Here is a 71237-nt window from a genome sequence, read left to right on the forward strand (position 1 = left end):
TAACAGTCTAACAGAGAAGAAAATGCAAGGAACTGAAGAAAGAGAACGGAGAGGAATAGCCTGAGATGGATAAAGTATTGCACACATGTTTTCCTTTTTCTTTTTTTGTTATTTTAAACCCAACGTATGAGTTATATTTTAAAACTTTTGTGCATCGATGTGTATAATTTGTTTACACCGCCAGACTAAAATGACGTACAAAATTAGGTAATTGTTTATAGCTATTATAATTTGGTAACCTGAAGTAACAGTAAGTAATATTTATAATTTTTTTAATTGATACTATTCACTCCATTTTATTTTATGTGTTTGGATATAAAATTTGAGAATGCAAAGAAAATTTTATAGTTTTGTGATTTTAAACTAAACGTGTGTATAACATATCAAAAATATTCTTTGGATCTTGTGATATTAAATATGACATGTCATTCTTACAAGGAAGTGTCATCGATGGCGGATTTACATGGTCAATCGTGGGTACCCATTATCTTTGACAAGATTTAGTAAATTTGCATAGGAAATTATAAAAATATTTAAATAAATATTAAGTGAGCACCCATCGTATTAAATACCTTGTGTCATGACCCGCCATATCATCATATCATGTAGGTGCCATTTGACATATATTAATACCATGTGAAAGCTTACATATGAGGAATGCTAGCATTTATGAGAAAATTCTAGAGAAGTATGGACATTTCCTTAGGAAAACCCTAGATCCCTATGGATCTGCTAGGAAAGTCCTTGGAATCTTCTAGGTTTGTAGAGAGTTCTAGAGAAAACCTTTATCTTGTAAATATTAAGGACTTGTATAACAATTAATATTTACATACTAGCCCCTAGGAGACTAGTATATAAAGGAGGTCATTCATTTGTAATTCACCAAGCAAAAATAATTAAGTTTTCTCTAATACAAAAGTTTCCTTTGGCAATTTTCCTGTGTTCTAACATTCCCTTAGCGATCTTTAGTATAGTAAGATTACTTGGCATAGCAAGAACATGGGCAAGTTGTCAAGTGTTGCACGTGCGCTTAGTTGAAGACTAAGGACGTGACACTTGGGTCTATTATTCAGGAAAGGGAAGATTGATGAAGATGTCACCCATCATATTGGGGCGGGATGGATGAAATTGAGACTCGCTTCCGGTATTTTGTGTGACAAGAAGGTGCCACAGAAACTTAAGGGTAAGTTCTACAGAGTAGTGGTCAGACCAACGATGTTGTATGGGGCTGAGTGTTGGCCAGTCAAGATCGCTCATGTCCAGAAGATGAAGGTAGCAGAGATGAGGATGTTGAGATGGATGTGCGGGCACACCAGATTAGATAGGATTAGAAATGAGGATATTCGCGATAAGGTGGGTGTGGCCCCTATTGAGGACAAGATGCGGGAAGCATGGCTTAGATGGTTTGGTCATGTGAGGAGGAGGAGGAGCACCGATACCCCCAATGAGGAGGTGTGAGAGGTTAACATTGGAGGGCCTACGGAGAGGTAGAGGTAGGCCAAAGAAGAGGTTAGGAGAGGTGATTAGGCAAGACATGACGCAACTTCAGCTGACCGAGGACATGACCCTTGATAGGAAGGTATGGAGGTCGAGGATTAGGATAGTAGAGTAGGTAATCCAGAGTGTTCATAACAGTAATATTGATACGCAATCTCGCTTTCTGATGGTAGTAGATTTTTATGACTAACCGTTGTTTTCTTTCATTGTGATCACCTTACTGTCTTGTTGTTTTTATTCTGCTTTTATATGGCTTTTTGGTACTTTTCCTTCTTATCTATATTTTCATTAATGTAGTGCTTATACTTTTCTGAGCCGACGGTCTATTGGAAACAACCTCTCTATCCTCACAAGGTAGGGGTAAGATCTGCGTACACACTACTCTCCCAAGACCCCATAATGTAGGATAATACTGGGTATGTTATTGTTGTTGTTGTTGTTGTTGTTATTGTTGTTGTTGTTGTAAGTGAGCACCCATGACTAAACTTCTTTTTCCTTCTTTTAAATTTTTTATCGGTGAGCACCTACGACTTTAAAATCCTAACTGCGCCACTGAATGTGATTAAAAATAAAATAAAAATGTGTAAATTATATACTATCATTGTACATAAATTAAACACATTACTTGAGTTTGAGCAAAATAAACGTAGTGTTTGGGATGTTATTGAAAAACGAACGCTGGCCAATTAGGTAGTTCTGTCACTCTATAGGATGAAAATTTTCCATTAGCAAACCGTAATTTGCTTTCTTTTCTCTTCAATCATACTTTTTCCCCTTAACTAATTAACTTATTCTCATTCATTATTGCTCGTATACAAAATGTCGCCTCCCTTTTGTGTCTCATCCTTTAGGCAATTAACCTGTTTAGTGATTTTATCAAAAAATGTATTTAATACATTCCAAATGGGAAGGCAAAAACCTAATAGAGGCACATGGAATTTCCTTGGACGGTCACGTAATTTATGATAATATTTTATTAAAATCACAGTACTTATTACTTTTTGACTCGGAAAATAAAAAATACATATTTGGTAAACTATATCATATGAATAAAGTATAATTTTTAATAATAAAACTCATTTAACCCTTCTCTATTTCTAATACCCTGTTAACCCATGATAAATCACGACAAACAGAGGACGCAGCCAGTAAAAACTACTCGCTGTTCTCAAGACTTCAGAAGCACAGTTTAACACCAGAGAAGGGTTTCTGACGAAGGTGGAAATCAGGAAATGGCGTCAGGGGGAGGAAGAACACTGGAAATAGAGAAGATGAGCGTCGAGCAACTAAAGGCACTGAAGGAACAAGCCGATCTAGAAGTGAACTTACTTCAAGACAGCCTCAACAACATCCGCACTGCAACTACTCGCCTCGAAATCGCCTCTAATGCCCTTCAAGATCTATCTCTCCGCCCTCAAGGTATAAATACCCTTTTGAGAATTAGGTGTAAAAATGTGATCTTTTTTTACTTTATTGTGAAATTTGTGATTTGTTTTTTTTTTTTCCTTTTCTTTTTCTGGGTTTTTTTCTTGTGTAGGGAAGAAGATGTTGGTGCCTTTAACAGCGTCTCTATATGTGCCGGGGACCCTAGATGATGCTGATAAGGTTTTGGTAGATGTTGGCACTGGATATTTTATTGAGGTTTGTATTTATTTTTTGGCGCATCTGTAATTGGGACATTCATCTTGCTGTCTATTTATGCTAATTGAGTCAATAAAGTTGCTATCTTTAATCTAGAATTATGTTTATTTGTGGTTTTTTGTGGTGGGTGGTAGGTGTTAATCGGTTTCTGGGGTGCAGTAAGATGGGTGAGCATAGGCAGATGCTACTGTAGTATGCAACTAAAACTAAAGATGACTTCTTTTTATGTCGTGTGTGTGGTTATTTCTTATATCGCAGTTTCATGTTATGTGACTGTGTTTGATTTTCCAAAGAATCTAAGGAGTTAATTTGATATGAATTATATTAATGTAGGGGTAAGGTCTGCGCGCACACTAACCTCCTAGACCCCACTTGGTGGGATTACACTGGGTTTTTTGTTGTTGTTGTTGTTAGTGGAAGAAAATAACACAGTAGTTGAAAGTTAGTTTGATTGAAAAAACATATCAGGAGGTTATGAATTGAAACGTGTAATGAATTTGAATTCTGGAAAGCTGAGAAAACTGTATAGAAATGTTGGGCATTTTGAATTGTAGAAAGATGAAAAGAGTGTCATACATCAGAGTATATTCTAAATTCGTCGTTGGTGTACCTTGCTTGTGACTGATTTTTGATTTGGATTCTTATGAGGAATGTGACATGGTGCTTAATTCTGTGTTGTTCTTGGCGTACTTTTTTTTTCCTGTTTTCTTTTACCTTGTAAAAAAGCTCATTACTGATAATTGTCCATTTGGAGAGTGTTATTGTGGAGATTGGTTGGGTTTTCTTCTGTGCTGATGACTTGTTTTGTTTTTCCAGGAATGTGTAATGGATTTCGTTACAATATCCTTATAAAAATGGATTCTCTTGCAATATATGCTCGAAGCAACATAGTTATGATTTTCAGAAAATTCTTTCTATGTACTAAATATCTTTTATTGGTTTTGATCCTCTGTCTAAAATGAAAAACAAGCCTTTTGGATTCCTTTTCTAGTTACTCCTTTCTTAGGTTTGGATAATTTGATGTTTACTCTAGATTTTCTGAACTTTATAGGGTCTAAGTTAATTTTCTCTTTAGAAATGTATCTTTCATGCATCGAGAAGTTTGTTATATGTAGTTCCTGGATAATCAATTTGCTTCTTGCTTTTTCAAGAAATAAATTGGTGATGTCTTAATAATCTAAGGGACTGTTGTTGGAGCATTATCGAAAAGAACACATTTTTCATTCTATGCCTCAGTTATTTCATATATGGAAAGCCATATATTGTCTTTCCACATGGTCCTATCGCCAGAAGGTTCAAGCCCTGTTGTTTTCTTTCTTTATTTTAACAGAAAACTATGACAGAAGGAAAAGATTACTGTGAGCGGAAAATCAACCTGCTAAAGTCCAACTACGAGCAGCTTCTTGATGTAAGTATCCATTTCATTTTGGTTGGTGAAGTGAATTTTCTTGCAAGTTTTGAGCTGTTTATATTAGTTGACTTGTGTTTTGATTTGATGTAAATTCTACATACTAAAAACCTTCTCAAGGGTTTCATTATTGGTGTACCGAGTACATCTATCTCAATCCTACGTGATACTTCTGCCGTTAATCTACCTAATGTAAGCTAAACTTCTATACTCGGTGCAATTGATGCGAGGAAAAGTAAGGGGAACATATTGTTTTAAAGGGTTTCAAGGAGTTCTCGGCCATGTACGCTTCTCGCAATATACAAGAAGTTGGTTTTAGAGGACATCAAGTGGCCTCTGCCAATATAAACGCACTATACATTCACACCATACATAGCTAAACTCACTAAGAAAAATCATCCGAACAGCATGGTTAGTGGTTACTGGCATATGCTTATTTCACGTCATATGAAGAGTTCAAAAAAAAGTTGGACATTTAGTATCTACAAGAAGGTTTATGAGTATTCAGTAGCCTTCTCTCAGTCAATAGAAAGTGGTTTAGAATTTTTTTTTTTTTTGGCACCCAAGGGTGTGGGTCTATAAAGTTGGTGCTAACCCTGCACACCCAGGTTCAAATTCCGGAGACAAAAAAACATTAGGTAATTTCTTTCCATTTGCCTAAGCCTTGTGCTTAACGGAGGTAGCAGGTACCCGATGTAATAGTCGAGGTGCGGGTAAGTTAGCCTAGACAACAACATTATAAAAAAGAATTTATTGTCTTTCTCCTCCTTATACCTGGGAAAGATAGCTTGGAAAGCTGTTTACCCCATGTTGTAAAAGCTTGCATTGCAACTACTCACCTTTCATGTGGACTTCATAGGGTTTTTTTCACTCTCTGGGACAGATATCATCATTTAGGAGGATATAATGGTTAATTTTCCATTCTGTTGTATCTTCTCACAATTTTATCATTTCCACCTGCATTATGGTTTTGAGAGTAGAGTGGTGGTGATTGTCTGAAGTTTTCCCCTTAATGTTTTTGCAAATTTCTTCAAAAATAGGTCATTGAGAAACCTGTTTCATTCTCTATCAGAATTATGACTTTATATGAAGCTTTTGTTATTCACAAAATAAAATTGAAAATAGTTCCAAATGTGTTTAATGGCACATAAGTCATCCTGGAAGATAAACCAGTTATCTTCAAGTATAAATCCCACCTTATTCCTGATTTCCTGGGATACACACAAGCTCTTATTCCACTAACCACGTATAGTCTTACTCTAATCTCCAGGCTGCACCCCACACCTGCTTATATAACTTATCCAAGTTAAACCACGACACTGATCTATTTGACAAGGCTGTGCTAAAATTTTAATAGTCCAGGTTGCAAGACTAACCTCAGAGTGGTGCGAACAGCCTCCTATCTATTTTTTCAACTTCCCATTATTGTAGTTTCCTTCCTTTGAAAGGTCTATTTGAAATTTTGTAAACCTAGACATGAGGAACCATCATTGAATTCAAAATTTCTTCCTTGCTTCATCTGGCCTACCATTAGCGTGAATTGCATTTCTAATCTACTACTTCCCTGTTCTTATCCTTTCCATACCCTTCCCTTTGTCATTCTTCCTGCAACTGACCACTCCTCTACTTCTATTCTTTCCTTGCATTTCCTATGCTCTTGCTTAGCTTCACATCAGGAAGTAGGAATTAATTGAGACATGGTATCACCTGAACACTCTTAACCTGATTAAAAGTTAAGATTAAACAAATTGAATACTACTTTCAGAATTCGTAAATGCAACCTCAATATCATTAAAGTGAAAGTTCATACTTCTCATGTTGGAACTGAATTTGAATGACCTAGGGATAGTAGAGTAAGTTTGAAGATACTTCAAACATTTTTCTTATGCCTCATCTTTAACACATGACAAAGTTAGTTATGCCAAATCACAAGAAAGAGGAGAGCTAAATCTAACATAATCAGTCACCATGAAATTACTTGGAACTTCTTCATTCGGTAGTTTCCTCTACGAGTCTATCTCAGTGTTTTTGTGTGCGTGAAGTGCCAAAAAACGGCAAGGGCATGCTTCGCTTAAAGCTAGAAGCGAAGCGACATTTTTGAAAAAATTACCAAACAAATACGTAAAATAACTAAATAAAAAGAATTCAGCAAAAACAATACTCCCTATGTTCCAATTTATGTGAACCTATTTGACCTGGCATGGTGTTTAAGAAAGAAATAAAGACTTTTAAAATTGTGGTCCTAAACAAGCCATAACATTTGTGTGGCTATAATTCTTCTGAAACTTGTGGTGTTAAATATGCCAGAGTATTGTGTGGCTATAAAAGCTTCTCATTGAGGGTAGAATTTGAAGTTTAAGTTACATTGTTTCCAAATTTAGAAAGATGCTATTCTTTTTCGAACGAACTAAAAAGGAAATAGATTCACATAAACTGGAACGGAGGGACTAGTATATATTAGCAAATCTTTCGATTTAAAAACTAAAAAGTAGAGAGAGAGAGAGAGAGAGAGAGAGAGAGAGAGAGAGAGAGAGAGAGAGAGAGAGAGAGAGAGAGAGTATATATTCTTTCAAGTTATAAGTCGATTTCTTATAATAAAACAAAAGATTAAAAACAGAGAAAGAACAAAAAGAAAATAGCTTTAAAACAAAGAAAGAAGGGAACAAGAAACCTGGCAGCTGGAGCGAATGAAATTGAATAGAAGAAGGAGAAGAAAATGCAGCTACAGAAGAAGAAAAAAGATAGAAGAAGGAGGAGGAGGAGAAAAGATTTGGAGCCTATTTCTAACCCTAGCGGCGATGGGATGAAGCAGATGAGTCTCCTTTCTCAGCTAAATAGTCTTCAGGTTTTTTTTAAAATAGGTCCCCTATTTCCTTTTTTCTTCTGAAAAGAATTGACTCTTTTAAAAAAATGAAGTCGACTCTTTTAAACAAAAGTACAAAGCAATTGCTTCCTCTGCTTCTCACTTCTCGCGACCGCTTCATTAGAGTCCCTTCGCTTCACACCCGAGAAGCGCTACCTGCTCGCCAAGCAATGAAGCGACCACTTTTCACAACACTGGTCCATCTGAATTTCACAACGCTGATAAAAATTAGAGAATGACAATCTCAATTTGCTTATTAGTCCCAAAGAGGTTTTGGCTGATCAGTTGATTTCAGCCTTGTAAAATTTTGTGCGAGGAGTACCGTTGACTTGTAACTAAAATGAGAGCATTCAAGTTCTAGGCAATGTAGGTAAAGTCTTTAGCTTTGCTAATGTGGTGTAAGCTAACAGTCCCCATATTGATGTATGTACTCTACTCTCGAGTACTCTTTTTGTTGAAGGTGACCCCACTCGTTCGGGAGGCAACCGATGTTTGGAATTTTGACCATGGATAACTACAATCTCCTGAAACAACTGGATAGAGCCGATGAAATGGTCAGCAATGAGTCTTTATTAGAGATCTTAACCTTAAGGATTTCGACTAGCTACTTACCTGTAGAAAGGTCTTTTGCTGCTTTTGCTTGATGGAAACTTAACCAAGAGGCGGAGCTAGAATAATACTGTGATTTTGCTTTAAACTATGTAGCTTTGATCATTCTTTACCATCACGTGTTATTGCCAGCTATACTTTATTGGAGTAGAAGGTTAGTCCTCACAAATAATGAATCAAGTAGTTGGGTTTCCTTTAGCAAAGAAAAGGCTCATTCGAGCTGCAGGTATACCTCTTCTCTATTTTGGTCTGGAGACCAAAGACCAACATATAACTCTCTTCTTTGCTCTTGCAAGATTAAAGGCTCTATACTAGTAGTATCTTTCTATCATTTGAAAAAGTTATGTGGCTGATGTTGGGAGGAGTTCTTTGAGGTTTATAGTCTGATAACAAAGAGCCTTATTATGTTTTTCTTTTCTTATGGACATTACCTTCTTCTTTTAGTAATCATTCGAACAAATTGCAGGTTGCAACGAAGAAGAAAAGTATTGCCGATGAAACTGGTGTTATCTTGCAAGCTAAATTGAGACAACTTGCTCCTCCAGCACAGTAGATCCCATTGTTCTTTTTCCTTTTGGGGGTGGAGTGGGGTGCCTACTTAAAATGTACTTAAAAATGAATCCTGTGGAGTTGCCTTTGTTGATAACTCAACGAGTTCATGCGCCTCAGGCTTAATGAGCACCAAATTCTATCTAAATTAGCATTGCTGAAGCAGAAGTTTAACGGGTGTTCGTTCCTCCATTTCACTCCACTTTTCCCTAGTTCTTTTTGCCTTTTTGCGAGAAGCAGATGATTGATCATCTGTGTCATTGTAGCAACATTGGTTGATGACTCAAAGTTATGATTTAACTTGGAATGTCCTTTAGTGGGTGAAGCCATGATGCAGTTCTACTTTTACTGCAACCCAAGTTTCTAATTCAACTATGTATGTGTGTTTTGATGAGGAAAGTTGTTGTTACATTCTCTTATATCATCCTGGAGGGAATTCTTGTAGCATCCTCCCCGCCCACGATATCTGGTCCTTTCATTATTGTTGTAATTGTTATTCTTTTCCCTTTGTTCCTCCTGTTAAATTGGAGTTCATGTTAATATCATTATCAAATCTGCAGTGAGTGGATCCAGTGAGTGTGGTTACCAAAACCTTAGAACTTTTGAGTGCAAGCCCATTATGAGGGAGAAGAGAAGCTGACCCAAAAAATGTGCGAAGGTCATGAGATGTCGTTGGACAAAATAATACTCTCTCCGTCCTCCTATTTTTATTTACGGAATATTTAGTCTGATTAAGTGATAAATATATGTACTGAAGAAGCAATAATGGTAAACTAAAGTGCATCAAATATTCCTGCTTTATTCTTACGCCAAGGCTATTTGTGAGCAATATTGTTAATTATGATAGTGTTACACTTTTTTATGTAGTTCGAATTTTTAAAGATTATTTAATTAGTTTATCTATCTTTTCTTTGGATGGAAAAAGGTTTAACTTTATTTTTGTACTATTCAAAATTGTGCAACTTTGCATTTTACTATAATTTTTGCTTTAATATTAACCTCTCGTTTTTGGCCTTTGACTTCTAACATAATTCAACTTGGGGGTAATTTTAAATTATATTTGTTGTATGTCTATTGAAAATAATCTTTTTATCTCCGCAAGGTAGGTGGTAAGGGTAAGGTTGCCTACACACTATTCTCTTCAAACTCCACTATGTGTAATTATATCGGATTTGTTCTTGTCTTTGTTATTAAAGATGATTTCAAGAATATTGAAAGTAGAATTAATTACAAAAATTGCAAAAAATGAGAGGTAAGCTTGGTTATTTTTTCTCGAAGAATTTAACTAGTAAGTTATTCATTTTATACTGGAGCTCGGTCAATGATAAAGGAAAATACAAAATATTTGCGGCAAGGATATGAATGCAAAATTGAGCAATTTGAAATAGATCTTGTTCAAAAGGGAAAAGGGCCAAATATACCCCAATACTTTCAGATATTGTCTACATTTACCCTTCGTTATACTATCCGGCCAAATTTACCTATACAATCAGCAAACTTTTAAAAATTACCCCCCAGTCCGCCAGGTGACTCAGAATCTCCCAAATCATTTTAATTAAGTTACTGATTCTTCTTCTTGATCCACTATTTTCGAAATAATTGGCATTTACCTGCTTTCTGAATTGGAGAAAAAGATATTAAATAATACAACGGTTAATAACAAAGTATAGTTATTTGAAAAATCTAAATTAGGTAGTTTGTCTAAATTCTAAAAGTATTTACAACATCCCAATTTTAATGAATTCGTTGCACCAAATGTATGAGGACTTTGCAAGTATTGGTGATTGAAGTTGAAGTTACTCGGAAACTTTACATTGTCGAATTCAACTATGTTTTAATCAAATGCCTACACGTTGTGCACTCTTAAATTAGTCGATCAAACTCTAAACTAACCAGATAATGACAAAATATATTTGAATATACATGTACATACATAATGATCAACTGCATATAATTCACAATAAATAGACCCATTGAATTATCTACATTGTGTATGGTCATGTGCAACTCCAGTGCACAACGTGTAGGCACTCCAGTGCATCGGGACGCTCTAGTCCGATTGGTGAGTCTTATGGAGGGTGTGCCCCAGAATGGTACATTTCCAGTGGCACCAGCCGTCTCACAGGCTGGGGGAGGAGCACAAACTCCCACTACTCCCGCTCCGGAGTAGATGGCTCCCCAGAATCAGGCTCTAACAGCCCCGCCAGTTGGGGTAGTTCAGCCAGTTGTTGCGGCACAGACCGGTGGTAGGCCCGCCATGTCTTTTGAGGCCTTATTGAGACTGGATAAGTTCACTAAGCTCTTTCCAGTTCACTTCAGTGGTACACCTTCTGAGGACCCACAAGATTATCTTGAACGCTGCCATGAGGTGCTGCGGAACATGGGTATAGTTGAGACCAATGGAGTTTATTTTGCTGTATTCCAGATGACGGGCTCCGCCAAGAGGTGGTGGAGATATTACATATTGACCCGACCAGTCGGATCACCTGCACTTACCTGGGAGCAGTTCTCTTAGCTATTTCTGGAGAAGTTCCTCCCTATCACACTGAGAGAGGAATTTCGCAAGCAATTCGAGCGTTTACAGCAGGGCAGTATGACTATTACTCAATATGAGTCCCGTTTTGTGGATTTGGCCCATCATGCTCTCCTTTTACTACCAACGGAGGGAGAGAGAGTGAGGAGGTTTATTGAAGGACTCACTCACCCTATCAGACTTCAGATGGCCAAGGAGACCGGAAGTGAGATTTCTTTTCAGACAGCCCATTTCTATTCCACCATACCGTATGGCCCCGCCGGAGTTGAAAGAATTGAAAGAGCAGTTACAAGACTTGCTTGATCAGGGATTCATTAGACCCAGTGTCTCACCCTGGGGTGCACCAGTATTATTTGTAAAGAAGAAAAATGGCTCGATGCGGATGTGTATAGATTATCAGCAGTTGAACAAGGCCACTATCAAAAATAAATATCCGCTGCCAAGAATTGATGACTTATTTGATCAACTTCAAGGTGCCAAGGTATTTTCGAAGATTGATGTGAGATCTGATTACCATCAGTTGGAGATTAGGGCATCTGGTGTCCCTGAGATAGCTTTTCGGACTCGGTATGTGCATTACGAGTTCCTAGTGATGTCATTTGGGTTGACAAATGCTCCAGCAGCATTTATGGATTTGATGAATCGGGTGTTCAAGCCCTATTTGGATTCTTTTGTGGTTGTATTCATTGATGATATCTTGATTTACTCCAGCAGTCGAGAGGAACATGAGCAGCATCTTCGAAGTGTGCTTCACACCTTGAAGAATAATCAGTTATATGCCAAGTTTTCAAAATGTGAGTTTTGGTTAGACTCAGTTGCCTTTTTGGGGCATGTTGTATCGGCAGAAGGCATAAAGGTGGATCCTAAGAAGATTGAGGCTGTTCAGAATTGGCCTAGACCTACTTCAGTTACAGAGATCCGGAGTTTCCTGGGTTTAGCAGGTTATTATCGTCGGTTCGTGGAAGGGTTTTCATCTATAGCAAGCCCATTGACCAGATTGACCCAGAAAGGTGTCCCATTCAGATGGTCAGACGAGTGTGAGTTGAGCTTTCAGAAGCTCAAGACCGCTTTGACTACGGCGCCAGTGTTGGTATTACCCACAAGTTCAGGATCGTATACAGTATATTGTGACGTATCTCACATTGGGATTGGTGCAGTATTAATGCAAGATGGCAAGGTAATTGCATATGTGTCGCGACAGTTGAAAGTTCACGAGAAGAATTATCCTGTTCATGACTTAGAATTGGCAGCTATTGTTCATGCGCTGAAGATTTGGAGGCATTACCTCTACGGTGTCTCGTGTGAGGTATTTACTGATCATCGTAGCCTTCCGTATCTGTTCAAACAAAAAGATCTTAATTTGAGGCAGAGAAGATGGTTGGAGTTGTTGAAAGACTATGATATTACCATTTTGTATCACCCCGGAAAGGCCAATGTGGTGGCCGATGCCTTGAGTAGAAAGGCTGTGAGTATGGGCAGTCTTGCGTATATTCCGATTGGTGAGAGACCATTAGCTGCAGATGTTCAGACTTTGGCTAATCAGTTCGTGAGGTTAGATGTTTCAGAACCCAGTCGGGTTCTAGCTTGCACAGTCGCTTGGTCTTCTTTATATGGGCGCATCAGAGAGAGGCAGTATGATGATCCTCATTTACTTGTCCTTAAGGACACGGTGCAGCACGGTGATGCCAAATAGGTTACTGTAGGGGAAGATGGTGTTCTGCGAATGCAAGGTCGTATTTGTGTGCAAAATGTGGATGGAATTCATGAATTAATTCTTGAATAAGCACACAGTTCCAGGTATTCTATTCATCCGGGTACCGCCAAAATGTATCAAGATTTTCGGCAACATTATTGGTGTAGGAGAATGAAAAAGGATATAGTTGCATATGTAGCTCGGTGTCTGAATTGTCAGCAAGTTAAGTACGAGCATCAGAGACATGGTGGTTTGCTTCAGAAGTTAGAAATTCCTGAGTGGAAGTGGGAGTGTATCACTATGGATTTTGTTGTTGGGCTCCCATGGACTCAAAGTAGATTTGATGCAGTTTGGGTCATTGTGGACTGGTTGACCAAGTCAGCACATTTCATTCCAGTGGCAGTTACCTATTCTTCAAAGAGGTTAGCTGAAATTTACATTCGTGAGATTGTCCGCCTTCACGGTGTGCCCGTGTCTATTATTTCAGATCAAGGTACGCAGTTTACCTCACATTTCTGGAGGGCTGTACAACGTGAGTTAGGCACGCGGGTGGAGTTAAGTACAGCATTTCATCCACAGACAGACAGACAGTCAGAGCGCACTATTCAGATATTGGAAGATATGCTCCGCGCTTGTGTTATAGACATTGGAGGTTCTTGGGATCATTTCTTGCCACTTGCGGAGTTTGCTTATAATAATAGCTACCAGTCGAGCATTCAGATGGATCCTATGAGGCATTATACGGAAGGCGATGTCGATCGCCAGTTGGTTGGTTTGAACTGGGAGAGGCTCGGTTTTTGGGTATCGATTTGGTACAGGATGCCTTGGATAAGGTCAAGATTATTCAGGATCGACTTCGCATAGCTCAGTCTAGGCAAAAGAGTTATGCCGACGGTAAAGTTCGTGATATTGCATTCATGGTTGGAGAAAGAATATTGCTCCGGGTTTCACCTATGAAAGGTGTAATGAGGTTCGGAAAGAAGGGCAAGTTGAGCCCTAGGTATATCGGACTCTTTGAAATTATTGAAAGGGTGGGTGAAGTAGCCTACATGCTTGCATTACCACCTAGTTTATCAGCGGTTCATCCGGTGTTCCATGTGTCTATGCTCCGAAAATATCATGGTGATCCGTCCCATGTGTTAGATTTCAGCTCAGTCCAATTGGACAAAGATTTGACTTACGAGGAAGAGCCGGTGGCTATTCTAGCCCGGCAGGTTCGACAATTGAGGTCAAAGAGTTATCCTTCAGTTAGGGTGCAATGGAGAGGTCAACCAGTAGAGGCATCTACCTGGGAGTCCGAGTCGGACATGTGGAGTAAATATCCACACCTTTTCTTCAGCTCAGGTACTTTTTCTAACTCCGTTCGAGGACGGACGTTTGTTTTAGAGGTGGAAAATGTGATTACCCAAAATATTATCTTTTAATTTAATAAGTAATTCTATGTTTTAATACCTTGAAAAGCACCATTTATCATTCTTCGACTTGCGTGCGCAGTCTGTAAATTTTTTCGGAAAGTTTTCATGTGAAAAATAAATTAAAATGTGAAATAGAGCTTTAAAATTCAAGTGAGTTGACTTTGGTCAACATTTTTAGCAAATGGACCCGGATCAGTATTTTGACAGTTTCGGTAGCTCCGTATCGTGATTTGGGACTTGGGCGTATGCCCGAAATTTAATTTGGAGGTCCCTAACTCAAATTATGACTATTTAACGGAACTAGTAATTTAAAGGCTAAAGATTCCAAGTTTGACCACGGGGTTGACTTTTTGATATCGGAGCCGGAATTCGATTCTGGAATTTGAACAGCTCTGTTATGTTATTTATGAAGTCATTCCGGATTCATTTAATATGTATTGGCACGAGATTTGTAAATTGAAAGTTTAAAACTCAAAGTTCGAATCGGGGTGTGAATTATAATTACAGTGTTGTTTGACGTGATTTTAGACCCCGAGTCAGTCCATATTATGTTACGGGACTTCTTGGTATATTCGGACGGGGTCCCGAGTACCCCGAGTGTGATTCGAATCGAAATCGGAACAAGAATTGGACTTAAGTAAAATCTGAAATTTTGGGTTCAGGTGTAATCGCACTTGCAGAATTTTGACCGCAGGTGCGAGCTCGCAGAAGCGAGACTTCCATCGCAGATGCGGTCTTCGAAGGTACAGCATCTTTGCACAGATGCGGATGCGCAGGTGCGCATTTTCCTTTGCAGGTGCGAAAATAGAGCCCGCAAATGCGAAAATGCTGGGCAGAATACATAAAATCGGGTCTTAGCTATTTTTACTCATTTTTAAGTTTTGAGTCTCGGATTTGGGGGATTTCAAGGGAGATTTTTACGACTTTGGATTGGGTAAGTGTTCTATAACCAAAAGTGATTATATTTCACAAATCCATGACTATATTCATCATTTATTTCGGATTTAGATGGAAGAAATTGGATTTTTTGTAAAACTTTCCAAAAACGAGAAATTAAGATTTGAAGGTCCACTTGATATCGGAATTGGACAAATTTAGTATGGTTGAACTCGTATCGGAACAGGTGTTCGGATTTCGTGAGTTTTTTCGGAATTTGAGATGTGGGTCCCATTACCGAATATTTTAATGAATTTTAGATTTTTATCCGGAAAATTTGTAAATTCATATGGAATTAATTCTTATGATTCGTATTGAATATATCAAATTGTTTATGAATAGATTTGAAGCTTTCAAAGGCAAATTTAAAAGGAAAAGCGGGGTTGAATAATTGATTGGAATTTGCAAAGCAAGGAAAGTGTCGTGGTTAACTTTGACTTGAGGGAATAGAACCCTTAAATTATTTGTTATGTGAATTGCATGTGGACGTATAGGCGAGGTGACGAGTGTCTATACGTCGTCAAATTAATTGTTTGCCTGCTTACTTGAAAAATCATAATTGTTTTTAATCATAAATTAAATATTATAATAATTTTTTCTCTCTTATTCTTTGTCAAATATTAATTCTTGAATTCATGCATTAATTGTTACATGTTATTTGAATTATGTGCCTTAATTGTTATTTGACATTTAGCATATTAAATATTAAACTGCCTATTTGCTCCATGATTTCCATAATAATTTGCTATTTGTCATTGTTTGCTTCATAATTAAACCATAATTATTGTATGCTTGTTGTCTTATAATTTTATATTAATTGTTACATTTATTGGGAAAATTTCTTCTATAAGAATTGGTAAATGAATATGTTGAAGGAGCGGGTTGCACGCCGCAACATGATTGATTATAATGAATATATTGGAGGATAGGGTTGCACGCCGCAACAGACTTATTAAAAGTCTATATTGGATGATCGGATTGCACGCCGCAACAGACTTATTAAAAGTCTATATTGGAGGATCGGGTTACACGCCGCAACAAACTTATTAAAAGTCAATATTGGAGGATCGGGTTGCATGCCGCAACAGACTTATTAAAAAGTCAATATTGGAGGATCGGGTTGCACACCACAACAGACTTATTAAAAGTCAATATTGGAGGATCGGGTTGCACGCCGCAATAGATTTATTAAAAAGTCAATATTGGGGATCGGGTTGCACGCCGCAACAGACTTATTAAAAGTCCATATTGGAGGATCGGGTTGCACGCCGCAACAGACTTGATTAAAATGAATATATATTGGAGGAGCGGGTTGCACGCCGCAACAGAACCGAGTGTGAATATATTATGAGAGTGAGTTACACGCTGCAAACAGAAATTGAATGTGAATATATTGTGAGAGCGGGTTTGCACGATGCAACAGAATTGATGGAAGTGATAATTGGTTATGACTGCAGAGTTGGCTTCAATTATTATAAATGAGTTATTTGATTTATTTCTATTATTGTTGTTATTTCTAATATTGCGTACATATAATGTAAGTGACCCACCTTAGCCTCGTCGCTACTTCGTCGAGGTTAGGCTCAACACTTACCAGTACATGGGGTCAGTTGTACTGATGCTACACTCTACACTTCTTGTGCAGATTTTGAAGTTGGTCCCAGTGGCGTACTGTAGACTTGCTCGGATTTCAGCTATTCAGAGGAGACTTGAGGTATAACTGTACGGCGTTCGCAGTTCTGAAGTCCCCGTCCACTTAACTTTAGCTGTGTGTTTGTTTTCAGACAGCTTTATTTTATTCAGACCTTCATTTGTATTTATTCTAGAAGCTCGTGCACTTATGACACCAATTCTAGGATGGTATTTAGACACCGTTGTTTTGATGGATTATTTCACTATATTTCAAACTTTGCTTCCTCATTTGATTCCTTGTTATTAATAAATTTTAAATTGTTTTAAAAATTATTAATATTATTCTAACGTTGGCTTGCCTAGCAAGTGAAATGTTAGGCACCATCACGGTCCGAAGGTGAGAATTTCGGGTCGTGACAGGGAGCTACGTATGCACTAGGTGACGAGAGTCTGTGCGTAGCTATATTTCATGAGGTGTTCGGGTAGACTTAGATCTACATCATGCCTTTAATTATACTATTGTGTTTATTATGAATATTAATCATCTTGAATAGAGCTGAGACTAGGGATTTTAAAGTTGCAATTTTCGACTTAGATTTCTTATTTTTGGAAGAATTGAGGAATATTTAATAACTTTGAGAAATCCATGTCCTCTCGCATCGCAAGTACTTCCGCGAGCGAGGTAAATGTAACGACCCGACCGATCGCTTTGATATTTAGAGCCCTGATCCCCTAATATCTGCTTTTCCCATATTTGTTTCTACTTTTGGGACTTGCCGGAGTGATTGGTTATGAAATTCAGAGAGTTTTGGGACACTTAGTCCCTAGTTGTGAGTTTAAGCCTTAGAGTTTGGACCGTAGTCGGAACTGTATGAAGACGGATTCGGAATGGAATTTCGTCGACTCCGTTAGCTCTGTTGAGTGATTTTGGGGTTAGGAACGCGTCCAAAATATGTGTTAGGGATTTATAGTAGCTTTACGCTTGAATTGGCGAAAGTTAGTTTTTTGGCGATTTCGGCCGATAGTGGAAATTTTGATATCGAGCTCGGAATGGAATTCTGAAAGTGGCTATAGGTTCGTAATGTCATTTGTGACCTGTGTATAAAATTTGAGATCATTCGGACTAGATTTGATGTGGTTCGGCGTCGTTTGTAGAATTTGGAAAATTTTAAATTCTTAGACTTGAATCCATGCTTAATTCACGATTTTGGTGTTGTTTGATGTGGTTTGAAGGCTCAACTAAGTCCGTATGGTGTTTTAGGATTGGTTGGTATGTTTGGTTGAGGTCCCGGGGGCCTCGGGTGTGTTTCAGATGCTTAACTGGAAGAAACTTGAACTTAGGAGAAATCTGGTACCTTTGTTGGTTCTGGTGTTTCGCACCTGCGGAAAAGAGACCGCAGGTGCGCGAGCCGCACATGCGGAGATGGAAGCGCAGATGCGAGAAGTCGAGAGTTGGCCTGGAGTCACAGGTGCGAGAAAGTTCCGCATCTGCGATGCCCGCAAATGCGCAAGGCTGTTCACAAATGCGCAAGATGCGCAGAAGCGGAAGAGATGTCCGCAGGTGCGAGTGCGCATGTGCGACCCTTTCGTCACAGGTGCGAAGGCATATGGGGCAAGTGAATTGTGCAGATGCGCATTTTTTCTGCACAAGCGCACCCACAGGTGCTAGCCCAGGTTCCGCAGGTGCGGAAATACCTGGGCAGTAATTAAAACCGAAGGGTTTCGTCATTTTTATCATTTTTGGCTTTGCAAACTCGGGCTAGGGCGATTTTTGAGAGAATTTTCGAGGAATTTCCTTAGGTAAGTTCCTTGTGCTTATTTTTGGTCAATAATCTTGCCTTGCCATGTATTTTTTCACCTAGTTAATGTGTATTTAAGGTGAAAATTAGAAGTTGGAGGCTAGGGATTTGGAAGTTTGAATTGTGGATTGGAGGACTATTTGGTGTCGGAGTTTTGCTAAATTTGATATGGTTAGACTCGTGAGTGAATGAACTTTCTAGTTTCGTGAACTTTGTCGGGTTTTGAGACGTGGGCCCGGGGGCGGGATTTGAGCCAATTTCGGGTTTTGGCCTAATTTTTGTAGTTTTCTTGTGGGATTCATTCCATTAGCGCATATTGATGGTATTGTACTGTTTTGAATAGATTCGGGCTATTTGGAGTCGGATACTCGTGGCAAAAACGTGATATCGAGTTGATTTGAGCGGTTCGAGGTAAGTGGCTTGCCTAACCTTGTGTTAGGGACTTTTCCCTTAAGGTGTTTGATATTAATTGATGTGTGGGCGTCGTGTACGTAAGGTGACGAGTACGTACACGGGCTATTTTTGCAAAAAAAAAAAAAAATAGTTTTTCCTTTCTAAATCATAAATCGTTTTCCTTATTAAATTGCACTAATATGTTTAATTGTGAAACTTCGACTAGAGAAGCATGCTTACGTGTTTTAACTGCCTAATTGACATTCTGTGCGTCATGTTTAGTTAAGTCATTATTTGCCTTATCTGTGTCCATTATAAACTGTATAACTCGATGACATACCTGCCATTTCATCTTGCATTGCATATTTAAATTGGGACTACAGATGTATTCTGGGAGATCCCCCTGTACTGTATATTTACTTTGGGACTACAGACGTATTTTGGGAGATCCTCCATGTACTGCATATTTACTTTAGGACTACGGACGTATTATGGGAGACCCCTCTGTGCTGCATATTTACTTTGGGACTACAGACGTATTTCGGGAGATCCCCCAGCACTGCATATTTACTTTGGGACTACGGATGTATTCCGGGAGATCCCCCATGTACTGCATATTCATTTGAAACTACGGGACGATATCCCGAGAGATTTTCCACTGTGTTTACCTTGTTCTGAGTCGAGGGCTTCCTTAACTGTTAAATTTTTGAGAATTTCTTTAATGTATTACCGTAAAGTTTACTTATATCTTTTACTGTTTAATTTATTATATTTACTCCAGTAGGGCCTTGACCTGACCTCGTCACTACTCGACCGAGGTTAGGCTTGGAACTTACTGGGTACCATTGTGGTGTACTCATACTCTTTCCTGCACATATTTTCGTGGGCAGATTCAGGTACGAGCTATCAGCCTTGAGGTTAGTGCGTGCTGTTGATTCTAGGAGACTTCAAGGTACTTCTGCTTGCGTCTGCAAATCTTCGGAGTCCTCTTCTACTCCCTCGCCTAGAGACTTTCTTTATTATCTTCAGACTTTTGTATAGAGCTACATAGATTATAACAGCTTGTGACTTAGTGATATTCCGGTTCTTGGAAAATTATTTTGTATATGCCGAGTGGTACTACTCTTTGCTATTTAAAAATATGTTGTTTATCTTTAAAATGTTGTGTTTTCTTTATATTTTTTACAATATTAGGCTAACCTAGTCGTAAAGACTAGGTGCCATCACGATACCTTACGGAGGGTTAATTTTGGTCATGACAGTAAACTTCTCTACTTTTATGGGATCGGGCCGTTCGCCTCGGCAGTACGATAACACTACTCTTATGGGAGCTGGTCATTTGCCTCGATAATATAATAAATGCATTTATGGTTCGTGTTGCTCGACCCTCGGCAATGTACATATTATTCTGGATCGGGCTCAACGACCTCGGCATAAATCGTGCATGATAATGCTTGGAGCCCTAATACACTTGATATTATTTTTATGACTTGAGAGGTTATAATTTATTTAATGGCCTGAAATTGTTGAAGTTAGTATGTGTTAATTGGAGATTTTAAATTGACTATCAGTTAAAGAACCATTTATTCATTGATGGTTACTGTGTTATTATTATTATTCATGTATTTTCATGCATATTTAGAATTTCTGTATTTTTATTATTGGCTTGTAGTAAGTGTCGATGTCGACCCCTTGTGACTACTTCTTCGAGGCTAGACTGGATACTTACTGGGTACATGCTGTTTATGTACTCACGCTACACTTCTGCACTAATCGTGAAGGATCTAAGACAGGTGCATCTGGCATTCACTCAGGCGCGCACCCCCGATACCCTGAGGCATAGTGGTGAGATGCCCTCTGAGTCCGTTCTGCATCACCTGCAGTCTCTCTTTTGTATTTACTTTTTGTCTATCATATTTCAGACAGTAGCATAGGTGTTTTATATATTCTACTAGTTGCTCATACATTTGTGGTACCGAGTCTTAGAAACATGCTAGTAGACACTTTATGGCTTTTGAGTATTTATTTCACCGTATTTGCTCTTTTATTAGTTTACGCTTTATTTTATTAAATTTTCCATTTCTCATTTACTTAATAAATAAAAATCAACTACTTTAAATTATTAAAAAGAACAAATACATGTCTAGTTCACTGTTGGCTTGCCTAGCGGCGACGTTAGGCGCCATCACGGTCTATAGGAGAAATTGAGTCGTGACAAGAAAGAAAATTTAATTGCACGTGATATAAAAATAATTATCTTTATCTATATCTATATATTATTAGAAGGAGAGAAAAAGCCCTTTCCTTAAGCCAAGTGACAGCCTTAAAATTAGCCACATGTAATATATTAACTATTTAACTATTAACAACAACAATAACAACAACAACAACAACATATGAGATAACTATTTAGCTATTAACTAATAACTAATTTAGGCATATGGGATAACCAGAAAAATCCTCATATAACTTATTTCTTAATTAATTAATTATAAATAACTAAATTAAAATATTGGAAATTTTACTATATAATTCTTAAAAATATTATTAATAAATTTAAATAATTTAATAATTTCGAGTATTAATTTAAAATAATATAAATATTTATATCAATATTAAAAAATTAGACATTGATCTATATTATATTAAAGGATATAAATGGATAATGATATTAAATAAAGAAGAAAGTTAATGAAGGCCACATGAAAACATGAAATACTATATATTAGGTAACATAATAGCAATAATTAAAAATTCAATAACATTTAATATTATAAATAGAAAGGAAAGATGATTTGAACTTGAGATTATATTAAAGTTATGGTTAAAAGCTATGGATAGGACCAAAAATTTAAAGTTTTACTAGAAAAATAAAAATAACAATTGAATAACAAATTAAAATCTTAAGAATACAAAATAAATGTCTCATGTAGATAATTTAGTAACGAAAATAAAATTTAAATTTTTATCCTAAAACTAAAAGAGAAATAAAATATAATTGCACGTAATATAAAAGTAATTATAAAAAAAACAATAGATTTAAAATATAATAGTTTAGAAACTTATGTATTAATATTTTAGACTAATTCAATGTTATAACAAAAAATAAAATGTGATACTATATATTTTGATTATATTATAAGATATTAATATAAAATATTATAATATCATAATAGGGTAAAAATTATATAAAGATGAAAATAGAGATAGTGTGAGAATATTTATACTTTGAATTAATTTAAGGATAAGCATATTAAATAATTAAATAATATTTAAATTTATTATTGATAGATTTAAATGTCGAAAGAGCTCTAAGTAAGAGGATAAAAGTATAAAAATACATTAAATTTTAGAAATAAAAAATTTATATTTATATATAATTATCAAAAAGGTAGTAAGAAAGATATCAAGTCAATCGGTAAGCTAACAAAAAATCACATAAAAATATAATAATATTAAGTAATGAGTAATGCAACAACTATAAGCAAAGATTAAATAGAGATTGTTTTTTGGTAAAAATATAGAAGAATAAGACTTATTCGACTTTAAGGTAAAAATAAAGTGGTAGTAGAATTTTTTTTAAAAATAATATGCTCAAACAAGATATATTACAACGTTATATATTTAATATTCTTTAATATTTACCATATAATAAAATGCAAGTACTAATATCTATGGGTTGGGTTGTTGCAGATATTAAAAAAAGAATATGATTTGGGTTGAGTTGTTTCAGATATAAAAAGGTACTAAGATCAAGGGGTTGAGTTGTTACAAATATTTTTTTTTAAAAAATATGCTATCCAGTAGGAAATATGAGAAACAGTTTCATATAATGCTTCTTAACTGATATATAATAATTATACATAATTTTTATCTCGAAGGTTTAAGTTTTAACGTAATTTGTATATAATTCAAATAATACAAATCATAGTTTGATATTTATCCGTGCATACACGGGTACTAATACTAGTTCGAATATTCTTTTATAAAGATGGAATGACAAATTTAATCATGTTGTATTACACTTGAGTAGTTTAGATGTTGTATTAATCCTAGTTCAAGTGTCAAATAAAAAAGGAACAAACTTATTAGAGGGCTGCTTAGGTATTTGACCTTTAAAAAATTGCTGGGATTTCGTTACTAGGATTTATTTTGTTCAGGGTTATATTTAGAAAACAAAAAGAGAGAAATTTCAAACTTAAAGGATCATTTTTTGAGTTAAATTATTCCATTCACGTTTATGCTCTAGGCTCACCTTTTACCGACTTACCGAGTCACCGGCACGGCGGCACAACTCCTCCGGCCATCTCTATTCTCGGCGGGAAACAGAGATGAACAACAAGGACGAACAACACAGAGAAGAGAGAGAGGAATCGCCTTCTCACTCCCAGCAAACAGGTAGGCGGTAGCTCTTTCTCCTCCTTTCGCAGTTAAACAATCTTCTCTCATCCCATGGATACCAATGTTTTCATGATTACTCAAACCCATTGAACATTCCTTTTCCTTAGTACTGAATTCTTAATATAACTCCACATTATGAGCTTCACGTAGCTGGTCCTAAACTCGAATAAAGGAGGAGGGTTGTGGTAGTTTATTGCTCAAAATTATTGTATGGTAGCCCACCCCAACTAGTTTGAATTGAGACATAGTTGATTGGTGGATTGATATACTCATTTCTTAATGTAGTTGAACTTAACCTACCAACAACAACAACATACCCAGTGAAATCCCACAAGTGGAATGTGGTAAGGGTAGTGTGTACGTAGACCTTAGCCACAAGGTAGTAGAGAGCTATTTCTCACACACCCTCAGCTGAAAAGAAATATTAATAGTGGCGAAGTCATGGAAAAGAAGCAGCAACAACAGCAAGAAAAAATAGAAAGTAACAACAACAAGAAAAATAGGATAACTGAAGCAAACAACATGTAATACTAGAAATCTAAGAATAAGAGAAAGCGGGCGTAATACTAATACTACTGATATGAAAAGGAAACCATGCGTCTACTTACTAACCCTCTACTCTAATTCTCGACTTACACACCCTTCTATCCACCCTGAATTTTCCAATGTGAATATTTTTCCAATTAGAGCTATGGACTCCTAAGATCCCCCTTTTTTCTACCTTTTTCGTCTCTCGTTTCGGGTGTAAAGAATGATAGTTCACTGCTTTTGTATAGTGTAAGAGCATGTGTGGGCTAGGGGGACGTCATGGGTTCGAACTTCTGCAGACAAAAGCCTGGTATTTAAGTGGGGAGAGAGAGGTAGAGGAGCGGGCCATTATCCTTGAAGTTCTGAACTGTGTGCTGCAGGCCCTCAGGGATTTCTCAGTTATAAAAGAAAAGAATGATAATTCTCTGTTTATATGCATAGACTGTTAAACCCAAAAGCCAAATCTTTGAGGGCCCGCGGATGGAACCTTGCTCTTGCATTATTGTAGTGTAATAGGGGATTATTTCTTTAATTTGTATTTACTATGATGTTTTGTCAGTTTCTGATGATGACGAGATAGACTACTCCGTCAAGCCAGAATTTTATGATTCAGAACTTGACGACAAGGATGAACTCTGGGTGCAGAAGAAAAGGGGTGGTCGTACTTCCGATGCCATCCTTAATTGTCCAGCTTGTTTTACCACACTTTGTCTAGATTGCCAAAGGTATTGCTTTTCTTCTTTTTAGAATTTTCCTATAATTTGAATATTAAAAAGAATATATTTGATTGCATGATCCTGTTACTTTACTACTGGAGTATTTGGATCTTCTTCGGTCAATTAATCAATCAACTATGCCTCAATCGCAATTGAGTTGTCTAGGCTATATGAATCATCTTTATCCATTTGCCCAGTACAGGTCCATTTCATTCCAATATTATATGAACTGCCTTCTAAGTTCAATATTTGAATCTTCTTGCTTTCTCGAATTTATATGCTTGTTTTGGGTCCTTTTTTTCAGACCATTACAACAACAACAAACCTAGTGTAATCTCACAAGTGGGTTCTGGGAGGGTAGTGTGTTCGCAGACCTTATCCCTACATTGAAGGTAGAAAGGCTGTTTCTAATTATCTTTTTCAGACCATTATTTTTTGAAAATGGTCAAACTTATTGTAGGAACAACAACAACAACAACCCAGTGAAATCCCATAAGTGGGGCCTGGGGAGGGTAGTGAGTACGCAGACCTTACCCTTACCCCGAGGGAGTGGAGAGGCTGTTTCCGAAAGACTCTCGGCTCAAGAAGACGAAAGAAACTTATTGTAGGAACAGTCAGCCAAAATATTTGGATCTTCTTGCATCTACTTGTCTTTATCCGCTTCCAATTTCTAAGTTCCTTTAATTTCTCTATTTCTTCATCGTCGACCGGTACCAGATCATATCACTCAAAATGCAGGAAATTGGTCATGCTTTTATAGGATTGTACTTGCAAGCCTTAGGGAAGTTTATCTAGCAATGAGAAGAAGAGACATCCTAAAAGTAGGCTTTCATGTTGCAGAGTTGTAGAGAGAATCTTTTCTCCAAAAAGTTTTGTATGCTATTTGTTGGACCTTGATTTATCGTATAATTTCAGATATTTGGATATTGCTCACAATGATTACCAGGCTCACTAAATATGTAAGAGGTCGAGTTTAGCATTTCTAATAATGGGGTAAAAGTCAAAAATCCCTTTTGATGAAATAGGAGCAAAAGGGGTAAGGATCAACCAGATACACGGTAGACATGGAATAGCCTTCTAATGATACCAGATAAATGTTGGTGAAGAAGAGAAATCAATATTACTATTATGGTGTTTTTACATCAACGATACGTAGATTAGGAATAATTATTAAAAAAAAATATTTGGATCGGGAATGGCATTATCAAAAATGTGTTCTTGCTTGATTGGAACAGATAAAAACCTGGTTCAGTTCAGATTTAGTGAAAGCAAATATTAAAGGATTATTTTTTCAATAAGTAATAATTAATAAAATTTCTAGACTAAAGTCACTAAACTGCAGGATACGTCTGAGAATATGGTTAGCACTTGGCAGTAAGTTTGTGAAGGTGGATAATGACAAATCATTATGCTTTATAGAGATGGACACAACTGAATGTCTGGGAAGTGGAAAAAAAGAATAAGTTTAGTCTAAATAAAAGCAAGAAAAGTGCGCTCTGGAACAACTCAATTACACTTCTCTTCAACGCCAAATGCCATCAATATGCCCCACCCACAAATATCCATCCCGAGAGAAAGGACGACCTAAGTCGGAGGATGTTTGCTTTCATGGAGTTCTTACTTCAATTTCTGTTGCTAGTGTCCTTGTAATTCTTGTAAGCTAATCTGTAACTGTGCTTCTCTCCAGTTGTCACTATGTTTTACTGTTTTGTTTTATCTGAAGAGTCTGGTCAGAAATTTTGTAAGTCGACCGAGACAGAATGGCAATCCTGTTTCTTTGGGTAGTATGAAAAAACGATGAAGTTGCAGGGCATACTATAAAGTTGTTTGCCTTCTGGACCTAAGATGAAAGACACATACGACACAATTTGTTGAGTTCCTCAAAACTCTTCGTGAACTTTAGGAGAATACCCATGTACTTCTATTGGGATTCAGTTATGTACATAATTCCAATTGCTTAGTTCTCTTTCATCATTGATAAAGTATATTATTCTTTTTACTGTGCAAATGTTCTTTTTAACTTACCAAAAAAACAAGGAATGAAATTCACATTTTCTGCATGCAAAGAAATGGTAAGAGTTTTTAGTGCTTGCTGCTTGACCTCAAATGAAAAGATCATGGTGGCAAAAAAGTTGAACTTGATTAAGACCCCTATTTTAGTGAGAGTGACAGAGATAAGCCAAGTCTAGATCAAGCATCAGATAACAGATATGATATAGAATTCTTGTAACTTTTGCACTTCAAACCAAGCAAGTATTATTCTTGAGGTATCACCTCTACTTGTCTTTCCCATTTAATGGCCACACTTCATCAGAAAATCATTGTATTAGATATTTGCTTCGAGTTTTCTCTTTAAGTTTTGCTTTTCTAGCTCCATCACCCTTTCCTTGCTTGGATTTCCGTCACAGTATTTCGGGAAAATTAAGGAGTTTGTCTGGTTTGTCTATTATGCTAGTAGGCTTGGGAAAATCATGTCTTCTCTGCAACACGGTGGATGTCAATTTTTTTACTAGAACTCTAGAAGGCACCTCTTCTAAGCAGGAGATAGGTAGCTGAATTATAAACTCAATTTGATTCTTTTTCCTTTTTCTCTGTTTTTTTTTCGCTTTAGGAAAGAGTGATTTCCTGAAGCAATGAAATCTGTTATGACTTGGCCAAAGCCGGAGTAACAAGCTGAACGATAAACTCATTTGATTCTTCTTCCATTTTCTCTGGTTTCCTTTTGCTTTAGGAAAGAAAGAACGGCAAGTCGAAAGTTTACTGTTGCCAGAACAACCAGAAATATTTGATCTCTTTGAATCCGAACTTGAATGTTAAACACAACTTTTGCTAGTAGTGTTGCCGAATCTCTATGAACCTGAACTTGACTGTAACAGCACAACCCACTAGTGATATTGTCCGTTCTGGGCCTAGGCTCCCACGGGTTTAAAACGCGTCACTAGGGTCTAATGCTTGTTAACTTATATACCCAGCATCCCTCTTGTGTTTTGCCGAGGGTGTTACATATACCCCTCTTATGGACTCAGCGTCCTCGCTGAGGTTTGCCCCAACCGCATTGGATTCCACTAGACTCAACACTGAGGTTTGCCCCATCTAACCGAGATTTGCCTAAACTCAGTTGAATTCTGACCCACCATCGGCAAGGCCGATACAAGAGTGGCTCTGATACCATCTGTAACAGCCTAGCCCACTAGTGATATTGTCCGCTCTGGGCCTAGGCCCCCACGGGTTTAAAACGTATCACTTGGGTCTAAGACTTGTTAACTTATATACCCAGCATCCCTCTTGTATCTAAAGTCCGGGGTGTTACATTGACGTGCTACCGATCTTGTCGAGTTTTCGCATTGACATTTACAAAATGGGTCTGTCATGTTTAGCTCTGAACACTAGGGACCAACAATGCAATAACAGAATTAATGTAACTCATTCTTCATCTATGTTTTAATGGTAATTGAAAATGTATTGCGGAAGACAGCTTCCAGTATCATGTTCTTACTATACTTCGCAAAGCTGATGCACCTATATGACATTGCCCAGTTAATTTTTTAATAGTAAATTTGTAGCTGGAGACTCCTGTTGAGTTACTATCCGGTTTTAATCATTGTTCAGCAGTAGCGTAATTGGTGAGCTATTCAATCAAGAAAGTGCCTTAGTGCATTTTGTCACTAATGCAAGCTTTTGTTTCTCCTTTTGTTAGCTTTCTAGTGGGTTTTGGTAATAATGCAATTCGGAGTTGATGTTATCTTGATAATGCAGGCATGAAAAGAATGTTACGCAGTACCGAGCAATGTTTGTGGTCAATTGCAAGATCAAGAGCGAACAAGTGGCACAGCTTGGAAATAAACGAAAGAGGGGTAAGAAAGGACGTGGATCTGGTGCGGCTGAAGCGGATTCTGATATGGGCGAGACATATAAACATGTATGTTGTTCAGTTTGTTCGACGGATGTTGGAGTCATCGACGAAGATGAGGTCTATCATTTCTTTAACGTTATTCCTAGTGAGTCTTGATATTTTCCTCCCGAAATGGCCTTAAGCGCTCAGGATAAAATTTGTTTAATAGTACTATGTTTTCGGCGTCGCATTGCAGAAAACTTAAGGGGTCAAAGAGCACTGTCCTTTTGTATCTTTTTCTTTTTTCAGGAGGGTTCTTTTTTTTTGGGGGGGGGGGGATAGTTCTCTTGATGACGGGTCGCTCTGCCACTTCATGTTTTAGATCAGTTGTATTTTGAACTGCAAAATAGGTGCAGTTTGTGCTAAGTAAAAGCTCCCTGCTTCTCCTTAATGAATGTTGAAGTAAACAATTAGTAAAGTTTGGAGGAAAGCCTACTTCGTATATGTATGGCAAAGTGATGGAGAAGAGTGTTTTTGTCCAACTTAATTTCTGTGGGTGTTTGTGGATGAAATATTATGTATGCCATTTTCCTCTCCTTCACTTGTTTTTTCCGAGCTTCAAAAAACAGAGAGTAATAGTCTAACAGATAAGACAATGCAAGGAACTGAAGAAAGAGAACGGAGAGGAATAGCCGGAGATGGATAAAGTATTGCACACATGTTTTCCTTTTTCATTTTTTGTTGCTTTAAGTTTAAACCCAACGTATGAGTTATATTTTAAACGGAAAAGGACCAAAAATGCCCCTAAAGTATTGAAAATGGCTCAATTTTGCTCTTCTTCCACCTATTGGGTCATAAATGCCCTTAACGTTAGTTTTTGGGATCAAACTTACCCTTATATCTAACAAAAGGGCCAACAATACCCCTAACGCATTGAAAATGGCTCAGAAATACCCTCCGTTAACCTTTTGGTCTACAAATACCCCTAACGTTTGTTTTTTGGCTCAAACTTACCCATATATCTAACAGAACTAACCTTGTCAATTTTTTTACTTTTGTGGCATTTTCTTAATCCGTCACGTATATTATTTGTATTAAATAAACTCACCTGTATCTTTTAATAATACCCAACTACCCTGACCCGCTCCTATATATTTGAACGGTCGGCTAAAAATAATTACATTCGCTAGTTAAATATATAAAAAATATACATTGATTATATATAAAAATATGTATATTATACATTAATATTTTAATATATATTTTACATGATATTATTTTTAGGAGAAATTATACGGTATAGTTTTCCCTATTAATTATGATCTATAACTCGAATTTATTAAGCAAATATGACAACGGAACGACAGTTTTTGCTAATATTTTAGCTCTATCGTTATATATTAAAACAATATTAGTTCCCATTAAAAAGATCATGTGAAGTCCATTAATGTGCTAAGTAGTTGGATATGTATATAGTTAAAGGTTTTTAATAATTTCCTTTCCATCTGTTTCTTTGCTTCTCCCTTAGAATCATATAAATAGAACATTGTCATTTTTATGTTTGCAAATTAAAATTTATATTTGTTAAAGTTGTTCAGATTTGCAAAATTTGAAGGGAAAACTATACCGTATAATTTCTCGTAAAAATAATATCATGTAAAATATATATTAAAATATTAATGTATAATATACATATTTTTATATATAATCAATGTATATTTTTTATATATTTAACTAGCGAATGTAATTATTTTTAGCTGACCGTCCAAATATATAGGACCGTCCAAAATTTGAGAAGTTACAATAATAATCACACATGCGACTATGGTGAAAGATACTTAGCATAACGTCAAGCTACTTCGGGTGTAATTGCTAGTATAGTCAAGGACAAGTATGTTAATCCAAAAAAGGTTTACACCCCAAATAATATAATAGAGGACATACAAAAGCAACACGGGGTTGAAGTGAGCTACATGAAAGTAGGGAGAGTTAAAGAGATAGCAATGGCAATGATAAGAGGGAATCCGAGCGATTCATATAAGGAGTTGCCGAGGTATTTGTATATGTTGGAGCATACAAATCCAGGAATGGTTACAAAGTTACACAAATCAGAAGATGGATGCTTTCTTTACGCATATGTTTCCCTATATGCATATATCAAGGGTTGGGAGCATTGCAGGCCGATAATGGTTGTTGACGGAAGTTTCCTTAAAGCAGCATATAAGGGTACCATATTGACTGCTTGCACGCAGGATAGAGCTGGTGAGTTGACTACATCTACCTTGTTTCTGCAGTTTGTATAATGTTGTAGTTTCATGTATAAACGTGTATAGGATTTCAGAGCTGCTGCTTTTAGGGGTAAGGTCTGCGCACACACCACCCTCCCTAGTCCCCACTTGGTGGGATTACACTGGGTTTGTTTTTGTTGTTGTTGTTGTTAGTGGAAGAAAATAATGCAGTAGTTGAAAGTTAGTTTGATTGAAAAAACATATCAGGAGGTTATGAATTGAAACGTGTAATAATTTTGAATTCTGGAAAGCCGAGAAAACTGTATAGAAATGTTGGGCATTTTGAATTGTAGAAAGATGAAAAGAGTGTCGTACATCAGAGTATATTCTAAATTCGTCGTTGGTATACCTTGCTTGTGACTGATTTTTGATTTGGATTCTTATGAGGAATGTGACAAGGTGCTTAATTCTGTGTTGTTCTTGGCATACTTTTTTTTTTTTCCTGTTTTCTTTTACCTTGTAAAAAAGCTCATTACTGATAATTGTCCGTTTGAGGAGTGTTATTGTGGAGATTGGGTTTTCTTCTGTGCTGATGACTTGTTTATTTTTCCAGGAATGTGTAATGGATTTCGTTACAATATCCTTGTAAAAATGGATTCTCTTGCAATATATGCTTGAAGCAACATAGTTATGATTTTCAGAAAATTCTTTCGATGTACTAAATATCTTTTATTGGTTTTGATCCTCTGTCTAAAATGAAAAACAAGCCTTTTGGATTCCTTTTCTAGTTACTCCTTTCTTAGGTTTGGATAATTTGATGTTTACTCTAGATTTTCTGAACTTTATAGGGTCTAAGTTAATTTTCTCGTTAGAAATGTATCTTTCATTCATCGAGAAGTTTGTTATATGTAGTTCCTGGATAATCCATTTGCTTCGTGCTTTTTCAAGAAATAAATTGGTGATGTCTTACGAATCTAAGGGACTGTTGTTGGAGCATTATCGAAAAGAACACATTTTTCATTCTATGCCTCAGTTATTTCATATATGGAAAGCCATATATTGTCTTTCCACATGGTCCTATCGCCAGAAGGTTCAAGCCCTGTTGTTTTCTTTCTTTATTTTAACAGAAAACTATGACAGAAGGAAAAGATTACTGTGAGCGGAAAATCAACCTGCTAAAGTCCAACTACGAGCAGCTTCTTGATGTAAGTATCCATTTCATTTTGGTTGGTGAAGTGAATTTTCTTGCAAGTTTTGAGCTGTTTATATTAGTTGACTTGTGTTTTGATTTGATGTAAATTCTACATACTAAAAACCTTATCAAGGGTTTCATTATTGGTGTACTGAGTACCCCATCTATCTCAATCCTACTTGATACTTCTGCCGTTAATCTACCTAACGTAAGCTAAACTTCTATTCTCGGTGCAATTGATGCGAGGAAAAGTAAGGGGAACATATTGTTTTAAAGGGTTTCAAGGAGTTCTCGGCCATGTACGCTTCTCGCAATATACAAGAAGTTGGTTTTAGAGGACATCAAATGGCCTCTGCCAATATAAAGGCACTATACATTCACACCATACATAGCTAAATTCACTAAGAAAAATCATCTGAACAGCATAGTTAGTGGTTACTGGCATATGCTTATTTCATGTCATATGAAGAGTTCAAAAAAAAGTTGGACATTTAGTATCTACAAGAAGGTTTATGCGTATTCAGTAGCCTTTTCTCAGTCAATAGAAAGCGGTTTAGAAAGTTTTTTGTTTTGTTTTTGGCACCCAAGGGTGTGGGCCTAGTGGGTCTATAAAGTTGGTGCTAACCCTGGACACCCAGGTTCAAATTCCAGTGACAAAAAAGCATTAGGTAATTTCTTTCCATTTGCCTAAGCCCTGTGCTTAATGGAGGTAGCAGGTACCCGATGTAATAGTCGAGGTGCGGGTAAGTTAGCCTAGACAACAACATTATAAAAAAGAATTTATTGTCTTTCTCCTCCTTATACCTGGGAAAGATAGCTTGGAAAGCTGTTTACCCCATGTTGTAAAAGCTTGCATTGCAGGACTACTCACCTTTCATGCGGATTTCATAGGGTTTTTTTCACTCTCGGGGACAGATATCATCATTTAGGAGGATATAATGGTTAATTTTCCATTCTGTTGTATCTTCTCACAATTTTATCATTTCCCCTTAATGTTTTTGCAAATTTCTTCAAAAATAGGTCATTGAGAAACCTGTTTCATTCTCTATCAGAATTATGACTTTATAAAGCTTTTGTTATTCACAAAATAAAATTGAAAATAGTTCCAAATGTGTTTAATGGCACATAAGTCATCCTTGAAGATAAACCAGTCAAGTATAATCCCACCTTATTCCTGATTTCCTGGGATACACACAAGCTCTTATTCCACTAACCACGTATAGTCTTACTCTAATCTCCAGGTTGCACCCCACACCTGCTTATATAACTTCTCCAAGTTAAACCACGACACTGATCTATGTGACAAGGCTGTGCTAAAATTTTAATAGTTCAGGTTGCAAGACTAACCTCAGAGTGGTGCGAACAGCCTCCTATCTATTTTTTCAACTTCTCATTATTGTAGTTTCCTTCCTTTGAAAGGTCTATTTGAAATTTTGTGAACCTAGACATGAGGAACCATCATTGAATTCAAAATTTCTTCCTTGCTTCATCTGGCCTACCATTAGTGTGAATTGCATTTCTAATCTACTACTTCCCTGTTCTTATCCTTTCCGTACCCTTTCCTTTGTCATTCTTCCTGCAACTGACCACTCCTCTACTTCTATTCTTTCCTTGCATTTCCTATGCTCTTGCTTTGCTTCACATCAGGAAGTAGGAATTAATTGAGACATGGTATCACCTGAACACTCCTAACCTGATTAAAAGTTAAGATTAAACAAATTGAATACTACTTTCAGAATTCGTAAATGCAACCTCAATATCATTAAAGTGAAAGTTCATACTTCTCATGTTCGCAATGAATTTGAATGACCTAAGGATAGTAGAGTCAGTTTGAAGATACTTCAAACATTTTTCTTATGCCTCATCTTTTAACACATGACAAAGGTAGTTATGCCAAATCACAAGAAAGAGGAGAGCTAAATCTAACACAATCAGTCACCATGAAAATATTTGGTACTTCTTCATTCGGTAGTTTCCTCTACGAGTCTATCTCAGTGTTTTTGTGTGCGTTAAGTGCCAAAAAACGACAAGGGCCTGCTTCGCTTAAAGCTAGAAGCGAAGCGACATTTTTGAAAAAAATACCAAAGAAATACGTAAAATAACTAAATAAAAAGAATTCAGCAAAAACAATACTCCCTATGTTCCAAACTTCCAATTTATGTGAACCCATTTGACCTAGCATGGTGTTTAATAAAGAAATAAAGACTTTTTAAATTGTGGTCCTAAACAAGCCATAAGATTTGTGTGGCTATAATTCTTCTGAAACTTGTGGTGTTAAATATGTCAGAGTATTGTGTGGCTATAAAAGTTTCTCATTGAGGATAGAATTTGAAGTTTAAGTTAAATTGTTTCCAAATTTAGAAAGATGTCATTCTTTTTCGAACGAACTAAAAAGGAAATAGATTCACATAAACTGGAACGGAGGGACTAGTATATATTAGCAAATCTTTCGATTTAAAAACCAAAAAGTAGTGTGTGTGTGTGTTCTTTCAAGTTATAAGTCGATTTCTTATAATAAAACAAAAGATTAAAGAAGAAGAAGAAGAAGATCTGGAGCAGATGAGTCTCCTTTCTCAGCTAAATAGTCTTCAGTTTTTCTCTTTTTAAATAGGTCCTCTGCTTCTCACTTCTCGCGACCGCTTCATTAGAGTCGCTTCGCTTCACACCCGAGAAGCGCTACCTGCTCGCCAAGCGATGAAGCAACCACTTTTCACCACACTGGTCCATCTCAATTTCACAACGCTGATAAAAATTAGAGAATGACAATCTCAATTTGCTTATTAGTCTCAAAGAGGTTTTGGCTGATCAGTTGATTTCAGCCTTGTAAAATTTTGTGCGAGGAGTACCGTTGACTTGTAACTAAAATGAGAGCATTCAAGTTCTAGGCAATGTAGGTAAAGTCTTTAGCTTTGCTAATGTGGTGTAAGCTAACAGTCCCCATATTGATGTATGTACTCTACTCTCGAGTACTCTTTTTGTTGAAGGTGACCCCACTCGTTCGGGAGGCAACCGATGTTTGGAATTTTGACCATGGATAACTACAATCTCCTGAAACAACTGGATAGAGCCGATGAAATGGTCAGCAATGAGTCTTTATTAGAGATCTTAACCTTAAGGATTTCGACTAGCTACTTACCTGTAGAAAGGTCTTTTGCTGCTTTTGCTTGATGGAAACTTAACCAAGGGGCGGAGCTAGAATAATACTGTGATTTTGCTTTAAACTATGTAGCTTTGATCATTCTTTACCATCACGTGTTATTGCCAGCTATACTTTATTGGAGTAGAAGGTTAGTCCTCACAAATAATGAATCAAGTAGTTGGGTTTCCTTTAGGAAAGAAAAGGCTCATTCGAGCTGCAGGTATACCTCTTCTCTATTTTGGTCTGGAGACCAAAGACCAACATATAACTCTCTTCTTTGCTCTTGCAAGATTAAAGGCTCTATACTAGTAGTATCTTTCTATCATTTGAAAAAGTTATGTGGCTGATGTTGGGAGGAGTTCTTTGAGGTTTATAGTCTGATAACAAAGAGCCTTATTATGTTTTTCTTTTCTTATGGACATTACCTTCTTCTTTTAGTAATCATTCGAACAAATTGCAGGTTGCAACGAAGAAGAAAAGTATTGCCGATGAAACTGGTGTTATCTTGCAAGCTAAATTGAGACAACTTGCTCCTCCAGCACAGTAGATCCCATTGTTCTTTTTCCTTTTGGGGGTGGAGTGGGGTGCCTACTTAAAATGTACTTAAAAATGAATCCTGTGGAGTTGCCTTTGTTGATAACTCAACGAGTTCATGCGCCTCAGGCTTAATGAGCACCAAATTCTATCTAAATTAGCATTGCTGAAGCAGAAGTTTAACGGGTGTTCGTTCCTCCATTTCACTCCACTTTTCCCTAGTTCTTTTTGCCTTTTTGCGAGAAGCAGATGATTGATCATCTGTGTCATTGTAGCAACATTGGTTGATGACTCAAAGTTATGATTTAACTTGGAATGTCCTTTAGTGGGTGAAGCCATGATGCAGTTCTACTTTTACTGCAACCCAAGTTTCTAATTCAACTATGTATGTGTGTTTTGATGAGGAAAGGTGTTGTTACATTAAACTTGTGAACTTTGTTAGGATTCTCTTATATCATCCCGGAGGGAATTCTTGTAGCATCCTCCCCTCCCACGATATCTGATCCTTTCATTATTGTTGTAATTGTTATTCTTTTCCCTTTGTTCCTGCTGTTAAATTGGAGGTCATGTTAATATCATTACCAAATCTGCAGTGAGTGTGGTTACCAAAACCTTAGAACTTTTGAGTGCAAGCCCATACATAATAAAGGCATAAATGTTGAAAGCCAGCTAGAGTCAAGACTACTTGAAAATTGATGTTAAACAAACATCTCTTGCCATCTTTGAAATTATGCCAAGGACATAAGGTGATTAAAAATTTCAGTATTGGAGGGAGAAGAGAAGGCTGACCCAAAATTTAGGCTGATTAAGTGATAAATATATGTACTGAAGAAGCAAGAATGGTAAACTACAGTGCATCAAATATTCCTGCTTTATTCTTACGCCAAGGCTATTTGTGAGCAATATTGTTAATTATGATAGTGTTACACTTTTTTATGTAGTTCGAATTTTTAAAGATTATTTAATTAGTTTATCTATCTTTTCTTTGGATGGAAAAAGGTTGAACTTTATTTTTGTACTATTCAAAATTGCGCAACTTTGCATTTTAATAATTTTTATTGTCGTTACGATTAAATCTAATTTTTGGCTTTTGACTTGTAACATAATTCAACATGGGGTAATTTTAAATTATATTTATAGTATATCTATTGAAAACAACATCTTTATCTTCACAAGGTAAGGGTAAGGTTGCCTACACACTATTCTTCCGACTCCACTATGTATAATTATATCGGATTTGTTGTTATTAAAGATGATTTCAAGAATATTGAAAGTAGAATTAATTGCAAAAATTGAGAGGTAAATTTGGTTATTTTTTCTCGAAGAATTTAACTAGTAAGTTGTTCATTTTATACTGGGGCTCGGTCAATGATAAAGGAAAATACAAAATATTTGGGGCAAGGATATGAATGCAAAATTGAGCAATTTGAAATAGGGCGTGCATAATTTGGTAAATACCGAAATCGGAAATTTTGGTATTTGGAATTCGATATTTTGGTATTCGGTATGGTATTTGGTTTACGTTTTAGAAAATATTGGTATTAGGTATTTTAAAATGAAATACCGAAATATCAATACCGTACCAAAATATATATTATATTACACAATACACATATTATTAATTATAACATAAATATAAAAATCTAAAATTTTACTTTCCGTTATTCTTTAAGTTCATCAATTAACTCTAAGCAAGTAACAAGACATTTCTAATGATCAAATTTATTCTTTTATGTACATTTTTCTCTCTCTGGGTTGATATTGGTTAGTTTTGGACAAACATTTTGTCAACAAATATTTTTAGTTTTGTACTTTTAAGTACTTTAATTTACAATATTAGAGTCTATGACTTTATGCATTAGTTAGTATTCAAACCGAATAAACCGAAATTACCAAACCGAATAAACTGAAACTGAAATGAGAAAAATCGAACCATACCGAATTTAATTAGGTACGATATTGGTATTGCATTTTAAGAAACCGAATACCGAAAATACTAAATCGAAATATCTAAATACCGTACTGACCGGCGAACACCCCTAATTTGAAATAGATCTTTTTCAAAAGGGAAAAAGACCAAATATACCCCTTTACTTTCAAATATTATCCACATTTACCCTCTGTTATACTATCTGGCCAAATTTACCCCTACAATCAGCAAACTTTTAAAAATTACTGATTCTTCCTCTTGGTCCAGAATCTCCCAAATCATTTTAATTAAGTTACTGATTCTTCCTCTTGGTCCACTATTTTCGAAATAATTGGCATTTACCTACTTTCTAAATTGGAGAAAAAAATAGGAGAAAAAGATATTAAATAATACAATGGTTAATAACGAAGTATAGTTATTTGAAAAATCTAAATTAGGTGGCTTGTCTAAATTTTATAAGTATTTACAGCATCCCAAATTTAATAAATTTATTGCACCAAATGTATGAGGACTTTGCAAGTATTAGTGATTGAAGTTGAAGTTCCTCAAAAACTTTACATTATCGAATTCAACTTTGCTTTAATCAAATGTCTACACATTGTGCACTCTTAAATTAGTCGATCGAACTCTATACTAACCAGATAATGACAAAATATATTTGAATATACATGTACATACATAATGATCAACTGCATATAATTCACAATAAATAGACCCACTGAATTCTCTACAGTGTGTATATGGTTGAAAATAAAAATAAATAAATTAAATAAATTCCAAACCTATTATTACAAGAAGAGAAGTGGGTGCATTAGTAATTAAAAATATTCATGAATAATTTGTATAGTTTAGTAACCTTAGCATTCACATTAATAATAATTTTTGAAAATAGTGGAGCAAGAAGAACAACAAATGATTTTAATAAAAGGAATTTGAGAGATTTCGGATTACTTAACACATAAAAGGGTAACTTTTAAATGTTTGCGGATAATATGAGTAAATTTGACCCGATATGGGTAAATTTTGCTCGAATAATATTACGGAACTTAAATATAAACAATATTAGAAAAAATAGGGTATATTTGGGCCTTTTCCCTTTTCAAAATTGTAGCTTTTTTCAAAAAAATAAACTAAAAGATTACTATAATTGAATCTAGCCTCTCTCTCTACCTTAGTCCTTGCTTCATTCTTCTTCGAAAGCATAATTTTAGAATCGTTTCTCTTCCAGTGTTACAGTAGGACAATCTTTACTCATCTTCTCTGCTCACACAACTCCATTGTTTCCTCTTCCCTTCCATGGAACCAGACCACAACCCTCCTCCCAACACCTCCACCCCCTTTCACCACCACCACGACGGCGCAGGAACCTGCGTCAACTGCGGCGGACCCACCGCGTTCCCTACACCGCCGCCTGATCCCAACCCCAACTACATCCCCATTCGCGCTCCGGCCGTCAACCTTCCACCAGCCAATAACAGAGAAATCATCATCCGAACCCCTGTTCCTCAATCACAGCGAATCATTCCCCTAACTCCCCCTTTTCATTTCCATACCCCAACGAAAAAAATCCACTCCCAAAGCGATATTGATCAGTTCCACTCCTCTCCCACTTGCCATAACTTCCTTGGCTTTATCGTTTCACTCTCCGAGTCTGTTCGTTCCCACAAGCTCTCCGATCCTTGCCACGTGTCTCCTCCAGTTTCAGCTATTGTTTCCGTTCTCCAAACCCTTATTTCCTACGTGGATGAGATTCCTTTAGCGCCTCAGACCTCTCGATACGGAAACTTGGCGTACCGTACGTGGCACGAGCGCATGAGCTGTGATGCTGAGTCATTCATGCTTCAGTTCCTGCCTACCGATCTCCATTCTGCTACTGTTGAGCTTGTTCCTTACTTTACTGATAGCTTTGGGAACTCCAGCAGAATTGACTATGGTATGTTTTTTGACATTGTTTCAACTATGTGATGTTATTAATGGATTAACCTCAATGCCAAATTTGTTGGGCTTGGCCATGTTAATCCTCTGTATGTTTTTGTACTAGCTGTCAACTTATACTAGCCGTTTTCAAGATTTATACATTTAGAAAATATACCGAACTTAAAATACTTTTATGTGTATTTGCTTAATATTGGCATGAGATGAGTTAAAATGGAGTAACATGGTCAGTAACGATTCGTATAGCCGACCCTGACTTGTTTGGTATTTAGGTGTAGTTGTGTTGTTGTCAACTTTTAGCAACCCTTTCCTTAATCCGTTCTTGAGAAGCGCACATAGGCAGAATTAACTATGTGTTATTAACTGAATTTTTTTGGAGTTTTGCTGTTTTTCTTTGCATAATCAGAGTGAGGAAGTTTTTCTTGTTAAACAATTGGAGAAATGTGAAATGTGATTAATAGTACTAAGTTAGGTGTGCTTTGGTGTTAGGTTATTCATAAAGTGTTAATGTTGGTGAGTAATGTATGATTCATTCATCTCTGGGTTGACGCCGTGCGACAGCTTTTTTCTTGTGGAATTATATGATGATCTGTAACATAAAAATCCTTGTAAAGGCGAGTTGTCCCGTAGTAACAAAATTATTTACTTTATTAAAAAAAAAAAAGGATGTGTGATTTAACAATCATAATACATAAAGTACGTGTTAAAAGAATGGCATAATACATGTGGTATTGAATATTGATTTTGCCTCTATATCTGAGCCGAATCTTTAATGTCTTTGCCCGTAGCAATCTTTTCGTAGTGTTCACTCATCTTCCTGTAGGATAGTGTTGGTGGATGTAAAGTACATCAACAAATGCTTTAGCGTAAAATAAGTTTAATCATGATCGCGAGTTTAAAAGTGAACAACTTCTAAAGCTTGTCCCCTCTGGGAAACGGTAGTGGATCTGCCCCTGCTTATAGGCACATCTGCATTTTGTGTTTATGTTTAGTGATTGACCATGAAACTTTTATTTTCTGTCTTGATGATTTAATTACAGTATTTGACGGACAACATAATGTTCTATCTTCAGCATCTGATTCCTTTTCTTGATGTACCAAGTATATATACATGAAAATGGCTTTGTCCTTATAAATCTATTTAAAGAAATTTGCTACTCCTTTGATTTGAGTTCTCACTTTGCTGGAACATGGTATAAAATTGTATGCGTTGTTACTATCCTTTAGAACCTTGAAGTGCACAGGCTTGCTGGGGTTTGACAGATGGCCTTCCTAGAACTAATCACTTCTGTTATACAGGTACTGGGCATGAGACAAATTTTGCAGCATGGTTGTACTGTTTAGCAAGATTAGGAGTTGTGAAAGAAGAGGACTATCAAGCTCTGGTGTCAAGGGTTTTTGTCAAGTACTTGGAGTTGATGAGGAAGTTGCAAATAACCTATTGCCTAGAGCCTGCTGGGTCCCATGGTGTTTGGGGACTAGATGACTACCACTTTTTACCTTTTATATTCGGGTCATCTCAGTTGATTGATCACAAATACATGAAACCAAAATCTATTCATAACGAAGATATCTTGGAGAACTTTTCAAATGAATATTTGTATCTCTCATGTATTATATTCATAAAGAAGGTGAAGAAGGGAGTGTTTGCAGAGCATTCTCCTATGTTAGATGACATTAGTGGTGTGCCCAATTGGAACAAGGTAAACAGTGGCTTGCTTAAGATGTACAAGATAGAAGTATTGCAGAAGGTTCCTATCATGCAGCATTTCCTTTTTGGCTCCATTATCCAATGGTATGCATCTTATTCTCGCCATTTTTCAAAGCTTTATGATATATTGCTTGTAGCAGAAGTATTTCTTTTTTTTTTTCTGTGCCTTTGATAGTCTATAAATTCTCCCTTTTTCAGGGATTAGTTATACTCCATTGGACTTTTTGTTGTGCTTCATGAAACCTTAAGCAATTAGAGATAAGTAATTACCTTTTCCCTATTTCAAAATAAATCTCTAAAGAGGTATGAAAGGCTTAATCTTTTGGGCATCTATTAAATTGTGCAAGCTTTAAAAAATTTAGCCTCAAAGTGTTTGAAAGTTTAGAAGCCCATAATAACTATTGTAAGTACCACGAGTCTACGAGGATAATTTGACAGCAAAACATGGTTCTACTTCCTTAATATCCTTGTTTGAGTTAACAAATCCCCTGTTATTAACATAGTAAATAGACCCATTGTGAGAATGTCAGTGTCCAAGCCATCTTGCGCACCATCGCGTACCTGCTACCTCCCACCATCATAGGTACCGAGGATTAGGCAAATGGGAATAAATCACCTAGCGTTTTTGTCTCTGCATGGACTTGAACAAGTAAATAGGCCCATATCAAGGGATCCCACTCTCTCACCCTTTCAGGTTTGGTATTATGCACCCAATGTAGCCGCTGAAATGGAACTAATAGTTGCTACAATATCTGTACTCAAAGAGTTGAAAAGTTGATATGCTAGTGACGTTCTGTTACACTAGTTCCCTAGTTCCTTTCTGCACTCTGTGAATCGATCTTTGGACTTCCGGAAAGATTTCCATCGCAGTTCAGATGTGGGAACTGAACAAACTTAAGATGTGTGACGAACAAAAGAAGTTAATGTTCTGCTAAAGAAAATGAACAAACTTAGGACGTGTGATGAACAGAAGAAGTTAATGTTCTGCTTACATTCTCACACTTGATCTTGAAGCTTAGGATGGGTCCAATATCTTTCCAATATGACTGAAAGTCGGGTTGTAATTTTGCATAATTTTCCTTGATCTTTCGGTTTCCTGGTTGATCTTTGATTTCCGAGGACTTTGTCTTGCTGTGGTCAAAATAGACTTTTCTAATGGAATTAAATTGGACATGAGTTCTTTGAACTATCACTGAAAAGCCAGGCCAGTCCAGCTGCTTGAGCTGATGAAAGTGTCAGTCAATGGCTTTTCCAGTCTGGTCACAAGCCAAAAAGCATTCTGCTCCCGAACCATCTTAGTTTCACAAATTCATAGAAACTAAATTCTTAGCCTGTCGCAACAGGCTAACGACTTTCTTCCTGATGAAAAGTTGTTAGCCCATTGCATTGGACCACGAAATCCCCAAAACACGACTCGTCTCTTCAGAGTCTCCATTATTGTTTCACCAACTTCAGCCATCAACAAGTGGCAGATTTAGCATCCGTTGATACAAGTTATTTGAAAAACTGAATACAGTTTGTGGGAGAGACAGTTTAAAGATAGATCTCATTTTTGTGAAATGATTCTCTCATTGTAGTATCCTTTCAATTCTTGATTCATGATTCTCCACACTCCTGTTACCACCCATTATCGTGGATGTCATTATCATGTTCATTTATATTGGTACATTGTGGGAGCATTGCTCTAAAGATAACAACTAGATTGATGAGACGCAGTAGCATCTTTTCATATATCAAACTAACAATAAATGAATCTTTTACTTTCTCCTATGTATTTCTTGCATTTTCACAAGTCGTTCTACTATTTGCTTTTTGTAGGCAAACTTTGGGTTTATTATGATTCTCTGGCATCTGTGCAAATCTGAATCTTCCTTAATTTGCTTTGCTTCTTCATCCAGGCAATGATGTGCTGGTCGGTCTTTTTTCTGAACCATGGGTTAGTCATATATGGCTTCCTATTTACCAGCAGCTATATAGTGATGGAGAAACATACTTTCTAATATTTTGGCAGCACAGACCTACAAGATTTGATGATTCTAATGTGTCAACCTGCTATTCAGCAGACACTTCATCATCAGGATTTTGAATATTGTTGTTAAAATGATCTTGAAGGTATCATGTACTCACAATTGTACCTTTTGATAGATTGTAAGTGCTTTGTTATACAGTTCTTTGGGGAATACTTACCCTCGAATATGAGTATACTTTTAAGGCAGTATAAATCCTAATCCCATTTTGTGGTGGAAAATGATTTACTTCTTAGGATATTTATTACCGACTTCATTGTTGTTTTGACTGCTAGAAAGTTTAATTATGAATTTCATCTTATTAATAGTAGGATACTTTAGAAACAACAACGTAAGCTTGAAGGACAAAAATATGTGTAAGAACAAAATTAATTTATTTTATTCCCTAGAAAAACAATGTTTTATTTAAATATATCTTTTTCCGTCTTTCATCTAAATATATGATAGGCAATTGAAAGAGCAAAATTAGACAATTAACTTGTGGAATACTCTCCTCCCATTTTGGTTAGCCTAACTAGTATTTAGTGAGTTAACAATCATGATTCAGTTTGTTTAACCTAATCTGTTTTTAGTGAGTTAAGTATCAGTTCTTTATTATGATTTTTAAAATTATTGTTTATTTTAAAGCATATGATTGCTTGAACTTACTACTAGTTTACGTTGAACATTATTTTGACACTAAAAGTTCAGGTGAAATGTTTATTTTCTTTGGCGAAGCTCCTTTTTTTTTTTTTTTTTTTGTCTCATTCAAAATTTGTAGTTAGTATTATTTCTTCACGAATTTTATAGATTTACAGTTTTGATGAGTAAATTAATATCCAATTTTAGACTTAGATCGATCTAACAAATCCTCGTACAATTTTGGAATAAAGTGTGATTATTTTAGAAAACGGGAATGTCAAATAACTTTTTTATTGTATTAAACAAGTCTTTATGGCATTCACAGTCCAAAAATTTACACCTTAATTGAATTGGCCAAATCTTTACTGTCTTCTTGTTACCGATGCCAACTTCTATTATCCAACAGATGTTTTAAAGAAAGACTTGATCTTCGTGGAGAACTCTCACGAATAAGTTATATTTTCTATCTTATTTCCAAAGAACAAATGAGTATGAGATGGAAAGCGAAGCAAGGAAAGGTAAGAAAATTAAACAAAAGATGAAGAATTAAGAATATGACATATTTATGAGTGAACTTTAGTACGGGACTCTACAATGAAAATAATTCAAAAACTATTATAAATAAAATTGTATTTAAGGTAAATGTCTATATATTAGAAAGATTTTATGATTTGTTACTTTGCGGTTAAGTCACTTTTCCCCTATAAATAGAGGGGTTCTATTCCATTGTAATCATCCCAAATCAATAAGAATTCTCTCTCCCTACTTTTCTCTGCAATACTCTTCTTCTTTTATTATTTTATAACACGTTATCAGTACGAGACTCAAACCAATTAAGTAGAGGCACCTGCTTTAGTCACCAGTCTTGGGATACGTTCATGGTGCTCAACTTGTACATAGCATTGAGCATAATATTTGTCAATTGTTCCATGAACTTACTTCACGAATAAAATATAGATTTAAGGTAAGTATTTTACCTTATTTTTCTCTTATAAATTCTTGAAATTCTATAATTTGACTTTAAATACAAGTAAAGACAATAATTTTGGTTATAACTCTAATAGAGTTTGTGAGAAATTATAACTATCCGAAGTGGTAAAATTTCTATGTCTTGCCATGATCAAATTCATGTATGATTATGAGCACAAGAAGTGAAAACTCCGTCCCATTAAATTTGCTTCATTCTCGTTCCCTTAAGAGAATGTGGTAGCAATATGTAATAAGCCTGAAAGAAGACAAAATTATTACTGTGAAAGTATCAATGGATGTGCACGTGGCAATAGACGAAATTATAATTGTCATCATTGTGGTAATGAGAATAATAAGGATTCAAAATAATCCTTCACTCTGTGAAAGTAATGTTTGTCATCGATTTAACATGTGATTTTGTAAAGCACATATAAATGATTATGGTTCATTCATGACGTGAATGTGATAATATGCGATGTATAAATACATATTCATTCTTGGAAGAATATGAACGTGCTAGTGGTAGTGAATATATCACACTCACCTCTAGAATGAAGTTTGAGATTAAATAAGAAAATAATTACATTATTATGGCATGAATGGTAATTGATCACGTACGTATTGTGATTAGGCCAAAATATTATGGCAATGCGATTATTACAGGGTAAAAGTAATGGAAGCAAAATATCGTGCCTATAACTATTTTGACCATGACCATAATGGTATGTCTTTTTCCTTGGAAGAGATATTCACCGTATGGATGTTGATGAATATATGGTAGTACAAAATTAATTGACAGCTCTGGAAGAGCCAATTAAACTATTTTAGAGAAATAAAATTGATTGTCAATAGTGTATTATGTCGTAGTAAGTCTCAAAAAAACTTATTTAGTTTCTAAAGTATTCGCGAAAGTGGTTGGTTATATTGAGACTATAAATAAAGGAAAGATTTAATATCTTCTATTACTACGACTTGTAGCGGGTAATATGTATGTGAAAAGTTATCCGCTTTATTCTTCAGTTCGTACTAAACAAATAAAAGAATACTACAATAAAGTAAACGTTTATTGATATAAAAACCTATATCACAATAAACTTGGAGTTTATTGATAATTGCACACGTCATGGAGTAAACCTAAAGTTTATCAATATTGATAATTTATCCAGTTGGCATAATTGGTTTAGCCGTGTTAATTTAAGTATGATGTGCAAAAATAAAAGAGAATTCACATGGGTAAATATAAAAAATAAAAAAACTAGAAAATTCTTTACGGATTCCCTTATGTTGTTTGTTCTCACTGATTAATAGATCAACTAAAATTGGGGTTGAATCCCATGAATACTGGAAATACCAAATGTGAATATGGGTCCATCCACCTGCTATATATACTACATAAGATGTATTTATGAAATGGTTATATTTGTGAGGTAACTTGCTCAATAATTCAATTTCGAGCATAATTTCTATATTTTCTATTCAAGACAGTTCATCTTGATAAGTTGATTTACATCATAGCTGGTTTAGCAAAATGATTTATTGAGTGTCTCCACTTAATAGCTAAGCTATTGCTTATGAGAACAAAGTTATCTATACCAGTTTGATATATGTTACATACAAAAGTATATTACATTTTTCCCTCACAAGTGATTCAGGGTCAGGAACCAAATAATTTCATCTTATTATTATTATTGATGTACGGTGTATATTTTGATTAACACCATAACGCACAAATGTGAATTTCCAAAGTCGAGGAAGCAAGTTAGTTTTCCTAACATGAGGGAGAGACATGATAAACAGTTGAGAAAATGTTACGTGGAATAAATTATCTACATCTAGATCCTCTAATAAGATAATATGAACTTGAAGTATGCCATACGCATTTGCTGACCCAAAAAAAATAACTATATTCTCACTGTAAATGCTTCTATTAGAATAAGTCCTAGAAGGACAAAGTCTATGGTATGCTTAAAGTGTATAGACAAATCGGTTTCAAATAAAATTATTGATAAAGAAGATTGACAAATGATCAAAATGATCATAACAAAGAGGCAAGTTATCTAGAAAATCACATGACATAACACTTCATAAAACATCAGGAGAGGTTCAGGTACCTAAAAATATGAATGAAGAGATCTCTATGTTATGTATTTATGAAAAAATATTGGAACCGATATAAAACGTTCATCGACAACATCTATGATAACGCTAAGTATAGATGAGGATGTTAAGTATGTCGAATACAAACACAAAAATATTGGCCAAACGGAAGAGACAAAATTCGAATATAATTGGTTTCATATGAAAGACATGTAGTTTGGGACATGTAGTTCGAACAATCCCTGAAGGATTTAAATTGCTTAAAGCATTTAGAATTCTTGTTCATGAAGTAGTACATCCTAAGTGCAATTTGTGCACATTTGTATCTTGCTATAACTCTAAGTATGATAATGTGATAGCGAGAATTTTTACCTCTGTGAAGATATTTAAAAGGCCATTCCACGACATTATATGAAGACATCATATATCTATCAAGAAAGATTATTTCAAGGTGCAACATATTCATTGGAGTTAATATGACTGATTTATTCACCAAATCTCTACCGACGTCAATCTTCAAGAAGTTAGTATACAAGATTTGGATGTGAAGGCTCAAGGATGTGAATTGATGCTCTCATAAGGGGGAGCTAATATGCGTTGTACTCTTTTTTCCTTAGAAGGTTTTGTCCCATTGTGTTTTCCTTGCAAGGTTTTTAACGAGTCAACGAAAAGGCGTATTTCTAAATATGCGTACTCTTTTTCCTTCTCTAGGATTTTTTCCTGCTGGATTTTATTTTAATTAAGGTTTTAACGAGGCACATTATCTGTTGAATAGGCATTCAAGGGAGAGTGTTATAAATAAAATTATATTTAAGGTGAATGTCTATATTTTAGAGAGATTTTAGGGTTTGTTACTTTACGGCTAAGTCATTTTCCCCTATAAATATATGAGTTCTATTCCATTATAATTCATCCCAAATCACTAAGAATTCTCTCAACCTACTTTTGTTTGCAATACTCTTCTTCTTCTTCTTTTAACAAAAACAGAAAATCCATTGCTTTTCAGTCTTTTATTTGCAGCCCTTCAATGAGAATATCATTTCTTTAATGAAAACTTTTAAGATCTCCTAATTAAAATATAGAAGAAAACTAAAGAACGAATAAGTTCAATAACAATCAACTTGAAAAACTAGATTATTAAGTATGACAGAATATCCCTTCATTCTCATATTTGTCTCATAAATTGTATAACATTTAATTTTCGTTAGCAGCACGTGCAACAAAAATGCATACATCAAGCTACTTTTCAAAGAACTAGTCTTAGCGTGCGCGCGTGTCACTCGTATTAATAAAAATAGATTTTTAAAAATAACAAAAATAATATTCAAAAGATATGTTTGTATTATAACATAAACGTTAACAAAAAAAATAAGTTCCAAAATGATAAATATTAATCATATTTGGGAGTTTGATTGAAAGGTAAAAAGATCGTTCAACTTTATTTGAGCACTTACATAGGTGCATTGCATGTACATTTTATGTTATTTACTACACAATTTGTGTTAGATAGTTTACCGATTTTTTTTTTTTTTTACTCATAGTTTACTCATTTTAACGGGACCTCTAAACTGTAACCTTATTATATTTATACCTAAGTATCACATCCGAACTCGATTATTATTATTATTATTATTATCAGTTCTTATAAATTTTTAGCTCAACCGTTATTTTATTTTACCGATAATGTTTTTCTAAAGTAATTTTACTTGCGGCGAATTACATATATACGTTAGTTTCCTAATCATATTTCTTATTTTCTTTATATAAAATATTGATAAATCTTTTTATCGTTTAAAATAATTTCACATTTTGAAAAGATTGTCATTTGATTATTTCCTAAAATCTAGACAACAAAAGTGGACAATTTTTTATTAAAGTATACTTCAAATTTTAAGCCCTTCTATTGGTCAAATAAAAAGAACGTCCTAATTGCTTAGTCTAAATTCATATCACCTCAATATAGTACTTTCATATTTTTTAATCAAAACAATGTATTGCGTGCACTTTTTTTACGTGCCTTAGGTAAAACAATTAACTAATATTGTTATGTCATAATTGAACTATGCTTATTTTACGTCCTAATTGTTAACTATAGTTAACAATTTAAATTAGAAAATGACTTTAAGTAAAAAAAATCTTGATTTTGTATCCTTAAATATTAGGAGTTCCCACATAATTCAAATTAGGAAAGAAAATTTTAATTGATTTCAAAGTCCTTAAAATTAGGAAAATTATTTAGTTACGATTATGAAACTTATTTTTAAAGGATAAAAAAGACGAATAACATTTTGCTAAGGCATTTCGTGTTTTTAATATAGTATAGATAGATATAGATTAAAAGTAAAAAAGGTAATTGCACAAAAGATGTTCACAAGGGGAAAAAGAACTAAGAAATATAAAAGCCTAAAAACGTTCTTACTTATTTAATTTTTTTAATTTAAGAAGTCAATTAATAAAATCAATGTTTCTTTTGTTAAAAGTGTAAAAGAAATTAAGCACAGAAAAATTAGATAACTTTTGGAAAAAGCAATATTACCGAAGCCGAAATGAGTACTAACACAAAGTAGAAAGGGTTTTGCTCTTCCCTTTCATCTGTCTCATAACTGTGCTAAAACCTCTCCCATCTTCCCTCAAGAACAAAGACCCCCCCCCCCCCCCGAAACATCCCACCTTGTACACTCCCATTTTCGCTCCCGCTCTTGTGCCCCAAATACCCTTTTCAGTCATTTGTATCTTAGCATCAACAGCAGTTGCTGTCTCTCTTTTATTCCTCCAATATACTGAACAACTTTTGAGTTGTAAAATTGAAGGGTTTATTCATTGTTAAAGATTTGATTTTTCTTTCTTTTAAAGAAAATGAGACAAAGGGTTGGATTTGCATTGATTCGAGAAAGCTTGTACCGTAAGCTAAAACCAAGCTCTGTTCCCAGACATTATTGCACTTCTTCTTCAGCTAATGTTACTCCTACTCCTCCACCTAAGATTCCTCATTCTTCTAAAAAGGTACTTCCTTTTCTATCCCTTCTACTTGGTTTTACAATTTTGTATCTTTAATTTTGTCAACTTAGAGGACTCTTATGATACTAGAGTAATCGTCTTGCTGAAAACTATAGGAGAAGTTTTTTAAATAATCTGTATGTATGAATGAGTGACCCAGATGGCCAAAGTTTGTATTTTTTTTTTTTTTTTTTTTTTTTTTAATTGAATAAGGTTGTATTTTGAGTAAGCATGGCATTTAAGTGAAAAGGGTATAGGGGCGGACTCATTATCCCAGAGTTTCAAAGGCTGCAATTGGTCTTAAGGGTTGGCCCCATACAGAGTTTCAAAAACTTTTACCCTTTTTCTCGAGAATATTAGAAGTTTAATCTGGAAATTTCCCAATTTTAATAAATATTGATGGCCTAAAGGTGGGTATGATAATCGCCTCTGAGGTCAGGACTCTAAGTTACTTAGGCTTTTGCAAGGGTTAGTAATTTCTTCTCGATTCTTCTTGTATTTTAATCCAGTATCTTGGTTAAAACTGTAGGGAAGGTTGTTTACAGGAGCCACTATTGGTCTACTAATAGCTGGGGGAGCTTATGCAAGTACGGTTGATGAGGCCACCTTCTGGTACTGAATTTAAATATTTGAGATATTACCTTTTACAGCATTGGCTGTGGAATTGTTGAGAGACAAATAAATGCATGTTTTGTGTATAGATTTCTTTTCATGAATCCCGTAGTGAACCAAACAAAGGAAATTAAATGGTGATATGGTGTAATTGTTTTTTGGTGCATTGGTTGAATATACACCCACATACACACAAGCATACAACAACAACAACGACAGACCCAGTGTAATCCACATGTGGGGACACATAAGCACACACGAGAAGAGAAAAAGTAAATGGTGCGCTTACATCTTAGTATAGCTGCAACTTCCCATCCAAAGACATTCTTCCGATATGGGTTATGATTTTTGAGAGGATGCATGAAGCTTACTATTCTTCTGTATACTTTAGCATATCTAGATAGGAGACTCAACCAAGGCCAAGAGTAGTAGGATTCCAAAACAGAGATAATTTTTGGCTTATAAACTCAGTAATGTGTCATAAAATAATCAACTCAATAATGTGAATATTAGAGTTCGAATGACGCAAAATTTCTCCATCTTGTCTCTCTTTCTGCGCCCTAAAAGTGGTAACTGATGTAGATTTTGGAGGCTTCAAGCAAGCTATTGGAAAGAACCATATATTTATAGGTGGTTACTAGAGGGAATATAGAATAAGAGGCGCAGTAGGCGGGATATTAGTTTCACACCTCTTATTTGCAGATGATACATTGATTTTATATGAACTCTAGACCGTATAGGATAGAGGTTATTCAGAACTTTCATATGATTCAAGGCAATGTTTGGACTGTGTATCAACATGAGAAGGTCAGAACTAATTCTGATTGGGGAGCTGCACAACATACAGTATTGAGTATTGACAGAGTGATGAATGCAAGTTAGGACAAGTGGACAGTTCCCCATGAACTATTAGGACTTCTATTGAGAGGGAGGCTTGAAGATGGAGAATTGTTGCAACTAGTTATATGAAAATTTAAAAGAAAATTGGAAGGGTGAAGAAATAACCAAACTTTTGTGGCAGAGATGATGGCAAGTTGGGAGTTAGGGAAATAGATTGTTAAACACTTCTCTTTCTTGTATCTTTTGCTATTATGATTTATGGGAAGAAAGAAATTGGAGAATCCTTGAAGGATCCAAAAGTTTCAATGATGAGAGAGGGAAGAGTTCTTTCTTGTTTCGTTTGTATTGTTGGTGTAAATTGCTTGCTACTTGCATGCATAGCTGGTTAGATTTTTGGTAGGCTAGAGAATATAATGTTACATTATACTTTTGTGCGGTTAATATTATCGAAAGTGGTAAAAGGGCCACAGATGACTATAACACCAGGATCTTTGAGGGAGTTTACCATATAAATTCAAAAAAAATAAAAGTTATTGACAGTTCTAATGCATATACTGTTTTAAAGGGGCTAGCAATACATTGACAAAGGAGTTTTCTAAGTTTTAGCTCTTAACTTTTTTTTTCTAGGTCTCAATTCATATGGAATGGGAGGAACTCTGTATTCAAAGAGCAGTCAGCATCTTAGACTATAGGAGATTCAGGCAAAGAGGAGAGAGATAGTAAAGCTACCAGCATCTTTTTTTGGTTTGACTTTTTGCTTTTTCAGAGGGGTAGGACTGGGGGTTGGAGATGATCTCTACGTTGTTTCTGTGGAAGTAATACTCTTAGTAAGAGTTGGAACATCCTATAAAAACCTAAAAGATGCTTTTAAGAGTTGGAACAGCCTATAAAAAAGATGCCATAAAGTAATGAATTTATTGATGTGGGTAAACCCCCCTTATACAAGTGGTACACAAAAGGTAGAGAGCCTGCATTATATGGTTCTCTATTGTCACCCAGTCATTTAAACTAACATGAACCTCGTGGGTGCTCCAAAATTTTACCAAAAATGAGAAGACTAGCTCGCAACTGTACAATTTTATTTTCTGATCCTTTAGAAGCTCTTTTTTAAGAAAGGTAACAGTTCCTTCCTTTAGAAGCTCTTATGTTGTTCTTCCTTCAAAATACCGACATAAGTGCCAAAGGAGCTGCATTCCATGCTCTGCTCTTCCATCTTCTTTTGAAGGCCAGCTGTGCATCACATTTCCAAAAGATCAACTGTAAATATTTATTTCCGTGGGGTTTGAGCATGGTGCTTCTTAAATTAGAGAGAACTGATTGCCTATGCTTTCTGATGGTTTCTTCAATTAGCTGGATTTTCTTGCCGAGGCAGAATATTGAAAGGATTTTGCTGTGCTTCTATGAGCTTGTTTGTCTGAATTACTTGGATATTATATGTACAAAAGTTTTTTGATCATCATACACATATAGGCATTTTTTGTATTTGCTGTTTGGTGTATGAGATTCTTTTGACAATCTTCTTCATCTTGTTGGCTTACATAAGTACTTTGAACCACTTCCGATTCTCCCTTTTCCCTTTGGCTGAGCATGTTACTTGTAATTTGATCCCCTTTTTTTATTTCTGGCCGACTGTTGTTTATTACAAGGTTTGTGTGAAAATAACATTTATTATGTTTCAAAATACATGCAGTGGCTGGCTATTCTCAGCAACAAAACTTGTAAATCCGTTCTTTGCATTTCTGGATCCAGAGGTTGCTCACAAGCTGGCGGTCTCTGCTGCAGCCCGAGGATGGGTTCCAAGGGAGAAGAGGCCAGATCCTCCTATATTGGGCCTTGATGTGTGGGGAAGAAGGTTCTCAAATCCTGTTGGTCTTGCTGCTGGTTTTGACAAGAATGCTGAGGCTGTTGAAGGATTGCTTGGATTAGGTTTTGGCTTTGTTGAGGTTGGCTCAGTAACTCCCATTCCACAGGAAGGCAACCCAAAACCACGTATATTTAGGTTGCCAAATGAAGGGTAAGAACGTATGTCTAATCAGATTATTTTACTATCAAGATCTATTATGTTGTCTGAGCTTGAACTGCTTTTATGTTTTTTGGTTTTCCAGTGAAGTTCATTTCCTTTTTTGTAATAATTAGAAAGCTTGATACTTATCATATATTAGAAAGTCAAAATGCTTGATTTTGAAAGCTGAAAAGTGAGAATCCTTTTATTGGTGGCAGTGCTATAATAAATAGGTGTGGCTTCAATAGTGAAGGAATCGTTGCGGTTGCCAAACGATTGGGTGCTCAGCATGGTAAGAGAAAGTTGGAAACATCTAGTACTTCATCTCCATCAGGAGATGAAGTCAAGCATGGAGGGAAAGCTGGTCCTGGTATTCTTGGTGTTAACCTTGGAAAGAATAAAACAAGTGAAGACGCTGCAGCAGATTATGTGCAAGGAGTCCATACATTATCTCAGTATGCTGACTACTTGGTAGATCTCTGAAATGAAATGTTTCTTTTGCTTGGATATTCTTTTGCATGTCTCTTGGGTTACACCTGTTTGGTGCTCCTTTTTGTTTTCATTGTGTGTGTAAATTTGTTTGCTTTTGTGATATAAATTCTACAAATGTCTATAAATTTGTTTATCATTTAATTATCTATTAAAATGAAAGAAATTAGGTATTAGACTGCCATTTTGCTGGCTGAAGGAGCAAGGCACTTGTTCTTTCCCTAAACAACGCCCTTCAGACTAACTCATCAAAGTATTGAAAGTTCTCAAAAGAACCCCCCTCCCCCCTCTCCCCCTCTCCCCCCCCAACTCCAGTCAAATGGGTTCACATAAATTGAAACGGAGGGAGTAGTAATTTTTCTTTGTGTGTGAGAACAATTGGGTAAACTTTCTCCAAGTTAAATTCTCTTGATGAAAGGAGACATTTTCTACCAGCTTCTGGAGACGCCTTACCTAGTTTTGCTTATAAGACTGATTCATTCTCCTTTACTGCTTTAGGTAATTAATATCTCATCCCCAAATACTCCAGGACTACGCCAGCTTCAGGGAAGAAAGCAGTTGAAGGATCTTGTGAAGAAGGTTTTTGCCAGAGATGTTACCTTTCTGTTTCATTGTTGTAATTTATCTCTGGTAATATGTGCCACCATTTTGTCAAGTACTAGATTAAGTCCTTTCAGTACATTTATTTAGGTTCAAGCAGCTCGTGATGAAATGCAGTGGGGTGAGGAAGGACCTCCGCCTTTACTTGTGAAAATTGCACCAGATTTATCTAAACAAGATCTTGAAGATATTGCAGTGGTATGGAAGCTTTTCTACTCATGTAAACTAACTTGGGGCTGAGGCGTAGTAGTTGTTGATTTTGTTCTTATGGCTTGTTTTCTTTGTACTATTGTAGGTGGCTGTTGCTCTTCGTGTGGATGGACTGGTACATTTTGAAAGAAAAACTTTTAGTATTCTTTTTCGTGCTATTTTATTAGTAATTCCTTTTAGTGTTGGATTTCGAGCACTTTGGTGGTGGGAGATTCTTGATGACATTGACTAATTTGTTTCTGACTACCTATCCAGGAAGGGGGAAAAAAACTAATGACTTTGAGCCTATAGTGACAAACTGTTTGTTCCATGTAGAGGTTCATTGTTTAATATATCCTCAAATAATCATTAACAGCCGGAAGAGGAGCCTTGTAGCAACAATAAAGTTATCTCCGTGTGACCTATAGGTCATGCGAGCCGTGGAAGCAGCCACTAATGCGTACATTAGGTTAGGCTGTCTACATCACACCCCTCAGGGTGCGGCTCTTCCCCGGACCTTACGTGAACGGGGTGCCTTGTGCACCGGGCTGCCCTAATTATTAAAAGCCGAGCAACTCAACTTTGAAAACCAAGGACCTGCTTGTTATATGGATGATTATGTCATATCTTCCAAATTGGCAGCACCCTACCTTTGTGGCTTTAAAGTACATGATTTTCCTGTGGCGTGCCTTTGTGGGTAACTTTACCCAGCTTTCATTGACTGTAGTAAATCGCTCTGTTAGGTTTTAGGAATTTGGGGTGTCTAAGTTAACTTGGTTTCCCACCTTTCATTGTATGAGAAAATTGGTTATCTCATGGATAGGTTGCTTTAGTTCAGTTTTTGCTGTGCTACGGCATCCCTTCTGGGAAGATATAGTTTTGACTGTGATATCTGCATTTGCAGTTGTAGGCTTAAATGTAGTCAAGTTTTAAGGGTATCTACTTCATCCTACCAAAAATCCCAAGCTTTCAGGGTGTAAACTTTTCTGAACCGATGTAATTGGTCAAATTATCCTCTCTATCTGTAGACTTCTAAGTTCCAAATTGTATCCCCGCTGGTCAAATTGTTGCCCACTATCTGAAGCTCGAAATTGTTTCCAAAGTATTTCATCAAAGGAATCTTACATTCCCTCCATTTCCTCGGTCTCTTTCTTGGTCACTACTATTTGATAGTTATGGCGGTTTTGTTTTTGGTTTGAATGAAATCCTTTCATTTGTCACATATTTGCCTATTTACTTGGAGGCTGAGATTATCCCAAGACTGTCTTCATAACATTAATTATGTAGTCATTCTTGGAGCTTGCAATGTACCCTTATGCTTCCTTTTCCTCAAATCAATGTTGGACATAACATTCAACTTTCAACAATCTTGAAATCCGCTAATTGTGGCTTCCTGTTTGTTAAAGCTACTTAGTGATCACTTTCAGTCCTGGACATGTTATTGATGGACACTTTATTTTCTATCTAGTGACAAAAGTAAAATTTCATTTGTTACAAATAATTTATAGAGAGATTTGGAAGTTTGTGTTTATCTGCAAACAATTTGTCTGAGCCTTGTATATTTATGGATACATGCCAGTTAGACTGTCCAGCATCAAAATGGCAGTCACTTCAGTAACAACTAGAATAATATCAGAAATAACTTGAAGAAACTGCTAAGAGTAGGGGAAGTTGTCCTCTTCTGGTCCGATAGTTTAACAGCTACTATCATGGCTAGCAGGAAGTGCATTGTTAAGCGAAAGGGAAGGTTACATGTAATGCTAGTTTACTTGTTCACTGTTGAGGTTAAGATATTGGATTGATCTGAAGAATAGCTTATAGTTACAACATCTGCTGCCTCATTTACTACAACTCTTATTCCCACTGATGATACAATATATTGTAAGGTAGTAGCCAAATTTAGGTTAACATTAATTAAACGGAAAAGGGCCAGATATGGCAAGGGCCAAAATATTTAAATTGTTGAAATGTGTGGCTATCTCGTCTAATATCTTAAGTTGTTAGAGAGCACACTTTTATTTACTTAATTATATCTTCAACAAGCATTCTCACACGTGCGCCTTATTCTTTTTCATGGCCAAACACGTGAATTTGGTAACAGTGAGACTTGACCTTTGCCTGCTCTTGTACCATGTTGAAGTGTGTGACCATCTCATCTAAGAGCTTAAGGTATTAGAGATAGCACGCGTTTGTTTACTTAATTTTATCATCAACACTATGAAGCTTGACATGCCTTAACACTTTTCCTCCTTTTTCTTTATTGTTGCCAACTTGGATGGTGCAAGCACCTTTCATTTGTATCATGTACGCAAATATGACTTCAGTGCGTGCAAAACTATAGATGTTCTAAGTGAAAACAGGATACTTCCATATGACAAGATTGCAGGGAAAATATGGCAGATTAAGGGAGATACATTTTTGCCCTTTTTATAGTTAGAGGAGCAAAACTATTTATTAATTTTTTTAGAGTTCGGGACTGGGAGGACATATGAATATAGTACAAGGAAAAGGATACATGCTATGAAGAATTTTTTGGGAACTCGGATTGGAGAACATTCTGACACAGAGAACTGGATCAACTGGTCACTTATTCTATAATATTCACATTTAAACTGTTAAGATCTTGGCTTTTTTGTATAATGTATCAGGATTTTCATGAAACTGACACCAAGGTGGTGCCAATCTCCAATAATAGGAAATATTGATGTATTAGCAAAGAGCAACCAAAAGAAGGGGAGCGAGAAACAAAGCTTTCTTATGTAGATATTGTAACTTCCTCCAACAAGTAATATATGCCTCGTGGTTGCTCCAGGGATCAAGCTAAGCATCAAGTAAAGTGGGAATTGAAGTTCTTATGTGAACCATTTCTTGTAAAAAGAATTTGTGCCATTGACATTGCTTCAAATGCTAAGTGTTATCCATGAAGAAATAACTATTGGTAGGAGCATTCCTCCCTTCCCCCCATCCCCACCCTACTTCCCAATAGAAAAGAAATTAGAAATAAAAGCAAAAATAGAGATATGGGTAGTGAAGTTTATGTTTTTTTTAATGTTTGACCACCGTATTCCGCTAAAATGTTTTATTTTTTAACAATAAATACCAACATCATATGCTTGATGATTGTAGATTATATCAAATACTACAGTCCAAAGACCAGATTCCATAAGTCAAAACCCTGTGGCTCAAGAGACTGGTGGCTTGAGTGGGAAGCCACTCTTTGATATGTCAACAAATATACTGAAGGAGATGTACATTCTGACTAAGGTATGTTCTGTTATCCCGTTATATCAGAAATTTGTGCATGCTGCTGTGTCGGATTTGATGTGACAGATAACCTCAGTATGTTTGTTCTAACAGGGAAGGATTCCTCTGATTGGCACTGGGGGTATTAGCAGGTAATCCACTCCCTTGTCCATGATTGTAACAAGTAATAGCGTCCTTGGTTAGATTTTATGGTATCTACTTAAATACATCTTACCCCTCCCTAGACCCCACTTGTGGGAACTCACTGAGTTTGTTGTTGTTGTTGTTGTTACTTAAATACTTGTATTATGCATTTCTTGCAGTGGTGAGGATGCTTACAAGAAAATTCGAGCTGGTGCCACTCTTGTTCAGCTTTATACAGCGTTTGCATATGGAGGCCCTGCACTTATCCCCGATATAAAGGTATTGGTTTGAAGTATTTTGGAGTTCTGAATATCTATCATATAGATTTTTGTTTAGTTTCTATAAATTTGTACAAAGTATAGTAAAGATGTGGTACAAGATAGTACACCCTGATTCTAACAGATATTCTGGGCATACATTTCAAAAGTATCTCGTGCATTTTGATTATGGGACTGAGGCTGATTCTCGAGTTCCCATGAACGAGACGAGACGCAAGAGAATTTTTGAAATGCATGTTAGGACCTTTTTTTTTGCTATTAGTTTATTTCTTTATTCTTTTTGGGTCAAATTTTCTTTTGGCTAGTAGTAACTTAAAAGTTTGTTCATAGAATAATGATTAGGTAGGGTGTAAGAAAGGAGAAATCTTTTCTATTTTTCTTTGGGCCGGGGAAGCTGCAAGGAGCGACCGGGCCAGTGGAAGAAGAGGGATAAGGGATGAAAGGGTAAAGATATACCCTTGGGATGGTTGACAATATTAAGTCTCAAAATATTTATAAGAAATTTAAGCATCCGATTTACTTTTATACCATGCCCAAGGTATTAGGTATATACCATGGGTGTGCAAATCCACCGAACTAAAATACAACCAAACAGAGGACTGATAATCCATCCCTTATTTCATTATACTAGAATGACATCAAGCATTGAATCAATCCAAAAGTATAGCTCCTTGTTTAGTGGTTTTGCATACTCCCCATCCCCTTCCTATCGTGTGTGTGTGTGTATGTGTGTGAATGCTGCAGTTTTTCTGGGGGACTTCACCCAGATTATGTTGCGTACTATTGTTTTTAACCTGGAAATTGGCATAACTTGTAATCACTTTCCTCCTCATAGACCTTATACTTGATTGGATTCACTGAACATGGTTGTAAACTTCTCATTGTCTTCGATTTTACTTCATGAGTATTAGTGATTGCAAAGGGAAAAAATGCACATTCCACTCTAATTTAATCATATCTGAGATTATACTACTGCTATTGATGCAAGCTGCTTAATCCTCCGCAAGCCTATTTGTTACCGTTTTCCTACTCTTGTTTGCAAAAGAGACATATTCTGCTCATATCTTGTGACTTGCTATGATATCTTCTTTATTGCTACTCTTGTTTGTAGACGAGTGAACATTCTGCTCACATATTACAACACTCTCTCTTTCTGTAGGATGAACTTGCTCGTTGCTTAGAAAAGGATGGTTATAAGTCAGTCAATGAGGCTGTTGGAGCAGACTGCAGATAGTAGTAGTTGATATACTAAACCAGTCTTTTGAGTTTGAGGAGCAGAGCACATTTTTGCCACTTATAATAAATGATATTTATGGTTCCCTCCCATTTGGCCTCATATCATTTGCTTCATAATTTGTGATGTCTTCCCAAATTTTAGCTGTTTATGGATTTCGTGGCAGGTGCCAGTATTTTTGAAATGTAATATAGGAACAAAATTTTGTATGTTTGGTTGAGTTTTCTCTTGATATGGAATTAAATCCACACAATACAAACTACAAATGGTGAATTCTTGCTCATAGTTAGACTCTTGATGTCGTTTGCTTTTTCCTTGACATACAAAATTTCGTTTGCTTTCCTAGTGCTTCACAGACAATTGATATAATTGCATTAACCGTGTTGTAAATAGGTACTTGGATCAATTTCTGAAAAAGGGGGAGTTGTGAAGCCTAGAAAGGCGGAAGCGAAAAATCGCTTACACCGAGTTCCCCAACAGCAACTTAGCTTAGTAGCAGTACTCTTTATACTGCTAAAAGCTTTAGGCATCTTTTGAGTATGTTCAGCTTCCAAAATTCAGAAAATATGGCTAGTAGATAACTTTTTTGTTATTGTTGAAAGCGATCTTGTTCGGGAGATAAAGAGCTGCTCAAACACGTCAGAATGAAAATTATGGAATTGGAAGAAATCGTGTATAACTAGGGACTTCAATGTAATTAACCAGGACAATAAGTCTTAAAGCATTAAATTTTTTTCTTATTGTTTTTTGTCGTTTGCTTTTTCCTTTTACTAGTTGTCTTAGAGTTGAATATCCAACGATGAATGGAAAGTTCCATCCACTCAAGAACATGTTAAATCATTCTCAATCTATGTTTAAAGTAGGACAAGAGGAGTACAGAATAAAGCAAATTAACTCGGCTTTCATTTGACATAAATCACCCTAGAAAGTAAAAACCTTAAGATGGAATAAAAGCGGACCAAATAGAGAAACAAAAACATAAACAGAACGTTAATGCTTATCCATTTTGGTTTCCTCTATCCAAAATCTGCTTCATAAAATGGTACACCACACCAACTAGAAAAATGATACAACTTTTAGAGGATTGTCACTAGTTTTGCTTAGTCTTTGCTCGCTCACTTTTAGTTGCCACAAAAAAAAGGCAAGGAAAATACCAACACTCCTCAATGACCGATAGCGTACAAGTACCGTGAGGGAAAGGTGAAAAGAACCCTATTTAGGGAGTGCAATAGAGAACCTGGGATCCGATACGAACAATCAACCGAAGGAGCAGAGCTTAGAGCCTTTACTTTATGTAAAGCGCACTCACTCTAACGGCGTACCTTTTGCACGATGGGTCAGCGAGGAAATGGGAACAACGGCTTAAGCCATTAGGTGTAGGCGCTTTCCAGAGGTGGAATCTTCTAGTTCATCCTATTTGACCCGAAACCGATCGATCTAGTCATGAGCAGGTTGAAGAGAGCTCTAACAGGCCTTAAGCTGGGTTTTCACCTATTTTTTAGTGTTCGGACATTTCTAGGACATATTCGTTGCCGATTTGGGGTTTCGATGGAAGATACCGCTGAGGTTATACACCAAATACACACGTGATTCTGCTCTGGCAGTAGTGCATGCGCAATTCAGCTCTGGAAAAACTCCCCGAGATCCGGAGAGAGATGAAGTTTATAGTCAACCTCTGCCTCTCAGATAGCTTTCTTTTCCAACACTTCTATGTGGAGATGGATGTAATATTAATATGATTGATAGTTTAAGTTTACTATTTGCAGTTTTCCAAAGTCTCAAATTTAGGGCTTGGTTCCGGCCTTGTTTCGTAGTGAATTTATGGATTTGAATACTTCTAACACTGAATTCTCTTTTGTAAATTCAACTTGACTTGTACCTGGAACAGAGAAAAAGGGTGTCCAATTGAAATCCAGTTTTTCAAAAAATACTTTTAAAAAATTATTTTTTCCGGCTTCTCAAAAATTGTTTCTACTTCTACTCAATAGCACTATTTTTCCTTTTAAAAACTTGACCAAACACCTTAACTTTGAAAAGAAAAAAAAAAAAAATTGGCCAAAAAAAATCACTTTTGACAAAAAAAAAAAAAAACTTGGCAAAACAGGCAATAAGACTCCTTCCTCCCGTCATGATATTAGTTGCTCTAAGGATTCAACTGTTCAATTATGGATTTTTCTACAATACTATAATTACAAGAAAATCCGATAATTTACTACATTTCACTAGCTATTAAGGTTAAACTTTGGTTAAATCTTTAAGAAAAACCTACAAGCCTCCTACATAGTAGCAAATTACTAACACTGAATATGATAAATCAAAACTCCACTCAGAGTAAACATAATGTAAAATTATGCATCATCATCATACTCGTTACAGAGACCCAAGTACTTGTATGTATCAAGAGTAAAACCTTACGTCAAGACCTTAGTAAAACTCTCTAGCTTTTGGTTTTGCATTTAGGGTTTAGCTTTCTAACGTGGAGCATGGACAATAGCAGAGTAGTTAGGCTATTTTCACGCCAAACTAAAAAATCCATTAAGATACAAGGAAGGGAAAACAAGAGAACAGCTTCTTATAACAAAAGTTATGTTGCTCAAAGGAAGATAATTAACCAGGCTAACAACCAATGATTATCTCAATTATATCAACGGAAAAGGGTCAAAAATGCCTCTAACGTATTGAAAATGGCTCAAAAATACCCTCCGTTAACCTTTCGATCCACAAATGCCCCTAACGTTTGTTTTTTGGCTCAAACTTACCCGTATATCTAATAAAAGGGTCAACAATACCCCTAACGTATTAAAAATGGTTCAAAAAACCTTTTGGTCCGCAAATGCCCCTAACGTTTGTTTTTGGGCTCAAACTTATCCCTATATCTAACAGAACTAACCTGGTCAATTTTTTTACTTTAACTTCGCCATGTGACATTTTCTTAATCCGCCACGTGTATTATTTGTATTAAATAAACCCACTTGCATCTTTTAAAATATCCAACGACCCTGACCCACTCCTATATATTTGGACGGTCGGCTAAAAATAATTACATTCGCTAGTTAAATATAAAAAATATACATTGATTTTATATAAAAATATGTATATTATACATTAATATTTTAATATATATTTTATATGATATTATTTTTAGGAAAAATTATACGGTGTAGTTTTCCCTATAGTTTTCCCTATTAATTATGATCTATAACTCGAATTTATTAAGCAAATCTGACAACGGAACGATAATTTTTGCTAATATTTTAGCTCTATCGTTATATATTAAAACACTATTAGTTCCCACTGAAAAGATCATGTGAAGTCCATTAATGTGCTAAGCAGTTGGATATGTATATAATTAAAGGTTTTAAATAATTTCCTTTCCATCTGTTTCTTTGCTTCTCCTTTAGAATCATATAAATAGAACATTATCATTTTTATGTTTGCAAATTAAAATTTTATTTGCTAAACTTGTTAAGATCTGCAAAATTTGAAAGGAAAATGACACCGTATAATTTCTCCTAAAAATAATATCATGTAAAATATATATTAAAATATTAATATTTCGAAGCCTAACATCCTTGCAAGCTTTGGATTCTTTCCTATCTTTGACCGAAAAAGAGGTTACCAAGCAAGTGAAACTGTACTCTGCCTCTTCTCCTTCCTGTACTTCTGTTCTTCTTATTCTCGTATTCGAAATCGGAACAAGCTCTTTTTTAACAACCTCGCTTTGTTAGCTTCTTGTTAGCGGTACTAGTTTGTAGTCTTTATTGACCTGAAATACATACTTTTATATATAATCAATGTATATTTTTTATATATTTAACTAGTGAAATTAATTATTTTTAGCCGATAGTACAAATATATAGGAGCGGGTCAGGGTCGTTGGGTATTTTAAAAGATACATGTGAGTTTATTTAATACAAATAATACACGTGGCGGATTAAGAAAATACCACATGGCGAAGTAAAAGTAAAAAAATTGACCAGGTTTGTTGGATATATGGGTAAATTTGAGCCCAAAAACAAACGTTAGGGGCATTTGCGGACCCAAATGTTAACGAAGGGTATTTCTGAGCCATTTTTAATACGTTAGGGGTAAGTTTGAGCCAAAAAACAAACGTTAGGGGCATTTGCGGACTAAAAGGTTAACGGAGGATATTTTTGAACCATTTTCAATACGTTAAAGGGCATTTTTGGCTCTTTTCCGTTATATCAAACATGATGCTTGAGAGAGGAGGGTTTCCTGTCATACAATAATCGAACCAAAATGTATGTGGATCATCTTTCAAATTCTACCTCAATTACCGAACAGAGAGACATCTGTCAAAATTGTCACCACATTACAAGAAACTCTGCATGTCAAGCTCCACAAAGGAGCATGGATCTGGGATGTCAAATTCCTTGAGGACCTGAAACAATAGCCAAAACATAAAACTCCTGAATCGGGAATGATAATTTGCACTAGAAAACAGCCCACACATACCATAAGGTCTAAATTCAATGCACAACCAGGAACCTTTGCCTGTTATTTTCAATTGTTCGAAAGACATGCTCTATTATGAATCAGTACACAATTCTTTTGGAACCATCTAAAAGTGTCTTAATCTGCTACTCCATTTGTTAAAAGTATTGACAAGTAGTGGATCAAACTGCAAAGGGTGAAAAATATCCAAAACTAAGCAGTTCATGACACTGGTAAGTTTTCTTTTTCAGGTTAACAGGGATAGCCGCCATCCTTGTCAACTGTAGAAAGTTATACTGTCTAGAGACGAAAATATTAGGCGAATTTAAGGCTGTTATGGCATGCTCAGAATTCTTTTTCCTGAATTTAGTGTCAGCTTAACTCTCCAAAGACAAATATTTGAGGTGGTCACTGTAATGATCTGTAATACCAAGGCAACGGTACATCTTAATTGATATTTCAAGTGTGAGTGAGAAGTGGCTGCACCAAGCATCCAAATGAAAATAAGCAGAAACCAATTGCCTATAGCCCAACAAGAGTAGTAGGTAATCTGTCTTAACAAATCCCACATTTTAAGGAGGCTTACCTGTAGATATTCTTTAAGTGACATGATAATAAAAAATTCTTTCCGTTGACGGCGTATATAACTTACACACTAATAGAAATACCTTAGGGTGCACAATTCCGAATGTTCCAATTCGATTTCCTTTGTAAACAATTTTAGCTTGTCTTCCCTGAAGAAATGCAGGCTCCTATGACACAATAAGACAGAAATAAGCACAGACGGCAATACTCATAATGAAATGAAAGAGAGAATTGGAAAAATGCAAACAGTACCTCTGATCTTTCTATGTAGTAGCCTTCACAGTCCCCAGGTGATACAAAAGAAGTTCCAGTTGCTTCCATGATTCTGTCGACTAGACCATGTATTAGCTGGAAAAAATGTCAAGACAGTCAAGCCTTTAAGTGTCTAGAAGCTAGTGCACAACCTACAGGACTATTATAATTATACATATGACTCCGATAACAGAATGAAGCAATCAAACCATTGCTTGGAAGACAGAACAACTTATGTTTAAGGAAGTTCCACTCAAGATATTTTTAGAGTAGAACTTCACCTATAAGCAAAATGGCGAAATATATTTTATTCAAGAACCTTTCAAATTTGGTCCTGGCTAAGAATTTGCAAAAATCATCACAGCACAACTGATGTCGAAGAAGGATTACAAAATATTCTCTCCCACCTAAGCTAATGATGGACTTTTCCAGAACTCTGTGCATACAAGTAGTTCTTGCAAAAAGGAGAATGGTACTTGCAATGATCCATGTCAAAGAAGATACTCCCTCAAATCCAATATAGCAACCTATTCTAACTAGCACAACATTTAAGAGCAAAATGTTTGAATTGATTATTATATTAAATTTGGTAAATAAGTGTTTTAACAATCGTTCCAAAGTAAAAGTGGAGAACTCAACTGAAAGATGTCACATCCAATTTGAAATAACATGGAGGGAGAAAAATTTTCCCTTTAAATAGAGGCCAAGCTAATTAGGGTAGATCATAAAAGGAAGTAGGTCAATCTTATTGCAACAGAGGGAGCAAATGGAAATGGGTCACTCTGAGAGGAAGACGAAAAGAGAATCTGCAGGGACTGGATGGCAAGGGTGAATTCATAATTAGGTCCAGCTCTCCATTATGAAATAACATTCACGACTGAGGCAATAGAACTATTTTCATATGCCCAACAGCCTTTCCATTTAAATTTTCACTGGCAACCAAATCTCCCTGAAAAAAAAAGTACAGACCTAAACTGAGCTTCCTTTACAAGTAAAATAATTCACCCAAATTACAATTCATATTCCACCAACTGGAGCTTGCAATGTGCAGCAGATGCTACAGAAAGTCTCTATGCATTTCAAATAGCACGTTCACATCCACGGCAATCGCCAAGAAGATTTTGCAGAACAGATAAACTACCAATATATGAGCTACAAATGTGGTACATCTGTACCTCAAATCCTGAGTTAGCGCCGCAATACAGAGCAGCAAGGTGGCGACGGTTTACTGCACCAACATCCTTTGTGCCATCTAACAGGACTACATCACCAACCTCAAAAATCTGAACCAAAATGAGATAAAATAACATGCAGAAGCCACTCTCAAAAGAAATGGCAAAGGAGATATGCATGACAGTAACAAGATGGTCACATAACTTATTACTTGGAGATAGCAAAGGAGAACTGACAAGTGTCACTTTAATTAAGCAGAAAATCCCTTCACTGGTTGTTATAAAAAGCATCTCGCACATGATTAAACTTCTATAGCCTACTTCCTTCTCGAAAAGATTCAACCGGATAACTCACAAGGTTAGCCAGAAAATATTCAATTCTATTAGACGACTTGGTGCGTACTGCTATTTACTTAAAACTCTCATTAATTGCAATCCTGAGCTTACTTCACACGTTGAAGCAATAATGCCAGTGGCAGAGTAATGGCAGGAAACCATGCAGGAGTTAGTTATATTCATTTACCTTCATAGGCTTTGGATGGTCCTTGTTATGTCCAACGGTTCTCAATAATCCAGGCATGAGATTAGTCCGCACAACCTGCAAAGCAAGAGCTGTTTCAGTTACCAGCATTTGGTATATAATTATGCAAATAGAAGAAACCTGCAACTTTGTACAAATTTTTTAAAGTAAGTGTGTAGTTTGCATTGAACTAAATCTAAATCAAGAACAGAATAATTATACAAAGCATCATCACCTTTAAGTAGGTAAACAATCTTTTTCACTAGACTGGATAAAGGGGATAAAATAACGACTTTTTCCTCATCTACATTAACTACCTCTGCAGCGTCCTCTCTCCCTTTACTAGGGAAGAGACATGTTTAAGTTTGAATTCAAGATATCTAATTTTGACATACAACAATTTCCTAAAAGAAGCAAAGAGCATAAATGAAAGATTTCAAATACAAACTTCTTATTTTGGGTTTCATGAAAATCTTATCATGATTCTTTCTTCTACATGCCACTTAGAAATTGCACATATCTGCATGTGCATCGTGTTTCATGTGGCAGTAGGTAATGAAAAAGTGCTAACTGGGCTTGAAGCCATTTGAGGAGACAACATTCTGTGGATCAGTAGGATATTCAATAGATTGACATTCTACTTGGTGTTCTTTGGCCTGTAATGAGAAAATCTAGGATCTGGCAAATCAGGATTAACCTAGAAAAGCTTAAAGGGCCATTTGAAAAATTTATCTGGCTTATCAGCTTAATTGTCGGCATATATAAGAACATGCATAAGCTGTATTTTCAGGTTGAAAGAAATCATAGGCATATTTGTGATGGATGCACAAATTTTTTTTGGATGGCATAGACAAATGATATACGCAAATCAAGCAAATGGATGCATAGATTTCAGATTGAAGGACGGCAATAAAGGATTATAGTGTAAGCCCGACATCAGAAAGGAGAATCCGTCCATCCTAGTTATGGGTGCTAAGCAAAAAGTTGATGGAAGTTGTGGAAAATTATTGGCCAAGAGGTTTTCCAGTTCGGACTAATCTGGCTATCCTATAATACCTTCTACACATGCATTCAGTGGATTCCATCAATTTTTTGTAAGGCAGGAGAACAACTCAGATTCAGAGAGGTCCTACAAGGTACAGCATGTGAAGCAATGCACATTAATCTTGGCAAAGATCTGTCTCTATGGGTTAATGATATTTAGAGCTTCCAAGAATGTCAGGTTATGGCATTGGATCTTCTCCCTCCTCCCAACATACCTTGGACTTTGTATGAGATTAAGTCACAAGTCAAAAGCTGGAGCAATAGAAAATACTTGAAAAGACTAGTTTCACAACAGTAAAGACATCAAGGGGTAATGCTGGGACTTTAAATTCATGAGATACAAATACTGGGATGGGAAGCGGACAAACATCTATTATCAAGACTATCCCGTACATCCTCATCAGGTGATCAAGGAAGGAGAGAAAAGCATGAAAAGTTCACAGTCAACTCTACAACATCCTCTACAAGAACATGGGGGTGAAGCTCAGTGATTCATGATGTTAAAATGAGAATGAAATACAGACAGTGCTGTCCTTCTGCTTTGTTGTCTCTTCGAGGTAAAATCACTCATGTTTGTGGTGCTAATTCCCGTGTTTTTTTCTAGTCTAATTTAGTTGCAAGAGCCTCACTCTCCCTATCCCTTACTCATTATTGAAAGCCTTCCATGGAGTGCAATTTGAAGTACAAAGGGTTCGCTAAAGGTATATCTTTTTTTCTCTCTTTTTTAACAGGGGAAGCCACGTGTGTGGCAATACTCATGCAAGACCATCTCCAAGAAAGAGGAAAAATGCAGTATTATAGATGCCGGATAGGTCCAGAAACTATGAACATTGAGAGTTGACGTGGGAGCTGTGGAACATGTTTCTTTCATTTTTGGGATAGTACAGAAGACGCTGAAAAAAAATAGCCAATGCCTCGTTAGTTGGGGAGGATGCCCAGTCCCAAAGGTAGTTAGGATGTTTCAACTTCCGAGGCACAACCATTTTAAGCATTATGTGACAAATATGGAAAGGAAGGAATAATACATATGAGGGAGTGGCACATCTGAAGCATAGTTTGAAGTATAATTGTCTTACAACTTTATTCAAGACAACAACACCAACAACATACCCAGTAATTCCCATCCAATGGGGTCTGGGGAGGGTAATGTGTACACGGACCTTACCCCTACCTTGTGGGGGTAGAGAGGCTTACAACTTTATTCAAGACTACAAAAAGATAATTGCCTTACAACTTTATATCTTTTAAGCGATCAGTTCATGTAAATGACACGTGATTATAGTGGATCTTTTGAGATCACTGGACCTGTAAACTTATAAAAAGCTTTTGTAGTGCTAATGTGGGCCTTTTAGGGGGGAAAGCATAGTATATGTGCAATGCAGCACCAAGAGCTTCCAATAAATCAGCGAAAGGTAGCTTCTGATATTTGGAACATGTTTATCACAGTTTTGGTTTAAGATGGGTCATGCCTAACAGTCTCAAGGATGCCACATCAGTTGGATCTCTTGGAAAGTTGATAAATCCATCAAACAAGTCTAGAAAATGATTCCTGCTTGTATTTTTGGTGTGTTTGGAATGAGAGGAATAGAAGATGTTTAGATGGAATATCAACTCCAAACCACGACCTTAAGGCTAGTTGTCTTTAAAATTTATGTAGCTTGGATAGTTTGTCCCCTGTAGACTATCATGCCAAACTTTTGGACTCTTTTAGCTCTTTATCCTTAGCATAGGCCTCATTGTAACAGAGCTAACAAACTCATTTTTGTACTTCCGTTATTATGCATCTATTTGATGCCATTTATAATACCGCTTCATAAAAAATAAAAATAAAATTACGCGAAAGCTAAATCACAATTTGGAGGGAGGGAAGGCTATCTTAGCCCACCAAGACACCGCATAGAACAACTGACATAAACTTATGTGTTTTAATCAGCCTCTTTTCAACACATCTTGTGTTTACCTCACTGCACATGCACAAGATTCAAAATAAAATACTCTTTTTTAATCAAGAAGAATATTCAAAGTGAAAATGCTAAATCTTCTTCTTCCTAATTTAACTGATTAAACCATGCCATAAGGGGTTTCTGACAGAGGACCAAAGAGTCGATTGACAACTTAAACTCTTTCCGGGACAGAGCAGACTCACCTCAAATTCAGATGTACGAGAATCAGCAATGATTACAGCAGACTTATCCTCTTCACAGTTCAACATGGAAGAAATTTCTCTCTTGGAACACAAGATCCATGTTAGGACCTCCGTATAACCAGCCATTGCAATCTAAAATTGAAAAGACATTAAGTTAGATGAAAAGCAAGTTATCAACAACAACTTGTGAATCAGGGATGCAATCGAATACATACACACAGGACAACTTCATGAGGCAAAAAAAAACAAGTTAGTGTTTTTTAGAGAAATTATGTGACTGGCACAGAATACTTAAGTACAAACCTGCATTTAAAGAACTATTCATATAGTTTAATCAGATAACACCAATATCATATAGTTTAATCAGATAACACCAATAAGCATTTTTTTGGGGGGGTTTGAGAAAGCAACATATCCAATATATTAATCAAATCATCAGCACAGAGTTTGTACTGGAAGCCAAAATTTGCATCATGAGAAGATAGAAACAAAAACCATAACATCAATAAGCATTAATTATCTACAACATCATACCATGAAGAAATGTAAATGAAAGGACTGCAATTAATTGAAGACCAAATTGTGAAAAGAACAAATGAAGAGGGAAGTACCTGATCAAAAGAAAATAAACGAAGAAGGCAGCACAGGAAGGGGTAATTAATCCAGCTAGAATACAAAAAACATTGGAACTAAAATTGAGACTTTGAAACTCCCTCCCCACCCCTTCCTGGCTAGAACTTGATAAAAGGCTAAAGTTCGTTTAACGAACTCTAAAAGTCCCAAAAATATATTACCACATTCAAGTAAGAGGCAATGTCAAGAGAAGAAATAATTTTATGAAAGATCACATGTAACAGAGACTATACAGAAACACAATAGAATGATGCTACCTTCTGCAAAACAAATAAATGCCCATGACAGCTTCAAGTCTGTGTTTACAATATGAACTCTCAAACACAGAGGTGTATAAACACATTACCTCCGACCGAATTAGATCACTAAATTGACTGAGAGGTAAAGGCTTCAATGATGCAGGTCTTCTCTTCGGGATCTCATTGTAGCCATAAGCAATTGCAACATCCTTTTGAAAAGAATACAGAGTTTGAAGCCATATAAGAACGACAGCAAAGCTATAGTGGGATAGTAACTATAAGCAGTAATGCATCAAAGCAAATACCTCTGCTACATCACAAGGATGAAGGACATCACTTCTTGTGGGGGGTACCGATACGACAAACTTGACTTCTGCATTTTCTGAGACAGATTCCACTGCACGCAATTGCATTTTATGCAACAAACTAGCCACCTGAAATGTCGTTTAGCTGTTTAGAGTCTAACGAAAAAATTCAATCTTCTATTTCCTACCATAGGATAATCTATCTATCTATCTATATTATTATAAAAGTGAGAAGCTCTTAACTAAAAAGTTGAATTGCTTAAATACCCTTTTAAATAACCTAAATACCCAACTTATACCAAGAATTTAAATAAAACATCAAATTTTAAATAAGACACTAAATTTATTTGAAAATATGATCCTTCATATTAGTGAAGCTAGCGACTCTTTACAACCTTGTCTAACAGCGAACGTTTCATTTTTGTGCAGG

General features: G+C 35.9%; 5 protein-coding genes and 1 long non-coding RNA gene across 9 annotated transcripts in view; 5 read left to right on the top strand and 1 right to left on the bottom strand.

Annotated features, from left to right (window-relative positions):
* Window positions 1-2598: 2598 nt before the first annotated feature.
* On the top strand, window positions 2599-8983 carry LOC107808221 (prefoldin subunit 5). The gene is made up of 4 exons (XM_016632726.2): window positions 2599-2916; window positions 3035-3138; window positions 4469-4546; window positions 8485-8983. The coding sequence occupies exons 1-4, from the start codon at window positions 2730-2732 to the stop codon at window positions 8569-8571; spliced, it is 456 nt and encodes a 151-aa protein (XP_016488212.1). The 5' UTR covers window positions 2599-2729; the 3' UTR covers window positions 8572-8983.
* A 14169-nt stretch (window positions 8984-23152) lies between these two features.
* On the top strand, window positions 23153-35895 carry LOC107808218 (uncharacterized). Of its 2 annotated transcripts, none has more exons than XM_016632715.2 (5): window positions 23153-23366; window positions 24457-24622; window positions 28370-28583; window positions 31801-31878; window positions 35465-35895. In XM_016632715.2, exons 1-5 carry the CDS (start codon window positions 23300-23302, stop codon window positions 35549-35551), a joined length of 612 nt encoding a protein of 203 aa, XP_016488201.1. In that variant the 5' UTR covers window positions 23153-23299; the 3' UTR covers window positions 35552-35895. The 2 variants fall into 2 exon arrangements, with proteins under 2 accessions (XP_016488201.1, XP_016488202.1); XM_016632716.2 differs by having other exon boundaries at window positions 28370-28532.
* LOC142164244 (uncharacterized) lies at window positions 24641-28361 on the top strand. Its single transcript, XR_012694950.1, has 3 exons — window positions 24641-24815; window positions 24918-25005; window positions 25074-28361. It is a non-coding gene; the product is annotated as an uncharacterized LOC142164244 (long non-coding RNA).
* A 2699-nt stretch (window positions 35896-38594) lies between the features above and the next one.
* LOC107808220 (uncharacterized) lies at window positions 38595-43578 on the top strand. Of its 2 annotated transcripts, none has more exons than XM_016632725.2 (3): window positions 38595-39401; window positions 40703-41198; window positions 43013-43362. In XM_016632725.2, exons 1-3 carry the CDS (start codon window positions 38765-38767, stop codon window positions 43017-43019), a joined length of 1140 nt encoding a protein of 379 aa, XP_016488211.1. In that variant the 5' UTR covers window positions 38595-38764; the 3' UTR covers window positions 43020-43362. The 2 variants fall into 2 exon arrangements, with proteins under 2 accessions (XP_016488211.1, XP_016488209.1); XM_016632723.2 differs by having other exon boundaries at window positions 38632-39401; window positions 42933-43578.
* Window positions 43579-49383: 5805 nt separating this feature from the next.
* Window positions 49384-59739, top strand: LOC107800542 (dihydroorotate dehydrogenase (quinone), mitochondrial-like). Its single transcript, XM_075221795.1, has 11 exons — window positions 49384-49831; window positions 50355-50437; window positions 52968-53291; window positions 53498-53750; window positions 54267-54347; window positions 54459-54566; window positions 54664-54693; window positions 57684-57821; window positions 57915-57952; window positions 58124-58223; window positions 59382-59739. Exons 1-11 carry the CDS (start codon window positions 49685-49687, stop codon window positions 59454-59456), a joined length of 1377 nt encoding a protein of 458 aa, XP_075077896.1. The 5' UTR covers window positions 49384-49684; the 3' UTR covers window positions 59457-59739.
* Window positions 59740-63618: 3879 nt separating this feature from the next.
* LOC107800541 (phenylalanine--tRNA ligase beta subunit, cytoplasmic) overlaps window positions 63619-71237 on the bottom strand; it is a 21348-nt gene continuing 13729 nt past the window's right edge. The window contains exons 12-19 of one of the 2 annotated variants that reach the window (XM_016623731.2): window positions 70808-70936; window positions 70610-70711; window positions 69631-69762; window positions 66444-66518; window positions 65924-66031; window positions 64749-64844; window positions 64580-64663; window positions 63619-63858 (exon numbers count right to left, since the gene is read on the bottom strand). In XM_016623731.2, the coding sequence (XP_016479217.2) occupies window positions 63790-63858; window positions 64580-64663; window positions 64749-64844; window positions 65924-66031; window positions 66444-66518; window positions 69631-69762; window positions 70610-70711; window positions 70808-70936 (795 nt within the window). In that variant the 3' untranslated portion in view covers window positions 63619-63789. The remainder of the gene's footprint in view (window positions 63859-64579; window positions 64664-64748; window positions 64845-65923; window positions 66032-66443; window positions 66519-69630; window positions 69763-70609; window positions 70712-70807; window positions 70937-71237) is intronic. The other variant, XM_075221796.1, reaches the window with a different exon arrangement.

The sequence above is a fragment of the Nicotiana tabacum genome, chromosome 9 (genome assembly GCF_000715075.1).
Source record: "Nicotiana tabacum cultivar K326 chromosome 9, ASM71507v2, whole genome shotgun sequence".
NCBI classification, from domain to species: Eukaryota; Viridiplantae; Streptophyta; class Magnoliopsida; order Solanales; family Solanaceae; genus Nicotiana; species Nicotiana tabacum.

What these genes read in the sequence shown, in the direction of transcription:
- LOC107808221 (XM_016632726.2), top strand. Translation starts at nt 2,730, where the DNA reads ATGGCGTCAGGGGGAGGAAGAACACTGGAAATAGAGAAGATGAGCGTC. An exon ending in GCACTGGATATTTTATTGAG is followed by an intron (nt 3,139 to 4,468) that starts GTTTGTATTTAT and finishes TTATTTTAACAG; the next exon opens with AAAACTATGACAGAAGGAAA. An exon ending in ACTACGAGCAGCTTCTTGAT is followed by an intron (nt 4,547 to 8,484) that starts GTAAGTATCCAT and finishes AACAAATTGCAG; the next exon opens with GTTGCAACGAAGAAGAAAAG.
- LOC107808218 (XM_016632715.2), top strand. Translation starts at nt 23,300, where the DNA reads ATGAACAACAAGGACGAACAACACAGAGAAGAGAGAGAGGAATCGCCT. An exon ending in CTTTGTCTAGATTGCCAAAG is followed by an intron (nt 24,623 to 28,369) that starts GTATTGCTTTTC and finishes TTGATAATGCAG; the next exon opens with GCATGAAAAGAATGTTACGC. An exon ending in ACTACGAGCAGCTTCTTGAT is followed by an intron (nt 31,879 to 35,464) that starts GTAAGTATCCAT and finishes AACAAATTGCAG; the next exon opens with GTTGCAACGAAGAAGAAAAG.
- LOC107808220 (XM_016632723.2), top strand. Translation starts at nt 38,765, where the DNA reads ATGGAACCAGACCACAACCCTCCTCCCAACACCTCCACCCCCTTTCAC. An exon ending in CTCCAGCAGAATTGACTATG is followed by an intron (nt 39,402 to 40,702) that starts GTATGTTTTTTG and finishes TCTGTTATACAG; the next exon opens with GTACTGGGCATGAGACAAAT. An exon ending in TTTGGCTCCATTATCCAATG is followed by an intron (nt 41,199 to 42,932) that starts GTATGCATCTTA and finishes TGCTTTTTGTAG; the next exon opens with GCAAACTTTGGGTTTATTAT.
- LOC107800542 (XM_075221795.1), top strand. Translation starts at nt 49,685, where the DNA reads ATGAGACAAAGGGTTGGATTTGCATTGATTCGAGAAAGCTTGTACCGT. An exon ending in TGAAGGATCTTGTGAAGAAG is followed by an intron (nt 54,348 to 54,458) that starts GTTTTTGCCAGA and finishes ACATTTATTTAG; the next exon opens with GTTCAAGCAGCTCGTGATGA. An exon ending in CTCTTCGTGTGGATGGACTG is followed by an intron (nt 54,694 to 57,683) that starts GTACATTTTGAA and finishes TGATGATTGTAG; the next exon opens with ATTATATCAAATACTACAGT.